Source organism: Lacerta agilis, chromosome 2, assembly GCF_009819535.1.
Source record: "Lacerta agilis isolate rLacAgi1 chromosome 2, rLacAgi1.pri, whole genome shotgun sequence".
NCBI classification, from domain to species: Eukaryota; Metazoa; Chordata; class Lepidosauria; order Squamata; family Lacertidae; genus Lacerta; species Lacerta agilis.
Genome location: NC_046313.1, coordinates 51,954,804 through 52,026,892, shown reverse-complemented (window position 1 = coordinate 52,026,892; position 72,089 = coordinate 51,954,804). Strand labels below are relative to the sequence as shown.

The window sequence follows — 72,089 nt, the reverse complement described above, 5'->3', positions numbered from 1 at the left end:
ATCTGGTATCAGTGGAGTTGCTGTGGACTCACAGCTGATGGCTTGTGGACCAGCACCTTGGTCCTCGGACCTCCACTTTGAGTAGCACTGATTTTTGCTAGCTGTCTCTAGTGCATACAAAACACAAGACAGCCATTTAGGCTGAGTTTAACCATAACATTAAATCAAAATTTCCTGCTATGGGAGCAGGCCTGGGTGAACCTTGGTCTTGCATGCTCCTCATACCATCTCTTTTTCCAGCACAGCTATCAGAAGGAAATTGAAAGCATCTACTTCTGTTTTCAACTACCCGCAGTTTGTAATTATTTCCAACTAGGTTTTATTGAGAGTAAAAGGTAAAGGGACCCCTGACCATTAGGTCCAGTCGTGTCCGACTCTGGGGTTGCGGCGCTCATCTCGCGTTACTGGCCGAGGGAGCCGGCGTACAGCTTCCGGGTCATGTGGCCAGCATGACGAAGCCGCTTCTGGCAAACCAGAGCAGTGCACGGAAACACCATTTACCTTCCCACTGGAGCAGTACCTATTTATCTACACTTGCACTTTGACGTGCTTTCAAACTGCTAGGTGGGCAGGAGTTATTGAGAGTAGAAACGTTGAAATGAATGAACATGACTAATTTGAATAGGTATGTTGTGAGTAAAACTTAGCTGAATACCACCCCAGAGACCTTAGTTTGTTTTAATGATAATTTACCCAAACAAACCAGGACTGTAAATCATGGTTTGAACATTGGACCACAATTTTAAAAACTACCTACAGTTTGTCCCAAGTTAGTTGCAAATGCCTCTAGCTTCTTCTTCGCAACTGTGCTGGAGAAAGGGGAAGTGAGAATGCATAAACTCAAGGCTCATTCAGTCTCATTCCCATAATGCTAAACTATGGTTTTGTGTTAGGTTTGAATGAGGCCTTCCTCTCTTTAGCCACACATTTTAATATTCCAGGTTGGAGTGGGACATTCCTTTGCCAGTGACATTTGTTAGAGAAAACATCGAAAGTCCAACTGACTCCTGAGAGATTCAGTGCTATATATTTCTCACAGAGCCTGGTGCTACACAGGTGTAATGCAGTATCTGATCTTAGCAACTTAAGGTTTGACATTTATTTTCTCTCCCTGGTATGTAGCTGCATTCAAATAAATCAAATTCAGCTGAAAACAAGTTTTGCAAAATTTTACATCTGTAATTATCCATCATAGCTGGAATGACACTCCTGTGAGACTCTCATTGTGTTGAATAATATCCTGAGCAGTGTAACTAAGGATTACCAAAAATGGGAAATGTTTGGGATTGAAGACATTCAGGAAAACTTTGGCCTGTGGAGTTTAAGACAGATAATATCTAGCTATGAACAGAAAAGGTATTATAGGAAGATTTGCTGTAGACCATGAGGCACAATTGAAATGTCATATTGAAATAAAAGAGAATATAAACTGGTGGTGTTTCTGAATTAGACATTCACAGCAGAATCTTATGTGTGGCTACGGAGAAGCAAGGCCTCACTGAATTTGGTGGGGCTTTTCCACAGATGTGTATAGGATTGCAGCCTAATTGAGATATTCACAGAGATCAGGAACCCCCCCCCAAAAAAAAAATATATATATGTTGTTTTAGATGTGTTATGTCATTCTCCAATCCTGGCCGATGAAGAACAGCTAATTAATGGAACAAACAAGGAAATAAATACGTTGTTCACACAACCCCACTACTCTTATGAGAAGAAGTTGGACTGGATATGTTTTATGAAAAAGAAAAAGAAGAAGAACTGGATATGTTTTATGAAAAAATGATGTGTAGGAGAAGGGGGCAAATCAACTGGGCCAATGACACATTTTGACTTGTGTTTGTGTTTGAGTGTGCATGTGCCCCCAACCTTCTAAGTTGTGGGGACATATCTATTAAGTTCAGAAGTCTGCTCACCCTCTTGCTGAAATGAAGCGGATAGTTTTTAAGAGCTGACAGCTGATTAATTATAACTGACTAACCATCTACATTACTGGGATATGGGTGGCACTGAGGTCTAAACCACTGAGCCTAGGGCTTGCGAATTGGAAGGTTGGCGGTTTGAGTCCCCGCAACGGGGTGAGCTCCCATTGCTCAGTCCCTGCTCCTGCCAACCTAGCAGTTCAAAAGCATGTCAAAGTGCAAGTAGATAAAAAGGTACCGCTCTGGCGGGAAGGTACTGGTAAACGGCGTTTCCGTGCGCTGCTCTGGTTTCACCAGAAGCGGCTTAGTCATGCTGGCCACATGACCCAGAAAAACTGTCTGTGGACAAACGCCGGCTCCCTCAGCCAGTAAAGCAAGATGAGCACTGCAACCCCAGAGTCATTTGCAACTGGACTCAAATGTCAGGGGTCCTTTACCTTTTTAACCATCTACATTAATTTACAATTAAATAAATTTGGCCATTCCCGCAGTAAATCACCCTTAGACTACACTCCTATAACCACTTACATGGGAGTAACCTGAGCACAAGAGCACTCTGCCCACCTGTGATTCCCAGCAACTGGTATTCAGTGGCATGATGCCTCTGACAGTGGCAGTAGAACACCTGGCATCTCCAGGTAAGCCTGGGAACATCCCCTTCCTGAAACTTTGGAGAAACCCATTGCCAGTCAATGTAGAGCCTACTACAGCACCACTGAGCAAGCTAGACTTGGCACAAGGCTGCTTCCTGTGCCCCACTCATTGTGAGCTCTCCTCTAAAGCTCTAAAAAAATCCCCCCTTCCATTTCATCCGCTGAAGCAACTGATCAATATAGCTATGCACATGTAGTTGGGACTAAGCCACTGAGAGGCCCTCACAGTCCTGACAAAATAGTGTGTGTCAATAAGAAGTCCCAGAGAAACGAGGTTTCTGCTGCGTCAGAGAAGGATGTGTATCTTGCCGTTGCCCCTATCGGTACAGAAGCACAGTGGACTGGGAAGAAGGGGCAGATTTGACTGGGACTACTGAAGTATAAAGCTGCAGTCATTTCTGGGCTCAGCGTTTGGGAAACGGGAGAACATGCCGTTTTTGATTTAGTGTGCAACATGCCTTTGATTTGCTCCAGTGTATTGATTTACTACCGGTGGCAGAGAGGAAACTCTGTTCTCTGCAAGGCTACCAGCTTTTCATCCTTCTCATTCCTATCTTGTGGTTCCTGACCATTGGCTATGCTGGCTGGGGCAGATGGGAATTGCCACGACATCTGGAGCCCATTGTGGGAGCTGGTCTAGTGGGGCAAATGAGGCAGTGCCCCAACTGTGTGCCCAGCCAGCCCCCACCTACCTGCTTCTTACTTAACGTCTTCTTCTTCTTCCTCCTCCTCCTCCTCCTCCTCCTCAGTCTCATAGTTGCCCCTAACTCAGAATTATGGGTAGAGTTTTTCTACTCTGTCTTCCACTGGCACTGACTCCCGCTTCTGTTTTCCACCCCCACCCCCACCCCCCCCTTAGGTGTCCCCCATCTGCTTTCTTTGTCCATTTCCAGTAACTGTCACCTAGCATCTTTTGATTGCGATGGCATCCCATGCTCGCTATTTTTAAACGTGGCTTTTCTTGTGATTTGTTTGCATCCAGGCTACAGCAAAAGCTGTCACAGCAAATGTAAGTACATGTGTCATTTCCTCTTCCAGTTCTCCCGGGCTGCGTCTTTGCAGTCCAGATCGGATGGGAGAACTGTTTAGCTTCCTTGCTGGTGAGATTTGCTTAGTGGATTTGCTGTTTGCCTGGGGGTGTGGAGCATTTCCTTTAGAAAGGGTGTTGAGAAGGAAGCCTTCTATTTATGTACCAGCTAGCTGTACTGCAGGTGGTAAACCTTACAGCGTATAAATTTTCTCCTGCTGTAACATCTTAGAGGTAGGCAGCACCCTCTTCTGGGCTTAATCCAAAGGCTTCTGACTTACTGAGATGTTAAGCATGACAGTACCAAAAAATAAGACAAAAAAAAAAAATCTCAATGTCTTTTTCAAGGCTGGTGACTGCCTCTGTACTGCCCCCTTCTGGATCTTCCTCCTTGCTTTACTTCAAAAATATAAATTATTTTCCACTCCAGCAAATGCTAGGAAGCTACCGTGACTCTGTGTCCCTTTGCACCTTACAACGTAAAGGTGGGCCTTTAAAATGTTTCATGTGTACATGTAAAAATGTACATTACCACCATGACTGATGTGTGCTTAAAGGTAAAGGTAAAGGGACCCCTGACTGTTAGGTCCAGTCGCGGACGACTCTGGGATTGCGGTGCTCATCTCACTGAGGGAGCTGAGGGAGCCGACGTACAGCTTCCGGGTCATGTGGCCAGCATGACCAAGCCACTTCTGGCGAACCAGAGCAGCGCAGGAAAATGCCGTTTACCTTCCTGCCAGATTGGTACCTATTTATCTACTTGCACTTTTGACGTGCTTTCAAACTGCTAGGTTGGAATGAGCAGGGACTGAGCAATGGGAGCTCACCCCTTCGCAGCAAGCCCTAGGCACTTTGGATGCATTCAAAGTTGGGAGTAGTTCCCATTGCCCAAAAAAGGGCTTATGCATCAATGTACTGTGGGAATTCGTCCTAATGGTAGTAATTGAGCCTCTGGCTATGTTGCCCTAGGGCGATTCCAGGGCAGAGTCTCTTTAGTGCTGCTGAGACATTGCTGTTCTCTATTTAGCTGGAAGCAGAATGAAAAAAGTGGATGTTCTGCACATCACTTAATAGCACACCGCAATGCCCTTTCCCCATGGGCACATCTTTCAGTAAGGTCTACTCATACGTAACTCCAGTTCAGCAAATGTCCTTCTTAATGCCAAGCCTCCTGTTTGTAAATCCAGCTGCTGCTTAGTACTTTCTTCTTTTTGTGTGTGGATCCAGCTGGGGAAATAGTGATGAATTCCCCACTCCCACTCCAGTTTGGCCCTTGAATGGCCTCTCTAAATTGCCCCGTGTCATTTTCTCTTCCTGTGTTGCTGAGTGGGTGGGGGGGAAGCTTTAACTACTGACTTCAGCTTCATTGTTTGTTCTGCCCCCCCCCCGCCCCCGTTTTAATGGCAAAATTTAATTCTAGCAATAGCAAAATAGTACTTTCAAAAGAAAAAGAGGACATCAATAATGAAACCACCCCCTGTCCCCATCCCACCAGGAAAGGAACTGCAGCACCCAGTGTCCATGGCTCAGGGAAAGTGGGAAGTGTGGGAAGGAAGAGAACTTGTTCAGAAGAATGAAAGGGAGAAATGAAGGTCAAGAGTTAGATGTCTGGGAGGGGGGAGGAAAGTGCAAGAGGGGCATATAGAGTTAGGAAAGGCAGAGTTAGAATCATAGAATCATAGAGTTGGAAGAAACCACAAGGGCCATCCAGTCCAACCCCCTGCCAAGCAGGAAACACCATCAAAGCATTCCTGACAGATGGCTGTCAAGCCTCCGCTTAAAGACCTCCAAAGAAGGAGACTCCACCACACTCCTTGGCAGCAAATTCCACTGTCGGACAGCTCTTACTGTCAGGAAGAGCCAGGTGTCACCCATCCTGTATTTGTGCCTTTCATTTTTTTTGCCTAAGTGTAGTACTTTACATTTCTCCCTGTTAAAATTCATCTTGTTTCCTTTGGCCCAGTTCTCTAATCTGTTAAGGTCATTTTGAAGTGTGATCCTGTCCTCTGGGGTATTAGCCACCCCTCCCAATTTGGTGTCATCTGCAAACTTGATCAGGATGCCCTCAAGCCCATCATCCAAGTCATTGATAAAGATGTTGAATAAGACTGGGCCCAAGACAGAACCCTGTGGCACCCCACTAGTCACTTCTCTCCAGGATGAAGAGGAGCAATTGATGAGCACCCTTTGGGTCCCGTCAGTCAGCCAGTTACAAATCCACTGCATGGTAGCATTGTCTAGCCTGCATTTTACCAGCTTCTTTACAAGAATATAATGGGGCACCTTGTCAAAGGTGGGATAGTCATACGCTGAGCTGAAATAAGCTGTTTTTTCTGTGGGACTCTAGTCAAATATAATAAGCAATGATGATGATGTTGCTAATGCACAAAATGCATGCATTTGACTGCAGGCCTCTTGTAAAGTGATAATAATACTATAGAAAGTAGAGTCCTCACAAGGAGAGCATATCAGATATTAATGGATGTTAACACTATCTTGGTCAATGTTGCATTATGAAATATACACAGCTAGAACTACATGGTCAAACACCAACAGCTTCGTTTCATTCAGAAAAGCTGTTTGCAGCACAGGAAACCGACTCTGGATGCATGTTGGAGACTCGTTTTGCCGTCTTATCATTTGGAAATCTTCTGTTGTTGAGCCAGAGATCAAGTGAGTGATTGAAGTGTGCATGCACACGAAAGCTTATACCCAGAACAAACTTAGTTGGTCTCTAAGGTGCTACTGGACAAAAATAAAATAAAAAACCAAACATTTAAATATACAAGTCCAGACATTCTTAACTGGCATTGATATCTGGATTAGTTTTAATCTGGCTTTAGGTCTGGGACTGGCACTGAAACCACCTTGGTCGCTCTACACTAGGAGAAGGATAGAGGGAGTGCAGCCCTGCTAATTCTCCTGTATCTCTCAGCGCCTTACTTCACCACTGACTATCCTTCTGGGCCACTGGCCTGGAATGGGAACTTGGAGGCACTGTGCTCTGGCAGCTGGTCCCAAAAGGTCCTGCCTAGGGACTGCCACTCTGCGTCTTTACCTTTGTGCCACGGAGTTTGCGCAGGGTCCTATTTTCTTCCCTTGAAACTGCTGAATGAGGTCATGGGTATTTGGGCTAAGGTACCATGAGTGTGCTGTTAACATCCTATTTCATTCCTCATGCTCATTGGAGACGGTGCTAGGCATCCCACATCACTCCAGTTATGCAAACTGTGAGAGAATAGGGTAAGATCTCACAAGAAAAGCCACACCACTACTAGTACCAGATTTTTTTCTTCTTCATCTCATGCTGAAGTGACTTCAGAGCAATCCATTACAATCTATTGCAGCCTAACAGGGTGTCCCTAACTTGGGGGGGGGGAGAGAAGACCTGAAAGCCAGGACAAAACTGTATCAATACGTAGCATTTTAGGACGTAGCATTTTACACTGAAATACGAGGCAATCCTGCATTATATAGAACACATGGCAACCTTAGAGTCTTCTGTTTCTTCTTCCCTTGGAGAGGTACAAGCCTACTTTCTCCTCAGCTTTTGGGGGAACCTTCTTTCTGAGCTGCCTACAAACCAATTTCCTCCCTAATCTGGTCAGAGTGTTTATTTCCTGTTTATCACAGTCTTTCTGGAAGTACAGAGGCAGACGGTGGGGGGGGGGGGAGAGGCATGGCTCAGTGGTAGAACATCTGCTTTGCATGCAGAAGGTTCAGTCTCTGGTGTCTCCAGGCAGGAATAGGAAGAAACCCCCTTTCTCAAATCCTGGAGAGAAGCTGCCAAGTCAGAGCAGACAATACTGAGCTAGATGGACCAAGGTGTTGACTGTGGTACAAGGTAGCTTCCTAGGATTCCTATTTTTTCCTAATATTCTGAACTACAAAGCAAAAGAACATACAGCACGTGCACACAGGCAACACGCAGCTTGGTCTACTCTAGCTTTATCTGTTTAATTTTTAGATCTCCCTTTGCCCCCATTGCCGCGTATGGGATTCCCAGCAAGGCGAGCTGTGAATAAAGCATAATAACTAGAAAGAGAAAGGCAGCTTCCTGCTTTGGTTTGCCGGAACCATTTGAGATAATCAATTGCAGGATCACAGGCTTCTTCCTCTGCGATAGGAAGGAGCCGTGTCACTCCCATGCCCTTGTCAGACTGACACAGGCCCATCAGCCGGCTTTGTTAAGTAGCATCCTGCTTGCATTCCTGCCCTGCCTCCCAGTGTTCTCATTTGAGAGGAAGCAATTCTTCCCTCCCCTGCGCTTAATAGGCCCTTTCCTGCCCCTGATGGCAGCCTCAGGCAGCAGCAGCAGCTTCCTAAATCACTTTGAATTGATTTCAAGCCCTGGCACTGAGGGTGGGCTTCAGGGCCCCCTAATCCTGCTGAGCAGGAAGGCTTTAATAGGAAAATGTTGTTTGGCTGAAAGTTAGAAGGTCAAATAAACCCAGTCCAGAGACAATCATACTATTTTATCTGCTGAACAAACTACTTTCCTTTCCTTTCCCTCCCCCCAACCCCCACTTACCACCAGCTCATTGCAACATTTGCTTTGCTTTTGACAAGGGTCTTATGTTTTGTTAGGGGGTTTATGGTGATGAGGGATTTGAATGTGTCTCTGTGTTGTTATTGTTGTTGCATGGAGTCCTTTTGCCAGCAAAAGCCAGTCCAGTTTTAATGCTGTGATGGGTCTGTGTTTCAGCTCCCCCCCCCACTAAGAATCAAAGGAGACAAGCTGCTTCAGGCACTCAGCTACACACACACACACACAGAGAGAGAGAGAGAGAGAGAGAGAGAGAGAGAGAGAGAGAGGAGAGTTGGCGGATGGTTACAGGTTGCTAAATTTCATGGCTTTTTTAAATGATAATGAAATCATCAGCATCAACCAAGAGTGGCTGGGGCAACCCAGTCAGATGGACAGGGTACAAATAATAAAATTCTTACTATTATGATGCCTGCAACACTCCCATGACCACTTTCCATGCAGCACAGAGAAGCTAATATGGAGGGAGTGCAAAATCTATCAGTTCAGTTTTGTAGGTCGAATCCTGGGAGACCTTCATCTACCCACAACGAGGATTTGTTAGAGCATTTGTTAGAGCAATGTTGTGGCATCCAGGGATCGCTCCCTTTGCAGAAACCATGCCATGGCAAAAGCTGTGAATCCACAGAAGATCTGCAGTCTACTATTCAGCATGTCATTCCCTGTATATGGGTAACATGAGCACATGGAAGCTATTATCTCCAAATTTACATTCTTCTCTAACTAGCAGCATCATTTGTGTATAAACACACACACACACACACACATGCACATACATACACATATTGGAGAGTGTTATATGTACACAAACACTCATATGTGTGTACACACACACAAACACACACACACAAAATGAAAAGGTCTTCATGATTAGGGTGGGAGAGGGGAATCAGTTGTGTGTTCTTCCTCAGATCAGAGGACAGCTGGTCAATTACACATTGCAAAAAAAGAGAGGAAATGTCTCACCAAACAAGAGAAATGATTCCTATAATTTAAACAGAAATACAATACATCTCACCATAGTGGGTAAGAGTAGAGATGACTTGTGTGGCTGCTTAGTCACCTGCCCAGTTGCTAACTGGGTGAGCAACGTCAAGGCCGCTGCCCTCCTTTCTTGTGGTTCTTTATCTTTAAACAGAAGCAGACAGCCCTTAAAATAGAAGACTTCCTTAAATAGAACAGCCCTTCAGATAGGGGACAACTTCAAACAGAGGACTGTCCTCTATAAAGTAGAAAACATGGCCATCCTCCCAGCAGGGACAGATTTAGGGCTGTGTGATAGGTGTGCATGCACAGGGCACTGAGCAGAGGAGGGGCGTTGTCTCAAAGGGAGGTGCTGGGCTTTGGGAAGGAGGCATGAGGGCTCTGACAGGGTCCTAGAGCCCTCATAAAGGCAAAGGTAAAGGGACCCCTGAACATTAGGTCTAGTTGTGTCCGACTCTGGGGTTACAGCGCTCATCTCACGTTACTGGCCAAGGGAGCCGGCGCACAGCTTCCGGGTCATGTGGCCAGCATGACTAAGCTGCTTCTGGTGAACCAGAGCAGCACACGGAAACGCCGTTTACCTTCCCGCTAGAGCGGTACCTATTTATCTACTTGCACTTTGATGTGCTTTCGAACTGCTAGGTGGGCAGGAGCTGGGACTGAGCAACAGGAGCTCACCCCGTCGCGGGGATTCGAACCGCCAACCTTCTGATCAGCAAGCCCTAGGCTCTGTGGTTTAACCTACAGCACCACCCACGTCCCCAGAGCCCTCATACCTCCTTCCCAAAGCCAGGGGGCTCCTTACCCTCAGGGAAGGCAGTGCAAGAGCTGGGACTGGTGGTGTGGTACCCTACATTTAAACAATTTGGGTATTGCTTATCAAATTGCATTCTGTTCCCACTGGAGAGGCATGCATATGGAGAAGGGAAGGCTGAAAGTAAAGGTCTGACTATCAACAGATGCAAGAGCAACAGGATCTTAGGCAAAGGGCCCTGAGGTGAAGGCAGGCTGAGGGAAAACGAGATGCGTTGGGAAGGATGGAGTGAAATAAGCTCATGGAAGTCCAGGTAGAAAAGACAGGTTGGAAGGATAAGGCATAAGGGTGACAAGCATTGAGAAAAGTACTGGGAGGAGAGTGTGGATATTATGAGAGGAAACCTGGGATGTTGTGGTAGGAGATTGCTGGGCTGGTAGAAGTAGCATTAGGGGAATATTATAAGCCACAGGAAATGTGTGTGAAGGAAAAATGAATGCAAGCACTGACCCAACACTCTGTCTCCTCCAAGATTTTCTGCATGTGGTCTTTGGGCCTGTTTAATTTTCTTTCCTCCTGACAGCTGAGACTGTATACTGGTTTCTATCCCTTCCAAAGTCTGCTTATAACCTGGAAGACTTGAAAAAGAAATGTGAAGATTCTTGCTTCCTGCTTTGGGGAGGCAGTAGGCCAGGCATCCCCAACCTTTGGCCCTCCAGATGTTTTGGACTACAATTCCCATCATCCCTGACCACTGGTCCTGTTAGCTAGGGATCATGGGAGTTGTAGGCCAAAACATCTGGAGGGCCGCAGGTTGGGGATGCCTGCAGTAGGCTGTGAATGTAAAAAGGTCAGGTGTGATGAAGAGAAATGGGTGGGAGTGGAGGCTTTCTATTGTGTGTGACGGAAAACAGAAGCTGTAGAACTGGATGAGGAACTCCCCTCCATTTTCCTAAAAAAACAAGAGGGCTTCTCTAGGGAAGGTAGAGGGAGCCTCTTTCTAGTTCCTCTTGGGACTGACATGGGTGTTAACAGTTGTTGCATGCACTGCTTCATGCTTTCCACATAATGGAACAGCCACCGCGCAGGGAGCATCTCAGTGTAGCGATTGTAATATGTAGACCACCATACCTCAGACTGTGTCTTCCTTGGACTAAGAATACCTTGTATGTGGAGGTGCTGTCACCAGTAATGATCAGTCGTCTCTCTTTCCCACCCTCAAAACATTTTATTGGAAGCTTAAAATGCAATTTTCTCGTCACCTGCTTGTCCATTAGCCAGTATACATTGCCTGACAAAATTTTCTCTTGACAGGCCACCAGAATTTTCTGTGGACTATTTGAATGCCTGATTTGCTAGGAATGAAAAGGTAACGTGGAATTTTTCAACTTAGGAAATCATTAATGCCGTTATCGGCTGAGATGCAACTATTATCATTGTACTTTATCATGGCAAAATATGCGCTTAAAGGCATAAACTAGTTGGTAACCTGCTTGTGAAACCACGATTAGTGCAATATATGTTTACACATGTAAGGGATGAACACACTCATGGATTGCCCCTTCAGTATGAATGTACCCACCCATTCATGCTTTTTTACTCTTGTGAAAAGGGACCTATGCATGTGCACATGTTAGGCACTTTCACAAGAGCAGGAAGACTCTGCTGGGAAGACTCATTACATATCCACATGAGGTCAAACACCACCTAAGCATAGCTTGTGAAGGTAATTCAGTTTTCCCATGTGCACATTCACTGAGTAGCCCTAGAGAGGTCATTCTGTGAGTTGCCAGCTGTTTTCTAAAATGGCTCCTGTGCCTTTAACAGGTGCATGAGACACAGAACAATTCAGCTGCTACAGTTTCCAGTGTGTGTGTGTGTGGGGGGGTGTTCAGGTATTGGTTTTCTGGAGCCCTGAAAGAAAAAAGTCAGCAACCCATATCTTTCATTGCAACTGGTGCTCAAGGTAAGGTTACCAGATTTCCCCCCCCCCCAATTAATCCGGGGACACTTCATTGAAATAAGTCGGAATGATAGCAGACTGATTTGTAAATGTGGGGACTGTGCCCGGGAAATGGGGACGTCTGGTAACCTTACCTCAAGGGCGGGTAAGGGAAACACATCCATTCCAAGCTTAGGGTTAATTTAACTCCTAAGCCTTAGTTGGAGAAAGAGAGGTCTCTCTTTTTTATTGCCCCTAGATAGTCTACCATATATAGGCTGAACAGATATCTGGACCAGATCCATTTATGTGGATGTTTTGTGTGCATCCAACTGCACAAAGCTGATCTGTAAGAAATCTCACCACCACCACCCCTCCTCTGCAGGGCATGCCGATCCATCTGAAGTTCTCCGAGTATAGGACTCAGTAATTCTGCCTCTGTGTTCCTTTTGTACAGATTGTTTCTTCATCCTCATTATTCACTTACCAGCTTGTCATGGGCTTTAGAGCTGCAATTTATATGTCCAAGCAGCTTTTTCTTTATTACACCGAGGGGCCCTCTCTATCCTGGGGCTGTGGGAGGATGTGTTAACCTCTCTGCAAGAGCTTTTACATTCCAAATATCCTGTGCTGCTGCAGTCATGTTCATAGCTGTCAACGTTTCCCTTTGTTAGAGGGAAATTCCCTTATTCCAAATAGGATTCCTTGCAAGAAAAGGGAAAAGTTGACAGCTATAGACTCATGGTTCAGTTTTCTTCCTTCTGGTGCTTGAAGATCCTCTACCCTCCAACACCCTCCTCCTGTGCCCCATTCATACAAAATATACTCACTTTCTTACCATCCCCTTCAGCCCAGCAGCTTGAGAACTATCCTGCCCCCCCCGCCCCGGTCCCCATTTTCCATCGTTAACAGATATTTAGTTCTGATGATCTATTAAATCAATTTTTTAAAAGGAAGGTTTTGTCATCTTTCATCTCTTCATCTGAGCTGGAGGAGGGATAAACTCCTTTAAAACCATGTATGGCCATATTCCAGCACAGATTTAAGCAGCCTTAAACCCACCGAAATTGATGGGCTTAGGCATGCTTAAGTCCGTGTTGGATAATTTGTGGCCTATAGCTTTAGCTGGCAGTGCTGTTCTCTCCTGTTCATCCATCTGGAGCAATTACTGGGGATTATTTTTCAGGCAGGAGTGTTGACATTTCCCCCCAGTTGGGTGTCAAGTATACACGTGAGGTTAGCAATAGCCAGGCTTCAGATGTCTAATGAAAGGAATGCCCTGGGGTTAATGAGGTGCTGGGAAACAGCAGAACTAAATCCGATATTACCGTTTTCCAGCTTTCGGATTTAATTAGAAGTTCCAATCACCTGTGCACACAGTCATTTCTGTTTTTCACCCAATTGGCAACCTGGTTCTTTGAAAGAGGTGTGTGTGTGTGTGTGTGTGTGTGTGTGTGTGTGTGTGTGTGTGTTACGGTAGCAAAACCTGACTATATATGCTGGTTAGCTGTAGATGGCCCATAAACTAGTGCTAGCAGTTTCTCGTGCCATGTTCCAAATCTGTTAACTTCTGTATGACTACTGTACTGTATCTCCCTTTCATAAAGACTTCCTTGCACTTTCCTTTGCCTTTTCCCTGTGGCACTTAAAGAGTTCCATTTCCGTTTTAGTGCACGGTTTTGGTCCTTTGCAAAAGTTTCTGCCACTGTGTCCTTGCACTTCTTTTAATCCCAGGGCTTCCAGCTATTATCCATCAAAATTAAGCCACTCCAGCATCAGGTTAATGGACGTGAACCTTACCTAGGTGAATGAATTATGGAGTTAAATGCTAAGTCTTTTATGTGAAGGATGGCTCATATCCAAGAGGGCTAAGATATTTGGATACCTGCTTTCAAACTGCACTGCAGAACCGACAGGTGCATATACATACAATCACAAGTGTTCCTGATGGAAAAGGATAATTAAACTCTTCTAGCCAAAAAAATAACTGCACTGTTGAATGAGGTGATCCATGTTTCTGCTGCTTAAGAGTTTTGAAAACATGCCTAGAGTCTGAATACATGTATTGCTTTGATCTACTCAGAATAAAGTTGTCTCAGCTCAAGGAAGACACAGATCAGGTAGTAGGATTGATTCTGCACAATTTCAAACCACAGGATTTATTGACTACTGAGAGCCAGTATGGTGTAGTGGTTAAGAGCGGTGGACTCGTAATCTGGTGAACTGGGTTCGCTTCCCTGCTCCTCCACATGCAGCTGCTGGGTGACCTTGGGCTAGTCACACTTCTTTGAAGTGTTTCAGCCCCACTCACCTCACAGAGTGTTTGTTGTGGGGGAGGAAGGGAAAGGAGAATGTTAGCCGCTTTGAGACTCCTTCGGGTAGTGATAAAGCGGGATATCAAATCCAAACTCTTCTTCTTCTTCTTCTTCTTCTTCTTCTTCTTCTTCTCCTCCTCCTCCTCCTCCTCCTCCTCCTCCTCCTCCTCCTCCTCCTCTGTATAAACAAGGCAAAAATGGGCATACAGAAAAGTAGAGGTCAGGGGCAAGGGTTCTTATCTAGCCTTCTCCTGACAAACCATTTTCTTTGTTTAAGGATGTATTGTCATAGAGAAGTTTTCATCTGTGACCAGAGGTTCCCCATCCTTGTTTTATTGTATAATTATAGTACAAGACTGTTGCTTAGGGATTGCCATTTGTTCCAATCTATCGCAAAAGAGCAGGTTTTCCCTTGGAAAGGAGCAGGGCAAGGAGAAAATTGCTCGGATCCACGTTTTCTAGGCAGGCCACAAGTGGAAACACGGACAAGCTCATGGTCAGTTCCTGTCCCAGCAGTTTGTATAAGACTGTATGGAGGAGCATAAACAGAGCAGAGAAGCTCCTCTTGGTTGGATTACATCAGATGAGAGTCTCCAACAGGCCAGGTGGAGCAAATGCACATAGACAGAAAAGACAGCTGGACATTTCAACAGAAACGCTTAATCCCCAGAGAGGATGATGACTGCGAACAGGGAGGGGGGTCTTATAGAGAAGGAGTAAGCGAGAAGAAAATTTGGCAGGAGTTTACAAACAGAAGAAAAACTTAATGGTGGGAAAGAAACACTGATCTCATTTGACAAACGAAGTGCTTGCTGCAATGTAGTACTGTTGAATTGTATCTTATAGAAGTAAAAAGGGAAAAAAAAAAACCCTGCACGCACACACTGGAGAAAAGAAGTTTCCAACAAATAAGAAAGTGCCTTGTGAATCAGAGGCATATTTCTTGCAGACTCTGGTTCTGTGTAACTCTGTTCCTTTGCTGAGGAAAAGTTTCTATCTTGGGACAGGAACGGATTTCCTGAATTGTCCTCTGTCCAAGAAATAACAACATACCCTTCCTTTAGCTGCTATCCTGGAAATACCTCCCACATGCTAAGACTAGAGACAGGATGTTAGGTAAACTGGACTTGCACCCTGACACGTTAGTTTTCCTTTTGGAAATACTTGGTGGGTAGGCTTTGCTCAAGCTCAGGATAGGAACACAGGGAACTGCCTTATGCTCATTCAGACCCCTGACCCATCTCGCTCAGGACTGTCTAAACCATGGGTAGGCAAACTAAGGCCCGGGGGCCGGATCCTGCCCAATCGCCTTCTAAATCCGGCTCGTGGATGGGCCAGGAATCAGTGTGTTTTTACATGAGTAGAATATGCCCTTTTATTTAAAATGCATCTCTGGGTTATTTGTGGGGCCTGCCTGGTGTTTTTACATGAGTAGAATGTGTGCTTTTATTTAAAATGCATCTCTGGGTTATTTGTTGTGCATAGGAATTTGTTAATCCCCCCCAAAAAAATATAATCCAGCCCCCCCACAAGGTCTGAGGGACAGTGGACTGGTCCCCTGCTGAAAAAGTTTGCTGATCCCTAGTCTAAACGGGCTGGCAGAAGCTTTCCAGGGTTTTGGGCAGGGAATCTCTCCCAGCCCTACCTGGGGATTGAGCCTGGGAATTTTTTGCATGCAGAGCAGATCACCACTGAGCCACGGCCCAGACTATGATCACCATAGTCTGATCTGAAATCCTTCCTGTTCACAAATACCAAGCTAGTGATGCTGGGAAGCTTTTCCTTGTCACATGCAGCTTAGCTCACAGCCTTGCGATATCTGGAGCTAGTGCTTGGAATGTGAGGGACCCAGGATTAGGGCAATTATTCCAAGTTGTTTTGGGTGGGCTTATTGGCACAGGTGGCTGTCACTTTCCTCCCATTAAAAATGTGAGTATTGCAATGGAAGACGGTTCTCTCTTTTGTCTCCAACACCTTGGCACTGAATGTAGTGGTACCTCTGAGGGAACAAGGAGAAGGGGATGACAGAGGACGAGATGGTTGGACAGTGTTCTTGAAGTTTGACCAAACTACAGGAGGCAGTGGAAGACAGGAGTGCCTGGCGTGCTCTGGTCCATGGGGTTACGAAGAGTTGGACACGACTAAATGACTAAACAACAACAAACTGCTGAGGGATACACCTGCCCTCTATGCATTTGTCTAAGCCAAATCTGGCTATCTTTCTCCACCCCTTGCACCTATGGTTGTTATATATTCCCAGGGCTGTCCGAAACCAAAGCAAGAAAATAATGAGACACAAGAATGCATCCCCGCAAAAAGGCCACTATTTCATCTATTGAGGAATATTATTAGCAAATGGGCCTAAACGATTTCAGAAACCTGCAGTGATGGTTTAGGAGCAGGTGCTTCAACAGGTAACACAGAGTGCCCTATGTCTGGGTTTGTTCTGGAACCAAGTGTGACTTTTTGGAAACTCTCAAGTAATGACGTGAACAACCCTTACTGGTGTGAGATGTAGGAACTGACAGTGGGGAAGCACTGAGGGTGTCCTTTGGTAGTGCCAGTTATATTGAGGTACAACAGAAAACAGATTGCCAGCAAATTAGTGCGTCACAAAAGCTTTGATTTGAGCACCAACTGCTTTTTATTTTTTTGATGCACTTTAAATTTTCTATTGTATGCTTTTATAACTGTATGCCACCTTGAGACATGTTTGTAGTAAGCGACAATTAATGTAATTAGTAATGATAAAAATAAAACTCAGGAAAGGCAGAATGTTTAATCAGAAGTTAATCTGCATGCTTTGCTGCTGTGGAAAACACACTGGGAAATCCGGAAATAAGAACAGCAAGATAGAATAGTTTGCCTCCCTTGGAACTAAAAACTGTGGCATGCCAAATATATTGGCTGATCAAGCAGCTTTTGAAATTCAGTAAAATAATACAGATTACTAATACCTAGGGAAGAAAGTGATTCATCTGTCATTTTGCAACTGGTCAATTTGCAATTGTATCCCCAAACCACTCTAGAATGTGCAGATGTTACATTCAGATGTTATGTCTATTAGTCTTGTCCTCTCCTTCAGCATAGAGCTTATGCCTGTATTATAGGCAGATAAATAGACTCGTTTGAGAAATGATGCTGAATGCATGTAGCTGGGGATGGGGGGGGGGTTAGGTCAGGGCCAAAGTGTATTATTTTGCTCCCACTTTTGTGTGTTTAGTCAACACTGAATGCAGCATCTCTGCAGCCTCTATAATGATCTAGATTCTAGAGTAATGGCACGCAAACAGGCACACCCTCCTTCAAAATCGTGGAAATCAATGGAATTTAAAGAGGTCGAGAAACCTGGGATATGACCTGCAAATCACAACAAGGTTCCATGTATCTTGGAAGGATAGAGAAAAGTGCAAGTTCTCTTAAAAGGTTGTTGGAAATTTGGTTACCGTACTTAACCACACAGTCATTGTACTGTAAACAGTTAAGCTAGTTGTATTTATGTCTGCAGCAAGTAAACGAAATATGTGGCAAAATATGACTACAGATGAACAATGAATTCCTATCACATTTATCTAAGTCTGTTCCCTAGGGAAATCTGCTTTCTACCAGAGCTCCTTGCCCCCACCACTCCCCCAAAACACCAGGCAACCAGAGAGCACATTGTTCATTGGTTCTGACATAGCTGATCATGTAACGGTGACTGGTGGAATAAAGCCCCATCAACCTGGAGAACCAAGCCCAGCTGCAACACTCGTCCTAACTGGGGGCTGTTATGATGGCTGCACCTACCCATAAGCAGTGTTGGCCTTTATCACATGGCCTGTGGGCCTTGCCAACTCCAGATCTTTGGTTTGCCTGGGATTTTCTGGGGCTCAACAGAATGCGCTGGTCTTGAGGGGTGGGACGAAGTGTCACATTAGCACAGTGCAGACCACATCTTTAATGCCACATTGAAATAAGCAGGATTTTGGCTCATGGTTAAACTTTCATTGCTTCCAACTGGAGTTACATTTGTATATAAATGCTCCACTGTGTTTTTATATTTGTTCTGTGTTTGCTCATTTTCCTTACCAAAGTATTCAAGATCTTTTGGATTTGTTTTGATTCCTGGCGTGCCTTTGTCTTACGCAGTGCTTTTTTTCTTTAAAAAAATGTTTAGGGGTACTTGCATTTTCCTACTCGTACTGAAATACTGCTCCTCGACAATGCCAAACTTAGATTCACAAAATGTTCAGGGGTATGCATACCCCTGTATCTCCCCAGAAAAAAAGCACCGGTCTTATGTAATATACACAATATTGATTGTCTACAGTTAAAATGGCCTAACAACATAGATTGTATACAGTCTTATTAATAAATAAATATATATTACAGAAATATTACCAAGAACCAGAGCAATGTTACTTTTTAAGAAGCAAGGATCCTGGTCCTATAAGCACATAGTTAAATTTGTTTTAAATAATAGGATAGCTTCAGCATTGTTGGTTATGATTCCATGTGATACACAAGGATTATGAAAAAGCTGTCTGGAAGTTAGATCATATTGTTTAAATGCGGGTTTCAGGAAAAGGGGAGCTTTGCTACATATATGACTGTAGAAGCTGAACACCAAGGTACGTTCTGTTGTATGACTATTAAGTGACCTGGTTCGTCTTCGAGGCAGTGCATCTGAGATGCCTGTGCACTCTGCTTGTATACATGCACGTTTTATGGAATTGCTTTGCACTTTTTTCATCTCCCACATCTTTTTCATGTTCCCCAGCAGGAGGGAGAATCGAAGGAAAGGAAAGGGAAAAGTCTACTGGCTGCTTCGTTCTAAGGAACATATTTTGCTACGTGGGGAGACTATCTAGTCAGGTGAAACTGGCAGGGGAAGGAAGAGGATTGCCTTTTGGCCATAATGAGTCCGCGGTCCCAGTTTGCTTTTCCCATTCTTCTTCAGGCCGACAAACCAGTTTTTATCTGCGTGCATCTTTGATGTGTAGGTATTGTAATGGTTTTCTTCCATTCTCTCCAGGAACAAACACTCTTCCGTTGGCACGTGCTGAAGGAGAGAGAGAGAGAGAGAGAGGTGCATTCATAATGGGAAGCAAATGAAGCAGCTGTGTTCTCTGCCAGCAATGAAGGATGGTGCTGACTTCTGCATCAAGCAAGTGCTATCTCACACTTTTCGGGGCATTTCCCCATTACTTTTTTCATTGGGAAAAGTCTGATCTTTAGGGGAAGCAGGTATGTTAATTGTGCAGCCTACATTTGTTGCAGTGTGACTGAATCCCACCCAGAGATAGTGACAGTCTGGAAGTGCCCTTCTGAGTCAACAGTGCGGTGCAGCAGCAAAAGAAGCTAATGCTATTCTAGGCTGCATCAACAGAAGTACAGTATAGTGGTCTGATCAAGGGAAGTAAAAGTACCACTCTATTCTGTCTTGGTCAGATCACACCTGGAATACTGTGTCCAGTTCTGGGCTCTGCAATTTAATAAGGATGTTGACAAGCTGGAACGTGTGCAGAGGAGGGCAACCAAGATGATCAAGGGTCTGGAAACTAAGCCTTATGAGGAGAGCTTGAAGGAGCTGGGGATGTTTCTCCTGGAAAAGAGGAGAGTGAGAGGAGGTATGATAGCCATATTCAGATATCTAAAGGGCTGTCACGTGGAAGAGGGAACAAGCTTGTTTTCTCCTGCTCCAGAGGGTAGCATCCAAACCAGTCACTTCAAGTTACAAGAAAGGAGATTCCCACTAAACATTAGGAAGAACTTTCTGATGGTAAGAGCTGTTCAACAGTGGGACAGACTCCCTCAGAATGTTGTGGACTCTCCGTCCTTGCAGGTTCTAAAGCATAGATTGGATGGCCATCTGTCATGGGTGCTTTAGCTGAGATTCCTGCATCACAGGGGGTTGGACTAGATGACCCTCAGGGTCACTTCCAACTCTACAATTCTGTGATTCTGTGTTGATCCATGTGATTGGGAAACCTGGGTGGAACATAGGAAGCTGCCTTATAGGAAGTTGGACCATTGGTCCATCTAGCTCAGCATTGGTCCGTGTATGCTGACTGGCAGTGGCACTCCAGGATTTTGTCAGCCTAGCCCTAACTGAGATTGAACCTTGAACCTTCTGCCTGCCAATATGCTGCTCTGCCACTGAGCAACAGCCCTTCCCGAACTGTGAGAGTATCACACTTGTCTCAAGATGGCAGCACTAACTTTTTGGCTCCACCTATCTGTTGTTCTGCAGGGTTGTTTCTTTTCAGCCCCTTCTGTATCCTTCCACCACTCCAGCCTGCTGAGTGAACAGCACATACAACAGCTCTGACGCTTGTTTATCCTAGGGTTAAATTTGGCTCAGTGTCCCCAATGGCATCACCCTCTGTGATTTGGCAGCCGGAGGAAGAAGCAGCATTGCTCCTTCCAAATACGAAATCCAATATCTGGAAGTATTTTGGAACATCGCTTCTCATTATTTTATTTATTTTTCCAGAAATAAAGCTGGGCAAAATGTGGCAACCCAGCTGCAAAAACAACAAACAATGTCTATTTGCTGCTCGTAAGCTACAATATATCTGCAAACCTCAAAACCTCCCCCAGTCCCAGTCCCAGTCCCACAGAAACCTCATACTTACCGAGCCATATAAACGGCCATTGGCATCCATGGCCAAGTAGTGCCCAGACTCTGTGCTCTTTATGTACACCTCACCCAAATTTTCTGCACTTAGAAGCAGTTGAACTGCAATAGAAAATAATAATAAGAACAGCAGCAGCAGCAGGAAGGTAAAGCAGTTGTCCAAATATGTAGGAAAGGATGTGCTAGCTTCTCTAAGCTCCTTGGAGGGGAAAAATGTGGCATGGGTGTAGCAAATGACACCTGTAGCAAAATATTGCAGTGTGTGGAGTGTTTCTTGCTCAGCTTTCCAATCTTTTGTAAAGTCATTCATTACAAATATCTCTGTTTCCTTCTTCTCCGTGGTTGCATAAAATCCAAATCTGAGGGGATCATTTAGTTTTTTGGTACGACTCCTTTCATATTTCTGGACCAGCCATCAACATTCAATGCCTCCCCTTGAATATGAACCATCTCACAGAAAAAAAGTAAGTTAGAATGACTCCCAGTGTGCCAGGACAAAAGTTATGACGGGGAATATGCACCCATGCCAGAGATTCTTCCAGTGGCAGGGAATTATTTTGTTAAGTCACATTCAGATGACTTAATCAGATGAACCATTCCCCTGCTGAAGGAGAACTTGACAGCCCTCCAGGATCACTTGGGCCGTGCAGTAGCTCTGAATGCACAGCTACAAGTAGATGTGAAAATTGCAGCCAACAGCCATTTATGAAAACAAGAACTGCTTCCTATGGGAGGTTGGGCTAACGGTTCTTAATTCATATTCATGTTGCTGTTGTTGTTTTAAGAAATGTGATCTTGCAAGATAAAAGATGGTGCTGAATCCTCTAATGACTTTGTCTTTTGAGAAAAAGTTGGCTGCTCACGGACAACTCATAACAAACACCAAACAGAGAAAGAGGGAGGAAATTACATAATATAGTCAGGGGAAAACTGACTTTATTTATATTAAAATTATTAAACCAATCCTTTATTTTATATAATAGACTCCAGTGGGTAATTTGGGGTCAATAACAATGAGGTGTGTGTTTTTGCCATAGATACCCATTTGCCACCTTCTCTCCCTGTCTCCACCAATCTTCTTGCTTCCTTTCTCTGTCTCCCATTTTTTCTTTACTTCACTTTAAAAGGGACACTTAGCAACAATCTGGCAGTGGTGCCACTGGTTCCAATCCACCACACTGTACAGCAACCCTGTTCATGTCTGCTGATTCAGTTCAGCATGCCTTTTTCTGAGGTAAGTGTGTTCAGGATTTGCATGTGTGCAAACACACACATACAGGGGGGGGGGAGAGAGAGCATGAGAGGAAGGGGTGAAAGAGAAGATTATGTTCCCCCTAGTAGCAGCCCATGCCTCATTAAAGAAGACCTCTTCCTACTTTTGTGGCTGTTTTGTGGTGTGAGAGGATGGACTGCTTATCACTGAAAGAAACGAGATTGCTGTTTTTGCACATCCTTCCATGTAAATGGGCACTGCTCATTTTAACAGAGTCAGGGCTCTGGCCCTGTACAAATGTCATTACAAAGATTAGTTCAATAGGTTGTGGAAAGTGAGGGCACCACCCAAGTTTACTTACGTCGTCAGCCCAAGACTTGTCCTCTGTAACTAGGGTTATTCCGCTGGCACATACTCGTTTAAGGAGTTTCCTCTGTAAATATTTTTTCATCAGGATGTCCAAGTTTAATAGCTCATTTACGCTAAGCTCATTTCTGGCACAGGCTAGCAAACATACACCCTTTAGAAAGCAACACTGGCTACACGCAACATTTTTCCGAGGGGGGGAAGGAGAAAGCATTGAGAAGACTATAGTGTGCCAGTGATGCATGGTGGGAGGTGTGTGTGTGTGTGTGTGTGTGTGTGTTTTCACATGGCGCTAATGCTTTTCCTAGCTCATAGCTGTTCTTCCTCTTACAGCTTGCTGACCTATTAGGGAGTAGGAATCCATCCTTGTTACAACACAGCTGGACACTGGGAAGGCCTAGAAAATCTTTTGCTACCACAAAAACGAAGCAATGGCTACGGTGTTATATGGCCTTTTCAAAAGGATTAGACAAATTTATGGAGGAGAGGACCTCCAGCATCTGGTGGTGGTGGTGGCTAAATGGGACCTCTGTGTACATAAGCAGCATACCCCTCAATACCAGATGATCGGAATACACAATAGAGCAGAAATGGGGAACCTCTGGCCCTCCAAATGTTGTGGGACTCCAGCTCCCATCAGCCCCAGCCAGCTGATTGGAGCTAGAGTTCAATGAGATCTGTAGGACCACTAGTTTCCCACCACTATAATAGAAGAAGGCCCTGCTTTTCTCCCCACTCAATTTTTAAAACTATATATATATATATATATATATATATATATAACAGAAAGCAAGAGAAAAATAAACACTGCCAGTTGACACTATTTTCAGGGTCAGTTTCAGAGAATAGCATTGGGTGGTTGACTTTTGGCTCACCGGCAGTTGTGCTGTGGGGTATCACAGGGTATCATCTGGTCCCCAATGCTGTTTAACATCTATATGAAGTTGGGTACAGTCACCAGGAGATTTGGAGCAAGGTGTTACGAGTATGCTGATGATACCCAACTCTCCTTCTCTTTAACATCTGAATCAGGAGAGGCTGTGCACAATTTAGTCTTGGTGGTGTGCTGGATGAGGACCAATAAACTGACTCTGAATCTTGGCAAGACGGAGGCACTGTGGGTTCCTAAGTCCAAATAATATCAATTGCTTGCTTTGCATAGGGTTGTATTTCCTCTGAAAATCGACTACAGGTGCCTCTATATCCATCTTTGTTGCTAGAGACCCAAGTGACCTCAATGGATAGGAATGCCTTCTACCAGCTAGGGTTCATAAGATAGGTAAAGCCATTTCTGGACTACAATAGACTGACTATGGGCTGGTAGCCTATTGGACTACTGCAATGCGCTCTATGTGTGGCTGCCCTTGTGGTAGGTCAGGAAGCTGCAGCTACTGCAAAATACGGCGGCTGTACTGCTCACTGGGGCAGAATATTTTCAGCACCATGTTCTTAAAATCTAAGTGCTGGTGTTTTGCACCTGCTTCCAGGGCAACTCTTTGAGTTCTAGTAAAACACATAAGCCTGGAGTGGAGTCTGTTTTTCTTTGTTCTGAACAATGTTCTCTTCCCCTTCTACACACACACACCCACACACACCCACACACACACCCCTATCTGTGAAATCAGTGCATTGTGAGTGAGTGTTCCAGTGCATAAAAACAATATCAATATTGTTGTGAAGTAGGGAAGATCTCAGCTTAAAATATTTATCTCTCTATGTGTGTATACTTGCCAACACAGGATGGCATTCAATGCATCTGATGAAGTGAACTCTCAACATAAGAAATTTGACTAACACTGCATCCCCTCTGGAGCCTATTCTTGATATCTCTGCAATTAGTGGTAGAGGAGTTCCTGCCAGATTCTTTATATTCTGCTGTGAAAAGCAAACCTTTTCTAAGCTCCACAGAACTCCCTGAAGGCAGTGGGACTGGCTGATGGCTTTACTTTGAACAACAAACATATTCCCCCTGTGCCATGTAACTGCTTTTGAGTGTCTGCTAAGTTTGGAAGACATAATGCCCTTATGAAGACCATGTTCTGAGCTGGAACTAGTTGACCTCAAGGATTCCCTGTGGGATGAGGGGGCCCTCTTTTCAAACAGTGCAAGCCCAGACCCCATATTGCATGCTGAGCTAGCTACACAGCTGTTTGTATTCCAAATGATACACAGGGCTGACACCAAAGGCAGGGGGCATTCAGCGGTGGTGGCAATGCAGTGGGGCCACTCAGAAAGGGCCTCTTGCCTGAGGGCCCCCCCAAAAAAAAACCTGGATCTAGAGCTGGTGCCTTCTATGTATCACAGAAGAGAGAGGTGTTAGCAAATACACTTGTCGGGGAGGGGTGGGCCTCTGTATTTCAGAGCATGTCTCTCCTCCTGCATCTTGCCTTTGGCTTGTTCCTTGCAATCGGCAGGCACGCTTGTGTGCCTTCTGCAGATTTCCCTCCTTGTTTGCTTTCCTACCTCCGTTGCTTGAACAGGGTTTCTGAAAGGTTGCATGCCAGTTTACTCTGGGTTAGAGACTTCCCGTCTGTCCTTTGCTATGTTTACTCAGGATGAGATCATCTTCGCTCAGTCCACTGTTGAGCGTGTGTGTGTGTGTGAGAGAGTGTGAGTGTGTAAATGGCATTTATAATTAAACCTCTGCCATAAACTGACTTCAGAAACAAACCAGAGAGCAAAGTTGGGGCAGGGGAGGGAAACCGCATATTCCTGTGGCTTTCCTTTAAAAAAGAAGAAGAAGGTGCTTTTCTTAGAATTTGGAGAGTGCGTCTGACTGCGTCCTGTCAGCACATCCTGCAGCAGGGAGCCCAGCTGTATTCCAGTAAGTGCACAGCAGCACAGAGTACACACACAGGGCAGGAAAAGGCTCCTCCTGTGAAATCAGTGCGTTGCAAGTGTGTGTTCCAGTGCACAGTGGAGCACGATGCATGTCAGAGCTGCTGGACCATCACAACAGTGGAGCTTATTGTACTGTCTTATCTTCCAGTATCAAGCTGCCAATCTCACCCGCCAGTTTCCTGGGACAAAGGAGTTCAACAAGCCTCCCAAGCATTTTGTGACCATAATAGCATTGGAACTGCAAAATACAGATTCGCATGGGTGGAGCAGTAAGGCATACATCTGTATGTATGATTTTGCAAAGAAAAGAGCCATTTATTTATGACATTGATATGGGTAGAGTTCCACAGCTGCCTTAGATCGTAGAATTGTAGAGTTGGAAGGGACCCTGAGGGATTATCTAGTCCTGTGGTTCCCAGATCCAGAGGGCAATTGGGCCAGATCCAGCCCGCGGACCATAGTTTGCCGACCCCTGATCTAGTCCCATGGTTCCCAACGTGGGGCGCACGCCCCACAGGTGGGCAATTTGATTTTTAAGGGAGGCAATTCAAGAACGAGTTAGAGCTTTTAGGCTTCCTCCACATGAAGAGGATTTCACTTTTAGAGTAATAAGAATTCTATGTCACCGGGGGGGGGGGGCTCAGGATTTTAGAGATGCTTAGGTGGGGCATGGCCAAAATAGGTTGGGAACCACTATGCAGGAATATGCAGCTGTCCCATACAGGGATTGTACTTGCAAATCTTGGCATTTTCCTCACCACACTCTAACTAACTGAGCTACCCACACACATCCCTTCCCCAGCCTGGCATCTGCCAGATGATTTGGACTACAACTTCCATCAGTCCCAACCAGCACAGTGAGCGGTTGGCGGTTTTATTCATTCATTTGTTACATTTCTATCCCATTTCTCCTCTGAGCAGCACAAGATGATGTACACAGTTCTCTCCCCTCCCCGGTTTTTATCCTCACAACAACCCTGTGAAGTAGCTTAAGCTGAGAGACTGTGACTGTCCCAAGATCACCTAGTGACTCTGGAAGGATTTGAATCCTGGTCTTGCAGGTCCTAGTCCAGCATCTTCACCACGACACACACACACACACACACACACACACACCCATCTGAAGGGAGTTGTAGGTCTGAAGATCTGAAAAGCATCATGTTGAGGAAGGATGCTAAACACTGGGCCATATTCATCAGGCAGCATCGGAAAACTGATTCGCATTATAGGGCGACACCCAGTGCTTTTCTTCTAGGAAAAAATGGTGCTGGCACTGTGTACCCTTGAGTATTCCCAGAAAAAAAGAAGTACTGGCGATACCCATTTCCCCCCTGCTTTGCAGTGTTATGGGTAGGAAACAGTTACTTTATTACAATAGTCATGTGACACAGCCCACAATGAAACTGCAAGCAATGCATTTGCTCCTAACATTGTAGTTTGGACATGCATGAAAGCAAAAGTTTGGGAAACTGCTGCTCTTAACTGATCAAGGGTAAAGTCTCTCTTAAAGCCCCGTTTAGTCAGTTTAGGACATTCTTCGCAATACCCGGCGCAAGGAGCAAGCACTGAATCCCAGTAACAGAATAAAGTGTTCTTGTCCTAAGGAGGAAACTATTGGCTCCCATGCATTCTTCGTCCTTCCCACTTCCTCTCTCCATCATGTTAAAGCACAGAATAAGCATTTCAGCAGATTCTGTTCCCTCAGGAATCCATTATGAAGTGCTGTGCAGGGGGAGAGGGAAATGGATCTTGTGTTGAGAACACATCCTATACAAAACAGCGATAAAACACATTCCTTATCCATAGGACCTTCAGTTACTGTAGGGTACTGCATACGGTCCCCAAACATGGAAAGTAAATTGATATGGTCAAGTAGGAAATATGGGCAGGTAAGCTTTAAGTATTTTATAATATTGTTGGCATCAGTGGCACGGCTGCTGTTTTTCATCACTGTGCTTGACCCATCCTGAAGGTCATAGAATCATAGAATTGTAGAGTTGGAAGGGACCATAAGGAGTCACGTAATCCAACCTCTTGCAAAGCCAGTCAGCTGAAAACTGGGCAAGGGTGCTGGTGAAGGTAAAGGACCCCTGACAGTTAAGTCCAGTCGCGAACGACTCTAAAGTACTCCTCCGTAGTTCTAAGAGTGTATATATTTAGTTTCGGGGGCTGGGGGGGGGGGAACACGTTGAAGGCAGTTGGTACATGATCAGAGACACTTTTATTTATTCTTTCCCATATTCCAGGATCCATCACTCATGCTAATTAATGATTTTGAACCTGAGCCCTGGAACAAATGAGGCCTAGGTAGGTGCATGATTATTCCCTCGGTGTTCTGGGACACAGGGCATCATTTTTTTCCGAGGTTTAGAGCGGGCACCATGTTCCCTGTGCTTTGGAATTGTAAATGTAATAATATATACAGGGCCAATGAGGGCAATTATTCAATAGGTTTGATTAAAATGAGCAGGGATAAGGCTATACAATCAAGACTAACAGTACTTGTAAGAAATTGCTATGATAATGCTGCTGGCTGAAGCAAGCTAAACTTTATAAGGGAAGTATCGCTGCCATAGATCTGCACCTCGTCTAGTAAAATTTCTTGTAAAAGGCATGTTCAGTGTAACAGTATCCCGTTGAATTTTCTCCACTTGCAGTGGGTTGGGAAATGCTGAACAAGGAGATCTTACTCCACACATTTCTCTGACTAGATACTGTCTGGGAGAATGGAGGGGAGAGATGCTGATTGGTTGTTACAGAGCAACTTGCATGACACTAGCTTCTGACTAAGGTCTATGGAAAGATGACCTACAGACTGTGATGCACAATGCAGACATCCTCCTAACCAGCTGCAGTCTTTATCTTGTTGAATCTCAGGCATTCAGGCTGTGGGATCAGTGAACACATGTAAGGGAAATGCAGCGGGATGAAGCCTCTGCATATGTGGCTGGACCCACAGCAGCCTCTGTCTCCAAGTGCAAGATTCCCAATTGCCTGGAAGGATCATTCAGCACATTGCAGGGACTCCGTTCAGACGTCTTGCACACATATTCATTGATCACACAAATCGAACCACAGTTCTTTTTGGTTTTCAGCTACCTGTGTCTCTGGATGCAGCTATGATTTGTGTTTTAGGGGTGGTGGTTTATATTTAATGGTTTAACTTACACATGTGTACATATCTAATGTTGAGTTATCACAGACACACAACATTAAAAATGCACGCATATAGATGGGAAGCCTTTGGCATGCTTTAAACATCAGTGCTTGCTACATTGCCATGTAGAGGAAAATGAGATTTGGTGTTCGGCATGTCCTAGGCTACACCCAGCTCTCATTGGTCAAATAGTACACCCCCCCCCCCCCACAAGAGTGCGCTCTAGAATGTACCACCAGGATCCTTTGCCAAACAGTCAAGTTCCATGGCAAATGATCAAAAGTATACACAAAAAGTATCAGGTGTAATGACAAGTATTATACAACAAACCAACAACACCAAAACTGGCTTATGAATATAAAGGACAATTTTACTAGAATAGGTATATAAACTCATAAACCTACTAAACAATGAGCAAACTAAAGTGCAATGTGCATAACCAAGCCTGGAGATACTCATAAACATAGAATGAACAAATGTCTCTCTCTTTACTATACCAGTTGTGTATGCGGTAAGTATTTCATTACACGGCTGAAACATACAAATCGTTCTTCAAATAGTCGTTCACTGGAAGCACAAAGCCATGTATGTAGGAGCGGTTGTGAGAAAGCGTTCTTCAAGTAGTCGTTTGCTGGAAGCGCAAAGCCAGATATATATATGAGCAGTTGCGGGAAAACATCTCCACACCGCTCCCAAGATCTTTTGTCTTGAGTGAACCGTGTTGAGTGATTAGGTCAGACACAACATGAGATGGGCATTGCATATATTTTGTGGTCTTTCATTTATTGTAACTGGAGTGCCATTTTGTATTATTTAGCATTATTGATTGATGAAGCTTGCTGCGAAACCTGGATAATATCTGGAGAACAGGTCTTGATTTGGCTCCATTTGACTATTTGTATCACTTTTACCGTGGGAGCTGTGTGGAGTTGTTATACAACTGGTATAGTAAAGAGAGAGACATTAGTTCATTCTATGTTTATGAGTATCTCCAGGCTTGGTTATGCACATTGCACTTTAGTTTGCTCATTGTTTAGTAGGTTTATGAGTTTATATACCTATTCTAGTAAAATTGTCCTTTATATTCATAAGCCAGTCTTGGTGTTGTTGGTTTGTTGTATAATAAATGATCAAAGGTTCCATAGTGGAGAGGTCCAGTGCTGGATTTATGGTGGTGTGAGTGGTTCCCCTGCACCGGACACGAAGCCCAGGGGGTTCAAAACAGAGAAGATTCATAATTGAGAAGATACATTTGGGGGCCTCGCTCAGGGCACCATATTATCAAAGATTACCAAAGTCCACCCCAATAGGCCACCACAATAAGGGTTTATTTAAGTTTGAGACCCACTGATAAAAAGCAAGTAAAAGCTTACTGTGTTGGTCATTTCGATCCATTGTACCATCCACTTTGCCATCAGGAAGTATCCTCAAGAAATGGCCTCCGTTGCTGCAGTAAAGGAGTTTGGGCTTCTTGTAATTCCCCATTGGGAGGTCAAACTTCTCCGTCAAAGCTGTGAATGTCGTGATTTCCCCTTCAGCCATTTCTTGCACAGTCTAGGTGTCTGGGTTTCAGTCCTGAAAGAGAAGTTCAACAGGCCCATAGGTAATAGCAATAGTCCCCTTCCCCCCCTTTTCTCCCTCTCCCTCTCAACATTCCTCCATTGCTTCCACCCATCTTGCATGAAATGAGAGACCAAGGGTCGCAGGTTGCCCACCCCTGCCTTATGAGAAGATACCAGAAGCAGAGGGGAAATGGGGAAATGTTTTCATTGCTGCTTCTGAGATATGCCTGCAAAACAAACGGGGTGGGGTGGGGCTCTGCTGCCTGCTGTTTTGATGAGGTTTTTGAATAGCAACACCTACTGCCAAAGCAATCACAAATCAAGGGGATGGTTAAAAGAAAGTGAGGAATGGGAATCCTTTTCATCTCTGAAGAATGAGCTGGGTTAGACACAAAGCTGTTTCTAAACAGAAGTTCTGCTTTCAAGGTATAGGAAATGAACAGCTTGAGACAACCCAGAGGGTGTTCCTCAAGCCAAGCTCTGGTGAAAAACTACTCTGATTTTTTGGGGGGGGCACATGAAAGAGCAGCAGCCAGCGCTGCAGCCAACACTGGGTTTGAGTCTCCTCCTCACCCAGTGGATGAGATATCCTCTTATACTGCTGGGCTGAAGGCAGCTATCCAGCCGAAAGCCCACAATTCAACTGAGTAGCAAAACTGTTTAGTTTCTTTTTATTTATTTATTTTCTTTCTGTCCCGAACCGCCTGATCTTAGGGACCTCTGCTGAATGGAGAGACACAAAAATATAAAACAAAAAGTAGGACAGATATTGACAGGTCCAGTTCCAGCTCTTGTATGACCCATTTAAACTCAGATGGTCTACTGACTGCAGGTCATAGAAGATACCCTAGGAGGTGTCTCTCCATGCACCTTGCAGCCTCTTCTCTAATATGCCATCATCTAGTACAAATAAAATAGAAAACCAACTCAGACCCATTCGTTTTATTTCTTAAAACAAGGAGGGCTTGACCATGATGCTTCCTTCCTGTATATACAGTGGTCTAAGGATCCAAGTGCTTCTCCAGATTGTTTCAGCAGAACAGCTCTATGGGACATTTGGAAATGATTTAGTTAATTCCACGTTGCTTCTCTCCTTTTAAGATTCGGCACTATTTTTAGAACCCATCCTTGCTTGCCAGCAGCCTTTGACTCCACAAGAGAAGTTGAATGAATACTATTTTCCACCCCCATTGTCCCGCTGTGCTAGACGTGAACGCTGTTCTCATACTTTTATGACCGTGTCGTTGGTATTCTGCACACAGCTCTCCTCATGGGTTCGCTATTATACTTTTGGCAGGGAGAGGTTGGGTTTTACGGGAATGAAAGTGTGTGTGTGCGCGTGTGCACGCAAGAGGGAGAGGAGACAAACCAAAGACAACACAAGGGGCCTGATTTTTCTGGTTAGAGGCCTAACCCGCTTAATGATTAAAAAGCTTGGAGAGGGCCAGGAGGCTTCATCCAAGATGACATCTCCCTCCGGCGCTTTGCAGCAAAGGTGGAATAGTCTAAACTAAGACACCCTGTAAGGAAAGGCTTTTGGCCTTGGCTTGGCCGGGGAAGTAATGAATGGAGGCACAAAAGCATAGGCATCATCTCAGGCAATTTGGGAAGCAGTTTTTAGTCACTGATTTTAGTCACTTGCACACAGCTTCAATTTTATTTATTTATTTGAAAAATAATTACATACTGTTATATCATTAAAAGAAAAAAGAAAAAAACATCCAAGTGCTTTACAGCAATAATACATAAAACATGCCATAAAGCCAGATAAAAAGTTTAAAAACAGACATCAATGAACCATTGTAGACTGTCTCATTTGTAGGTAGGCATTCAGCACAATTATTTACCTGGAAATAATTTGCACTGAGCTCAGTAGCCTTCAGTAGCTCAGTTCCACTGGAACTCTCCTTGGTTGGGTTGGCATCCGTTTTTCTTGGGAGAAAATGGAAGGGTGTGCCTTTGGGGAACTCTCTACATGCCCTGAAATGATGCGCTTGTTTTCTCTTTGCTTCAAACAACGAGTGTGATGCCTTTGCACAGGAGTCAATACTGTGTATTTAGGTAATTAGACTTGGGTATACCCCCATCAAGAGAAGCTGAGGTCTTCCAGCCAAAAAGATAGGAGAATTTTCCTATGGTGACTGATATGCATAATGAACTATGTAAATGCCAGCCTAGTTAGTCTCTGCCATATCTAAAGCAAATAGAAACCCTTATTTAGCATTAATTAATTATTGACTGTTATCAAGGAGCAGTTTCTATCAAGCAACTTCTATCAACCCCAGGTAATTGGATTAAACCGAAATTTACATTTCCTGCAAAAGTCCTCCACCTTTTCCTGACTGACTAATTCATGACAGCTCACTGCCACATACCCTTTTGTCATGCCATTTCCTTGCATGACAGTGTTCTTCATGTGATAATCCATCACATGATAAATATCCTTCGCATGATAATCCTTTGTTTCTGAGCCCAGGCCAGTCTCAGGAAGTCTCCTTCCTATAACTGGGCACCTCTCTGTCCCCAATCTGTTCATTCTCTTGAGTCTGAAACTCACCAGCCTGATCCACACAACTTATTTCAAAGTTTGCCCCTACCTCGTGGATACAGACTGGAGTAGGACATCTTTTTCTGAGCTAGACCCTGTACCTTTGACTCCTGTTCCCATTTCCCTGCTTCTGTTTCTCTCTCTCTTTCTTTCAGGTTATTCAGGACCTTTGCAGGAAAGCCCTAGTCAATTCCCACAAGGAAAGCTCTTTCTATTTTCAGACTTTATTGGAGGATTCTGGCCCTGGATGTGGCTGGCTGAATAAACCTGAACCTCTAGGCAGAACTTGTCATATTACAAAAGAAGGCCCCTTGCAGAAGGCATAGCTTAATTAATGTGCAGACTTAGGGCTTCTCCACACTGGGGGAAACCGCTCTTTAGCGCTCAATCAGAGCAAACAGCATACTTTGGATCTGACCCCAAATTTAATTTCAGTCCTGTGATATTTGATTATTTAAATTACACGAATATAATTTATTATATAATTGGATTATTTGCAACCATCTCAACATGCTGTACTGTGGATCTAAATATGTGTTTTTCTTGTTTGTTAGTTACCGGTAAATAAATAGTATTTTAAAAACCACTGAGACTTGTTTTCTCATCTTTGTCTACAGTGTATTTCACTCTTCATATGTTTTAAATCTTCTTTCGGGTGGGGTGAGGTATAAACCTGAGGGAACTTTTAAAGAAATATTTTTCTTGTTCTTCCTTAAAAAACAAAAAACAAACCACCCCCTCACTCTCCTCCACTTTCAGTTGTCTTGTAAAAACAATACTTTTGTCTCTATCCTGCCCGTTACAGTAACATTTAAGTAATTGCTTATGTACAGACTCCTTGGTTTATGTGGCTGAGCGATTCCTCCTGCCAAGCAGAGAGCTGCCTCAGACATTCTGTCAGGTTATCAATATTTAATACAAAGGGATCATAAAATCTGATGGATTTCTTTGTACTCATCTAATTCTGCATCAAGAGAACACATCGGGACAGAAATGAAAACTACATTGTAAATCTAGTGGGCTGGAAGAACAAGCTGGGGGCGGGGAGAAAATTTTGTCTATATGCTTTGATAGCAAATTATTTAATGCGCTTTAAAGATAATGTAGTGCCTGTTTGGGAGGCTTGTCTGTGAGTTTCCTGTCCATATTTGTCTATTCTCTTCCCTTTCCTTCCACCTAACTTGCTTCTTCTAGATCAGTGTTTCCCCACCTTTTTTCAACCGTGCTCCCCTGCAATACAAATATGAGGTTCTGCCCCCTAACAAAAGCCTGCCCCCCTGACAAAAATCCTGGTTAGGTCCATGCTCTCGCCCCCCGTCCTACCAGTAGAAAGATAGCTATTTAAGTGTTTTGTTTGTAAATAGAACATGTTTTATTTATATTTTGTATAATTTATACAAAATACATGGTTTGCCGCCAGAGAGTCCAAGTTAACTCTTCTCCCTTGCCTTGAGCCCGAACCAGATGTGAATTAAACACTTTTAGAAAATGTAAATAGCAGCTGCAACCAGTAGTGGCACTACTACTGGCTTAAAAGAAAAGCCCGACTAGCTTTTCAGATACCTTTTAATTGAATAACATTTTGAGGAAATGCCTGAAGTAACTGATATTATGGTTTGAAGTCTTGTTAATTCTGCTATATTTTACTCCAGGAAGATCTATTCATCCTAAATTAAACCCAATACAGTGGTACCTTGGGTTACAAACACCTTGGGTTGCAAACACTTGGGGTTACAGACTCCGCTAACCCGGAAGTAGTACCTCGGGTTAAGAACTTTACCTCAGGATGAGAACAGAAATTGTGTGCCAGCGGCAGCAGGAGGCCCCATTAGCTAAAGTGGTACCTCAGGTTAAAAACTGCTTCAGGTTAAGAATGAAAACGACTTACCACACCTATCGGCCAACCACCCATTCCCACCACCCTTCTGAGTAATACCCCTCCCCACCCTCTCACTATATATAAGGGTCTGGTGACTTCTGTTTCAGTGTATCTGAAGAAGTGTGCATGCACACGAAAGCTCATACCAAGAACAAACTTAGTTGGTCTCTAAGGTGCTACTGGAAGGAATTTTTTTATTTTACCTACAACTGGTTCACTTTCTTTTGGCATGTCCCTTGAATACAACTGCAAATTGGCTTGCAAGAGTGACACCTGGTGGATACGTTTGGTGTGGCTGCACACTCTTCCCTTGAAAAAACCTACTTACTTATATTGCAGGACTCAATATCAACACCAGCAGCCAGTTTGGCCCATGTCCAGGGGTGATCGGAGGTGTAGTATAGCAATGTCTGGAGGGTCACAAGTTCCCCATCCCTGTGCTGAGGCCATGCCCTCCCTATTGAACAAAAGTGTCATAAACCTTGGAGTTAAATTTTGATTTTGCCACGTCTGGCTTTGAGGACAAAAAATAATTCTGAGCAAGCTCATCATTGCACCACTTGGATTTAACAAAATGTCACTGTTATATTTGGGGGGGGGGGATAAAAACTTCATTGCAGTGTCTTCTGCTATTTCTTATCATCTCAGATGAAATTTGGGGGAAAGTGCAACTTTTTCAAGGGCTGGAGCATCTCACCTCAGAGGAAAAGCTATAATATCTGAGGCTTTTTCGTTTACAAAGAAAGGCAAGAAAGAAGGGGCATGATGGAGGTGTTTGAAATTATGCGAGATATGGAGAAAGCAGGTCGAGAGGGATTGCCCCCTCCTTCTCATAATATGAAAACTCAATGAAGCTGAATTTTGAAAGATTCTGGACAGACAAAAGAAAGCATTTCTTCACAAAGCACACAACCCTTTGAAATCTGTGGACATAAGCAACTCATTGAAGCAACTCATTGAAGCAACTCATTGAAGCAACTCATAAAATCATTGATTTTAACAGCTCTGCTCTGACTGTGACTTGGAGAACAATGGACATCATTCGTATCTCTCAGCTATCACAAATATCAAACCATCGCAAATGCAAAATCCCAATACCCTTACCTATTTATAATTCCATATCTGTTCACAACAGCAAACTAAATTAAGTGCATCATAACACACACACACACACATATATAATCTCCTCTTCATAAACTTAGAAAAGAAAGCCATGTTTCAGCAACCTGTTCCAAAACACTATGAATTGCAAGTAAGGAAGAGAACTTTATTCAGGCTCATAACAGCATGGGCTCAGTGCAAGGCAAGAGATCAGGATGCCAACTTGAATAAAATATTGTGGGGGCCCAGGTAAGCCCCGCCCTGCATAACTGATCACATGACACAGTTCACACAGACCATTTGAATGGGAATGCCCATCAACTTTGTGGGATCGCACCCCCCCTCAAATATCTTATTGTGGGGGCCAAAGGCTAGACGTTGGCTCCTCTGCAAGAGATGCAGGAATGAGTGCAAGCATCAGAGATGTCTCAACAGCCCCCGCTGCCAAGCTTTTAAAGATGAGCTGAGATGAGACTCTCTCAACATGCAAGATTGCAATGTTTAATGTATGGATTAGATATAAAGATTTGCTTGCAAGTAAGACACCTAGGTGGATTTCACCTCTGGAAGCTAAGGCTCAAAAAAGGTTTAATATGGAAACAAAATGGTTGAAATATAGTGATTTGCTGATGGAACAGGACAACAAATATAGCCTAAAACCCTATGATCAGCTCAAGGACAAATTGACTGACTGGCTTCAATACCATCAGATCAATGAAATGTTTAAAGCAGACAGCAAGAATACAGGATTTCAGTTAGAAAAATCCAGAGTGGAGATGGAATTACTGGACTCTAAGAGTAAGAATCTTTCCAGAATGTACAATTTATTGTTGGAGTGGCATATGAAAGACACCAGAAATAGCTTGTGCGCATGCGCAAGCGTCATTTCCGGCCAACTTCTGGCGCAGCGCCGGAAATAGCTTTTGCGCATGCACAAGCATCATTTCCGGCACACTTGCAGGTCTGCGGAGGCCCTTGCGCATGTGCAAAAGCTATTTCTGGTGCCGCACCAGGAAAAGCGAGTGTGCGCGCGCAGGGGCGCACGCTCCCCTGCCCTCTGCGCGATTGGCACTGGAGGAACCAGCCCGAGGCCAGGTAACTTTGGCAACCCCTGATCTAGCACAACCCCCTGCAATGCAGAAATGTTTTGCCCAAGGTGGGGCTTGAACCCATGATTAAGAGTCTCATTCCATAATCTATTTTATTCATAGAAGAGGATATAAAATATTTCTTTTTTGCAATTAAAAATGTGTGATCTAACTATAATTACTGCTCTCTGATTAATCCCCAAACAGCTAGAAAGACTCTCGTGATTAGAGGCAAAAATGCAAACCAATCCGTATTCAAACTATGTTTGAATTATACTCAAAAGGAAATCACAATACTTACGGTACCTTTTGCCAAATACAGAGCAATTCTAAAACATCTGCATTCATGTTGCTTGCTCTTTATTGCAGTGCCAGTACTCATCAAGTTAAAAATTTACTTATATTTCAAGCATGTAAAAGCTTTTCTTTCCCCTGGACCGATCTTAAACCTTATATCAAGTGATGCAATTTGAATTGCCCTCCCCCCCAAAGCCACATTTCCATAGCAGTGACTGTATATTAACTCCTGGATCTTTTATTCAAGTTTATTAAGCATTTAACTTTTCAATAAAGTTTTGAAAAATAAAAATCTTTCTATTTTTAGGTGAAATTGTTGCACTAGGGCAACAGAGTGCTTTAATCCACTTTAATTGTGCAAATGTAATTTTCCAATATGCATCTGAAGTCCTCACACAGAATACTGACAGTCTGAAGGCACCCTCCTTGGCACTGATCCTGACAGCATCCTAAAACCCCTCTGCTTGCTTTAGGATTTTGGCTATAATATGTTGGCATTAACTATCTGTGATAAACTAAAAAGGTCCTCAAGTTCTGCAGTGTCCTTGATGACTTCCTTTATGTGTAAAATCAAAATAGATCAAACTGGATTACTTATGGCTTAAAGAGATGCAAAGAAGTGGTGCGAGGTGAATAGTGTTTGGATCTGAATAATCTAAGACATAAAAATAACAAAAATGACCAATGTATTTCCAGTGAAGGGATTTTTTATAATAACCATCTTAAGAAACACTCATTTAAAAAAAGTATCTAAGTTTAAAACAATTACAGAAGCTTTAAGATTACAAAGGAATTGTTGCCTAAAATGTATTCTCTATTATTGGAACCAAAATAGCATACTGGAAATAAATAAAAAGGAGGAAAGGGAAAGTGTTTCTGCCCTTGAAGCTTCCAGTCTTAAAGAAAACATTATAAAATTGTATATTGTTAGAATTTCATCCCATGGAATATAAATAAGATTGCAAAAATGAGAATGAGATATTTTACTGCTATGGTAGGCAGGAGCTTCAGAATATCTGCCGCTCCCGTCCTAAAATCCATCTATATTGGAAAATAAGAGTGCATGCACATTAAACTATTGATGGACAAGGAAGTTCTCTGCAACCCAACTAACATGGGATATGTAGATAGCTCGATGACAAAAGATCACAATACTTTGCATGTACCCCAAACTCTGAGAGGCAAGATACTCCAGGGGTGCCTGAGTTTACCTAGGGTTCAGTTTCCTTGGAATGAAGGTCAAGGGAGATTTGGGTGTCTTTAGGCTATATGGTTTTATTTACACTCCTATACAACTTGAGCAGATCATGTAGAGTCTCAAAGCATCACCAGGTCAGAGCAGAGATGCCTTTGTCCTCCAGCTTCCAGCATCAGCCAAACTTCACTCTCACACACAGCTCCTTTCTTGGCCTATTGTTCACCATCCTAGGATGAGGTGGCATCTAGCCAGGTGAGGTGGTAAAAGACCCACCCATTTGTCTCTATGGAAATCTCTTTGGACATGTAAATGGAAGTACTTAATTGGACAGCTGAGGCCATTACCTTAACAGAAAGACTAGTCTGACTGGTTCAGCAAGCTTTCTCTCAGGGACTCTAGCCTCACATGTACAGGATCACAGGTTTGGAAGTGATCCATATGTATCATCCAGACTGACCCCCATGACCCATATATATATTCCTGTTCTAAATAGGCAGGGCAATAGATATACATCCCTGCATATTTAGAACAGGAATTGATGAATTTGTGTCCCTCCAGATATTGTTTAACTACAACTCCCATAATCCCTGGCCATTACCCATGCTGACTAGGGCTGATGGGAGTCGGAATCCACAGGTTAGCCATCCCTGATTTAGAGCTGAGCAAAAGTACTTTGAAACAGTTTGCACATCTGTACACTTCAGGAATAATTCATATATCCCTAGCTTATTCCTTCCTTTGTTACTGATGCTACCTTAAGAGAGTGCAGTCAAGAGAGCAGTTAATTCCATGTGCTTCTCTTCCTCTCTGCTATAAAAAGATGCAAATCTGCACAGGTAATTCATGCTGTGTTAATGGTCACTGAGAACTAGCTTCTGTATTAGGAACAAAATAGAAAATTCTTTCCAGTAGCACCTTAGAGACCAACTGAGTTTGTTCTTGGTATGAGCTTTCGTGTGCATGCACACTTCTGTATTAGGAGTTAACGGAGATGTTATTAACCTTTGTTAGGTGAAAACATGTTATGAGTATTTCATCCACTATGAACTCCTTCTGTGGAATCAAACCAAAGAATCTACCCCACAAATCATGAAAAAATATTTGCTCACCTGGTGACAATGGTGTCCCAGAAAGAAATTGTCTGCTGGGGTTTAGCATTTTACAGGTAAGGCTCTCACAATCAACCTGCTGAACTAGCAACCGTCGTATGAATCCATTGATTCATTTGTTGATCAAGAGAAAACATCAGACCCATCTGCACCTTTTGCTTCAGAGTTCTGTCAGTATGCATCAGTGGGGCGTAACCATAAAGCTGCCTGACCATTTCCTTCTACGTGGACAACGAAAAGAAATGCTGAGGCAGGCCAACTGGCCTTTGTAGTGTTCATGTTTGGTGAGTAACTTAATCTTGATACAGTAACTGGGAACATTTAGTAGTTCTAGTGGAGAGAAGTTTACATTATCTGTAGACTCCAGAAGAAAAATAAATTACGGCTTATTAAGCAGCGGCAAAAGAATGTTGGCTTCATTTCACTGTTTTCTGAGCAATCATGTGTCCACATCAAACAATATAATCTTTGCTTGAGTCTCTTTGGTTTAAAATGGAAAGTGTCATTAGTCATTGTGGTCAACAGAAGGCATCAAGCATGCAGGCAGAGGCCATATACCACAACAAAATTAATCACCCCATTCTTCTAACACACTCACCCACAAATACAGACAAACAGACACACTACAGCTTCTGCACCTGAGAACATGAAAAAGGTGTCACTTGGATTGTTATTGATCACTTTTGATCGTTCCAAAGAAAATTCAGAAATGTTGCTACTCAAAGGAGCCAGCTCAAGCCAGCTCAAAGAGATAGTGCTTAGAAGGCTATAAAATTGAGGAGAAAGAAAAATGGGTGACTGTGACCTTAGGCTCATCACTATCCCTTAGACTTGCAGGGTTTTTGTGAGGAGGCACACAATATATGCCATGCTGAGTTCTTTGGAGAAAGGGTGGGGAAGAAACCAAATAATTGGTTTCAACCATCCCACAACCTCATCCAACCACTACTGAAACAACACCCAAGTATGCATAGCTGTATTATTTGCTCACATTCATCCCTCATTCTCCATGCCACTTCTGTGCCTCTCCCGTCTTTGCAATGTGTTACCCTTGTATTGTATCTCCCCTGTAAAGTGTCCAGGGTATCTTCAACCACAGTTGCAAAATCCCACCCAACCCCAATCAATGTAAAAATAATTAACATATCTTGCTTATCCTATGAATTCACCTCAGAGGATTGCCATTGCTGAGGTGTAGTAATATCAGTTTACAGAATGCAGCACCAAGTTGCCTCATCACTGAATAGAGTTTACTGAAAACAGCTAGTACTTCAGCTGTTTGTGTTGAGATTCACTGATCTTCCCAGCTCTTTATTTCTTTGGTAGCAGAATAATGCATACTAACCTTCTCTTGCTGTTTTTTTTTTTATGATACAGCAAATGCCATACGGAAGCTGTGTCAAAGTGATTTGGATACGTTTTGAGATCCAGGTTTAACCATTGAGAAAGGTTGATATTTTTGAATAAAAACCATTGTAGAAAAACAAAATATTTTATTCCTTATTGACAACCTTGTGAGGTTAAATGGGGTCAGATATTCACCCCACCTTCCCCTTCTCCACCTCCTCTTTCTTTTTTCTGTATGACACAGGCCTAAATGTCAGACCACAAAAACAATACTGCTGAGGTTTGTTTGGTGTCTTGCTGCAGGTGTGGCTTCCTTAGCAGAAAGATCCTGTCCCGAACCACCTCCTACAGAGGTAGTTAGCCATTTCCTCCTGCTCTGTATTTCAGAAAAACAGACCAATCTCCCCTGGACCGAGGCGAGGCCTTTAATACGTTTATTTCACCATGCCATTTATAGACACCATTCTGTCCCTCTTCCTCTGTCTCTTTATTTGTGTCTTTGGGGTCCGAAAATATAAATGGCCAGTTGTTTGTGGTCAGCAGGCCGGCCACTCACAGTTAGGCCCTGTCCGCTGACCCAAGGAGTTGACGTAATATGGGACATGCTCCATCTTGTGGATTTTGCTGTCGTGCGTGCACATATAGGCCCCATCCAAGAAGAAGGCGTTATGTTTCATTTATATATGGCATTTCTTTATCATAATGTCCACTATGTCAGTTTATGGCATTAATGCCGCAAAAACCAATCGATTCCAAAAAAAAGAAACACAAAGAGAAAAACAGAAACAGACCAGCACAAAAAGCTGCATAAAGCCAGCATAAAAACAACCTGAGAGATGACACTATTTGTGTAATAGTCCAGATTTAGGCAACTGAAAACAATTGGTTTCCCCTGAACACCACCTTGAGAGGCAAAGTCAAACTAAGGCAGCATCCAGCCCTGGAGTCCATTTCTGACACAGATTTAGAAAAAAAAGGTGCTGGTATTGCAAAGCCTTGAATACCCCCAGTGTGCTGGTTTTAACTGTAACCAGCAGGCACACCTAATGGCAAGGCTTAGAGGCAGGGCCAACCCAAGACATTTTGCTGCTTGAGGCAAAGGTCAAGACAGTATATACACACACCCAATTCTACATACAGAAGGCAATTGGACAGGTACAGTAGTTGAATCTCACTGATGTCCTCCACAGCACCTGATAGCCACTCTGCTTTAAAGCATGCTGGTGGTTTTGTCCCCCCCCCCCACTCCTCTAGATGCCTAAGTGACCCTCTTCCCTGATCCTCTTGACAAAAACAAAACAAAGCACAAAAAATTCCCACAAAAAAGCAAAGGAGTAAATGAAGGGTTTTCAGTACTACAACACTGGACAAAATTATAAGCTTGAGTTGCCAGTACTTTTAGCCCAGGCCTTTCTGCAAAAAATAAAATAAAAATAAAATAAAATAGTCTGGGTGCTTTTGTAATTGAAACCTGTGAATAGATGCACTTTTTCAGTTGTGAAAGAAACTTTACTGGGAATAGAAATCTGCTCCTATGACTACATACAGTGCTCCATTCCTTCATACCCAAGCTATCCTGCACAAACACACAGCGGGGTGTCATAATGATAAAAACAAAAACAGAAATAGTTAGTAAGGAAAATATTAAGTACTCTTCCTGTGCCCTTTTTCTGTTTAGAATCTTCCCTCAAAGTATTTCTCCCTGCCCCCTTTATAAGGGGATCTATTTATGTTTGCATGGAATGTGCAGCAAGCCCATATGTTTCTACTTACTAGTGGAGAGAAAGTTACCCGTTAAGTTAGATGTGTGAAGCTATGTGAACTTAAAACCACAGACCGACACGTCTTCTTTTACAGTGGACAATATGATCACATCCAATTGCCCTCCAGTGCAATATGCCCTCTTCCTAACGAAATCCAAGTTCTCCCAAGCCTTGCATTATACAATTGTAGAATTGTCTCAATTAGCCTTTACATTATTTGAGGGGAATCTGGAACATTTGAGAGGTTGCAAAACTGGATCCTGGGAGACCCATTGGGGATATTTCAGAGTTGACTATCAATTTAACTAAGAAATCCAGTGTGTTCTTCCTTCAGTATACTATAGCAGCGAAAATGTCTGTATGTGTCAATCCCAAGCTATTCCATATATATATATATATAGTAGCTGACTCAAAATATTACACTGCTCCAGTGTGCTATGTCTACTTATCTTAATTCCAGCAAAAGTTCACAATCAAGAGGGTTTTGTCAAGAAGCCAGATATGCCAAATGAAGAGGCAAACTCCTGGTGACTAAAATTGCCTATATATGTATTTCTGAAAGCCGGGTCTCCCCATCTTTATCTGACTTGATTCATACCCCCCCCCCCCATGCACAGTGAGCACTATCAACTGTGAATGGCTCATGAACATTTAAATGGCTATATTTCACAGGGAAATTAAACTTGATTGCTGCTCCTGTGTGTTTTGCGGGGGGGGGGGGAACCTGCCCATTTATTTAAAATGTATGTGTTTCATTATTTTCCGCCACTTCAGTTTGTGCTTGTATGTGGTTCGATATGTTAATTTGAGGACATTTTGCACCTGATGTTAGTAAACAAGGAAAACTGGCCCTAAGAATTTCTTCCCTTATGATCAGTGCTTAAAACGGTGTTTAGGGAAGTTTTTAATCTGTGATATTTTAATGTATTTTAATATTTGTTGGAAGCCGCCCAGGGTGGCTGGGGAGACCTAGCCAGATGGGCGGGGTACAAATAAATTATTATTATTATTATTATTATTATTAAACAAATATATGACACTTCTAGATTACCTGTTTATTGAGCATTCATCCTAATTATGGCATTTGAAATTCACATTTTGCACCTGGCTATTGGCCACTTGAGTGAGGTCAGGTGATATGACAGCTTTGTCTGATCCGTGCAGGTCATCACTCAATATTGCATTCTTCAAGCAATAAACATGCATATCTGAATGAGTTCTTTATTTCACTTCATATACACAACATGGTATTCCCACCGTATGCATAGCCAGCTTGACATCACATTGTTTGTGGATCAGAAAAGGTTGGATAGGCACTGAGCTAAACAGACACAACAAACGGCTTTAGTGAAATAATGTTTCTAAGCACATAGGCCGGCTGAGAAGTGGCAGAAGACAGAATGCTGAGACGGTATCATTCCAAAAAGAAGCATTTTTGCTTCTGTTGATTGAGGGGAAACGAACAAGCTCTCCAGCAGAGGGTGCTGGAGGTGAAGCTGAAGGAAAGGTGAAGGGTTTGTTGTTGTAACAGTTCCAAATACCCAGCTGCTCTTATGAGAATCCACCCAGCTTTTCACCGTGTTTAGGCACCATGGGAAGAAAGGATGAGGAACGGCCATAGCATTCACTGGCACTTGATATTGCTGGAATTTACTGACTTTGGCACAGTCTGCCTGGAATGGAGAAAGGTATTTTGAGGAGTTATGCGTTACATAGTATTAGCTCTTAAATCAGAGCTTTCTTCATATCTTTCTTGGTAAACAGTTCAGTTCTCTGGATTCTTATTTTGTTTCGATTCGTTATTGAATGCATAAGCCATCTTTCCTCCAACGAAGCTCAAGACATCGTGCATGTATGGTTCCCGTGCCTGCTTTTTTGTCCTCATAACAGCCCTGTGAGGTAAGCTTGGCTGAAAGAGTTACTGCCCCAAAGTCACTTTTATGGCTTGCCCCTGACATTTTCAGACAGCAGATGCTGGGGGGGGGGACGGGGGACGGGACAGAGCAAACAGAACTATGTGTGCCACATGGTCCTCCTTGTCCTCACTAAGGTAGCTCTCAGGTACTGTGGAGGGCACAAGTAAGAGCCAAGTATCTGTCTGGTTCTTCATTTGTATGTGGAAATGGAAGTAACCATCTTGTCCTTCACATCAGGTTGCAAAATGTAGGGGGTGGGGGTGGGCGCTGCCTCTAAACCTAGTCATGACGGTGCACCTGCCAGTTGTAGAAAAAAACTCCAAAGGCTTGGCTTCAGAGCATCCATTCTATTTCCCCCTGGGATAAGTAAGCACTATGATTCACTTTCTCTCTGCCTCCTGTATTTTCCTGCCCAACGCTAGCTCTCATGAGGCAAGAATGCTACTACTTTGCATGTAACCATTTCACTTTCCCGGTAGTAAACGTCAGACCTTAAGACTCTGGCTCACAGTCAGTGCTGGATTACACCACCACCCCCTCACATAAGTAAGCAAGGATACCAAAGCCCATGCATCTACTTGTGTGCACAATTGTCTCATGTAAAGACTCCAAGAGCAGTATTGCTAATTTCCCAACACTAGCTTTTTCACCAGAACACATAAAAGATTTGTGTTCATGAACAAGTGCGTAGAAACAACTAGCAGATTTGGAAACAGGAAGCCTTTTGGGTGAGGGACTCTTAAATGCCCCCCCCCCCCGCTTCCTGAGTGGGACCCCCTCCTCCATCTTCTTGCCACCTTTCAGTGGTGTAGCATGGGGAACACAGAGGAGGTTGCCCCAGGTGCAAAATTTCAACACCCAGTGCTGCCTTAATACAGCTTCCATCGCATTGAAAACAGCTTCTCCGTGCGATTAAACTGGCCTGAAAAATGTGGTGAGTTAAGTGGAAATAAGCAAATCAAATGCCTGCTTGGGAACTCCAAGTTCTGTGCTTGGAATAAATAATGTAAAAAAAAAAATGTTTGACCTGCATTATCTATTCCAGTTATAAACATCTGGGAAAGCTGGCAAGGCTAAGAACGCATGGGGTTTTTAAATTTTACTTATGTTTACTATAGAAAGTACTGGCTAGTCCCAAGGGCCAGGGAGGGTTAGAAGGAATTATTTTGATAAGGCTCACCTAGATTTTTGAGATTCCAGAAACAGATTCTATGCACAGATGATGAATAACACTGACCATAAGGATATCAAAATAAAAATGTCCTTTAAAACCCATAACCTACAATAGTCCTAGACGAGTATGCAGATGTAGGCATCAAGAGACCTGGTTTAATAATGTAAACCAGCAATTTCTCTGAGATGAGAAAACAGTTGGCAGAATGGGGTCAACAGCGTGTCAGAGAAGGGCTGCCCCCAAGCTATTTATATATTGAAAGGCTTACTGGTATGTTGCTTTCCGGCAAGCTGCTGTTCCCAAGCAACTTCTCCAAGGCTGCCAGGGGAGGTTCAAATCTTCAGACCTAATTATCAGGCGCAGGACATACCAATCAAGGAAACTAATGAAGTCTGAAATGTCGCTCCTTCTGACATTCAGGAGACACTTTATGCTGTGCAATTGGAGCTGTCTATCTCCTGGCCAACAGTTGACGAACCCTTTCCTATATCTTCCTATATCTAAAGGAAGAAGGTTCCAAGTAAACACAAATTGCCCTAAGATAATCATTTATATGTAGGGATTGTTGTTGTTGTTGTTGTTATTTATTATTATTATTATTATTATTATTATTATTATTATTATTATTATTTAGCTGTAAATTACAGAATTTTTATTTTATTTTTTAATTTTAAAGTTTAAATGTATTTATTACATCACAGATAATTGTGCCCTCTACAGGCATAGAACTAGTATATTCCAATAAAAGCTCCAGCGAACCCATGGCTGCTCCCAACTTTTCAGAAGAGGATTTAACCCAGCATCTCTACTCCTCTCTCCATTCTTTTGGGGTAATTCGACCAACAGGAGACAAATCCTACTCTATCCCTGTTTGGGTTACAACATAGCTCCAAATGGAGACACAAAACAGAGCCCTACCAAGTAAAATCAAGTTGCCATATTTGTCATGAAAATCAGGTCCATGTTTGCTGTGAACTTGTCTCGCCGCAGTACGCTGCACGCCATGAGCCGTGAGGCCCAGAGCTCCCCTCACCAAAGGAAGAAACATCTCTCCACCTCAGGGTCGGACTCAGCCCCTCAGAGTTCCTCTCCTGGCGTCCTTGTCAAGCACAGGTGAAGAGCAGAATCCTTTGAAATAACTCGATAGGCCAGGCCTGTCCTGAATCCCTTTCCTGCAGCTCTTAAGTCAAAATGGCTTCCAAAACATAGGGATGGTTATTATGGTAGCTTACTACCAAGGAGATATGCACTTAAGGAGCATTTAGCATGACCTGTGGTTCTCTCTCTATGTGGGAACTTCTCACAGCTACTGCAGAGAACATTTTGCACATGCAGAAGGCCCCAGGAGCAATCCCTGGCACCTCCTGGTAGGACGGGGAAAGACCACGGCCTGAAACCAGAAGGAACTTCTGTCAGTCAGTGTAGGCAATACTGAGCTCAATCAAGCAATGATCTAACTTGATGCAAAACAGCTTCCTTTGGTTCTTAAGAGCTTAATCCTTTAAATGTTTGTTCTTAAGTCTAACAGAGCTTAAGTATACACAGGCATGCAGCTTTTGTCTTCAAGGATGGCGATTGTACAACCCATTGTACACACTTACCTAGGAGTAGGCTAAGCATCTCATCATCCCTGAACATTGACCATGCTGGCTGCTGCTGATGGGAGTTGGGGTCCATACAGACAGCACCACCCTGGCGTCCTTGCTATAACATATTCCTCTGTTCATGTGAACAGACCTGAACAGACCACTTGTGCGAATAATTTAATGTCCAGTAAGCCCGAAGTATTAATGCTTGCAACAGCCCTCAGAGTCAGGCTTGCCTCTTGGCACTTCTCACTCTCGGTTCTCACATACCTTCACACCAGAGTGGGTCCTCTGAGTCTATGACACTATGCTAAGGAGTATGTTAAGGAGTAACTTGAGAATCAGCCCACAGAAAGCCATTTGTTCCAGCGATGGTGCAGAGGTCAAAAATGGTAACTAAACAAATCTATGCTACAAGCCAGAACTCTCAATGAACTAACACCCATCAATGTGTGATGAAATCTTTATTGCCACAAGGAGTCAGGCCTCGGGGTGTATATCTCATCTATTTATGTCTCTTTAAGGAGTGGTTACATCTGGTATAAACGGACATTCTCTGAAAACCCTTTCCAGCACCCCTAAGATATCACAATGTATAGCAGGCCAGAGAAACAACAGACCCAGGAGATGTTTTTCCCCTCTTGATATGCTTGCTTCCCACCCAATGGAAAGTATACTGTCATCACAGCTGCTACAACATGTATGTTCTCTGTGAATTTCTTCTACATAAAAATTACATTTTCTAAGTAATGATTTTTTTGATATTGTGATTTTGTAGGCTCTACAGTAGCCTCCGCCATCCTGTTGCCCTCCAGATGTTTGGGGCTGCAACAGGGGCAGAAGGCAGTTGTAGTCCACAACAACCGAGGTTCACCAGATAGGACAATCTCTCCAAGGGGCCTTCATGTATAGAGAGACATATGGTGGAAGCCGCTGATCCTCACCACTCTCCCTTCTCCTTAGCATGTTCAATATATGAGTACAGTACACACATCTTCAGGGCATGTATCTGAAGAAGTGTGCATGCACACGAAAACTCATACCAAGAACAAACTTATTTGGTCTCTAAGGTGCTACTGGAAGGAATTTTTTTTATTTTTTATTTTGTTTTGACTATGGCAGACCAACACCTACCTGTAACTGTCTCTGATGTAGTTTGTATTAGGGTATTGGGCTGTAACAGAAATGGCACCAAACCGCATGATTGTAGTCAGCACTTCTCTCCCTGCAAGCGTGCATTCAATGAATCTTGAGTGAGGGTAGGAAAATGGTGAATCTGATGATGTCACATTATATGTTTCTTTTATTAAACATTACAGGTGCCTTTTCTGTGGTGGCTTCCCATTTGTGGAATGCTCTCCCCAGGGAGGCTCACCTGGTGCCTTCGTTGCATATATCCAGGCACCAGGCAAAAACATTCCTCTTCTCCCAGGCCTTCGGCTAATTAAAAAATCTATGGTCCTTTAAACTGTGGTAGGGTGTTGTTTTGTTTGTTATTACATTATGTATTTTTTATGTTTTTATACTGTAATACCACTGTGTAATCCTTGGATGAAGGGCAGTTATGTTCCCGGGTACCGAGCGTATATGTGAAATTGCATATATTGGGGGACACCATCTAAAAAGCCTGTCAACACCGTCTAAAACCCTTAAAAAACCCTTTTAAGAAACCAGCAGCACTTACCAGACTGGCATGAATGGTGGCGATGGTGGCTCTCAATCCAATTCTCCACATGCCTCAAAGGTTGGCGCAAAGGCTCCTGGGATTGCTAGCTGCTTTCCTGCTATTTCCACACCGTTTTTGCCTTTTTAATGCCTTTTTGCAGTTTAAATTGATTTATTTAATTATGTCCCACCTCCCATTTGTTACAGTACAATACCCCAATGAATTGGGGGGGGGAGCCCTTTTGGCTCTGTGGGCCAGATCATTATCAGTAGTCCCATGGGCCAAATTTGACAGGTGGGTGGGGCTGCCCACCTGTCATTCACCTGAAGTCCCAGTGACATCAGGTGACTGGGAAAACTGACTTTAGGGCATCCAATCATGCATTGGTAGCTGCCTCTCTACCTGCCCCACACCTGATGTCACCTATCTTATGTTTACAGAGTATTTATAAATTTATGTGCTATGTCAAAAATGTGCCATGCATGTGCATTTGACTGCTTCTCTCATTAATATGCGTGTGAGAAAAAAGCTGATTCTTTCCCAGGACTGACTCAAATATAGGGAAATGAAGAAGGAAGCCATAAAAAAATTAATTTGCACAGTGAGTATGAGAAACCAAGGAAAAGAGGACTGCACCTTTTTGGGAGGGGCCCAAACTGAATTATACACCCTACATTTTTTGCATGATTCAATCTCATTCCCTTCCATTCCCAGTTAACATAATTTCCAGTAGCAGAGTTGGGGTAGGACTTTTGCCTGAAATGCTGCTACTGTCGCTGCTGCAGTCAGAGTACCGGTAGATTGAGCTGGGCTATGTGAACCAGCATTTTGGCTCAGCACCATGTGTGTGCTGTATCCTGTTGTGTTTATTTTATTTCTTAGTTGCCCAATAACAACTATTCTCTGGGTGACATATAAAAATAATGCAAAGTTTAAAATCACAAATTCCCGAGAAAGAAAATTCTGCACAACAGCACTTAAAACATGGCAAAAGGAAATACAATTATTTTTAAATCAGGGAGTCTAAAAATCATTACAAACTCCAATATATACAAAAAAGTAAGAATTCCACAGAACTATCATGACCACAACATAATACTACACAAGTACAGAGTTTAAAAGGCCTGAGCAGATCAAAAGGTCTTTGGTGAATAATAATAATAATAATAATAATAATAATAATAATAATAATAATAATAATAATGATGATGATGATGTAGGTGCCAGGCAAGCCTCTCTGGGTAGAGCATTCAACAACCAAGGGCCAATGCTAAGAAGGTCCTTTCTCATTTGGCCACCCGCTGTATCTCAGCTTGCTGGAAAGCTCAGAGAAGGGCATCTGATGATACTCCTAGGACTTAGGTAAGTAGTATATGAAAAGGCAAAGTACAAAAACAGGCCTTATGTAGCAATGCTAAAGAAGAGTCTATATTTGCTTGAAATGCATGCCTATTATTCCAACGTGAATGATAGCCATCTTCAGATATCTAAAGGGCTGTCACGTGGAAGATGGAACAAGCTTTTTTTATTCCTGCTTCAGAGGGTAGGACCTCAACCGACGGATTCAAATTCCAAGAAAGGAGATTCCAACGAAACATTAGGAAGTTTGATCTAGAGTTTTCTTCTTATTAAATAGGTGCAATTCACAAAACTCCTACCTTTGGGATTCATTTCAAGAGGACCTGTGCAGGACCAGTTTTCAGTAGATTTCATTATTTGTTGTCACAGTTTTAACTAACAATTACCTGGAACAATCTCTGAAAGGTGAGTAAGATGCCCCATGGTCCTTCCTGCAGTTAGGTGCACACCTTGTTCACATTTCGAATCTGGGCCTGAAGTAGTGATGGGTGTTTACCTTTATGGAAGCTTCCTGTTTCTATACTGTGTATTATCATTGCAATATTGTACACCCAAATTACTTCATTCAGACCCAGGGTGTTTTTGGCTGGTTGGTTATCACTTGGATCTGGAGCTATTGCAGTTGCCTAGGAAGTCAAGGTGTCTTACTTCAAGTGATTGACAATTCAGTGGAAAATACATATTTGTAGAATTTTTCTAACCATGCAGAACACATTTTTTCTTCTTGCCCTTGCCTAAACTTGAACCTAAAAGTGAAATACCAACCTCATTCAGCTTATTGAACTTCTGAAAAGTGCCTAAAAGAGAGACTCAAACAATCTGTTGCTCCAGAGAGTGAGACCCTTAAATGATGTAAATAGATGTGGCGCCATTTTTCACTGCTGGATAGAGAATGTAAATAAATGTAGGGCAGACTCTCAAACAAGATACCTGCTATTTCTAGCCAGACTATAAACAGGGTAAGAACAACTTCTTTGCTGTTTTGCCCTTCCTCTTCTATTTGCAAAAGAGAACCCACAACTTAGTCAGGAGAAGCACCATGAAAATGAACAAAACGACCAGTATTTGGATTCCGCTTGTATTATGTGTGTCCGGACGATTGCGTAAAAGAGAGAGAAAAGTGCACCTTTCATCATGCTTAGCAATAGCTAAGGCCCAGAACACACACCCCTATTGGTCACTTGATAACAGCAAGCCACAGCTGGTGACCTGTATGTGTGAACGGGCCATTGCAGGTTTTTCTCCTCACACCTTAAACCCAATGCTTTTAAGTGAAGTCAGTTTGGACTTCCAGATGCTGGTCAAAAAGCGTACAACAGACAAGTGGGTGTACAGGCACTTTATCAACCAGCATAAGGAGAGTTTCAGCTTGTGTAAAAATTTGAACCTTGGGGCAACAGCACGCATTTATATTTCTTACAAGAATATCATTTTATGTAGGAACACCACTTTTTTATACTGTCGGAAAACTACGTTTGCACTGCCTCGAGTGATGAGTATATCACATCCTAAGGAAGTTATTTCCTTGTAGGAAACTATTCTGAATGAAGCATCTCTTCTGGTGAGTAGAGTGAGCTTGCGCCAACATGTCCATTTGAGGAGACGTGCAATTGGGTTGCTTACACCCTAAATCAAAAATGCTCTGCTTTGAGATTTGCATCAAGGTTACTGTTCATTAAGGCACTGTATATGTGTGTGCATATATAAACTATAGAAGAAATAAATTTTAAAGCCATCTACACACTCTGAAGTGCAAGGTGAGGAACCTGCGGCCTTCCACGTGTTGGACTACAACTCCCATCAGCCCTCAGGGATGATGGGCACTGTAGTCAAACCTCTGGAGAGCAACACAGTGGCTATCTCTGCCACATGGGAAGGAAGTTCTATGCTTATGCTACTGCTATTGAGGGCCAGGGCAGATTTACCAGTAATTCTCTGGAAAACATTTTAACAATTATTAAGGGATTGGGAACAGACTATGCCTGTGTGCACATGGAGCCATTTTTTCCACAGTCCACTTTGTACATAGCACCAGTTACAGGTAGGTAGCTGTGTTGGTCTGCCATAGTCAAAACAAAACAAATAAATAAATAAAAATAATAAAAATAAATAACAAATAAAAATAAATCCTTCCAGTCGCACCTTAGAGACCAACTAAGTTTGTTCTTGGTATGAGCTTTCGTGTGCCTGCACACTTCTTCAGATGCGAACATAGCAGTTTGCAATTGTACACACCTTCTCATGATAATGTCATTTAAAGTTGCAACTGCTATCCCTGTTGTCTGTATACACAGGTGGGCAAAATTTCAGACTAGTACACAATCGTCTTCTCTATTCCCTTCCCCTCAACTAGTGTTTCCACAGGTCTTTTTAAAAACTGTAGTTTTCCAAAAGAGGGGCTTGAAATGAGTGTGTGCATATACTGGTGTACAGAGGATATACGGTATATCAGAATATAGAGGCAGCTCTGTCACTTCCTATTTTGACTATTTTATTCATAAACAATTTAAACATGGCGAGGCAGAGCAGCATAGCCCTACAATGTCAGTAGATCTGCCCACTGGGAGGTGACCTGAGAAAATGCCCTCTGTGTACACATGTGTGCAGTATGGTCCTGAGAAGTGCATTCTTGGCACAAAACAAACTATAAACTTTTCAGAAGAATGCACTTTAGATTGACAAATAGTGTGGGATGGGGGGGGGGTGACATCATGTTTAGAGCACCACAAAAAGGCACCTGCCTTCAGCACTGAATGCACACTATCATGCAGTGTGTACATGCCCTATGTACATTCCCTCCTCAAAGTTTCTCTCTTCTTGCACACAAATTTCTCTCACACTTTCCCTGCCTTTTAAAATTGGGTACGATTTTCACTGGCATTAATCTTAACCATGGTTAGCGCTAACCTTAAAACATAAAACTCTGGCTAGTGTTAGCCATTGTTCAGATGGGTGCCACTGTAATGTTCAACCATGATTAAGGCCACTTGGACAATACATGTACAAAAGACAGGAGGTGCTATAAGGAGGTAGCATGTGGGCCTGCAGGTAGCATGTGGGCATGGCATCTGGAATAATCCCCAGAGATGCAATCTGGCCCTACTATGTGAATGGCCAGTTCAAAATGGCTTTTTCCAGACCATCATGGAGAGTTGGTGGTCCCTTAGATATGTTGGATCAAAGGCTTTAAGGGATCTATGGCTTTCCTTCTTCTTCTTTTTCAAACTTTGAATTGTGCCAGGAAGACAATAGGAGACAATGCAGATGATGAAGTACTGACATAATAAGCTTCCAGTGACTCACGCCTATGGGGAAGGCAGGCTGACGCATTCGTTGCTGGCCGAAACCTCTAAGCTATCATTAAGAGCAGTTCCACTTTAACACCTGCAAGTAGGCAAGGCAGTCAACATGAAGCATGTTGGGCCAGATTCAAGCTCACAAATACAAGGTACTTAAGGGGAAATTCCTTGAATTGTCATGAAGTACAAAAAGGACTAATACCTACCCTTTCAACATAGCTAATTCCAGGCTTGCAAAGAGATCAGATCAAACAATGGGTGCAGCTGTAATGAATGAATTTTACTATTTAAGCTAAAAATAAGATGCTTATAATAAAGCAGGGACATGAACAGTTAGTTTTTCCACAATTTTTTAAACTGCACTTATTCACTCAGTGAGGCTGTGATCATATAACATTGGTTATTCACAAAATAAGATTAGCAGAGTCTCATGAGATTAGTAAACCAACCAATGCCTTAAGAAAATCATTATATAAATCACCTATTTATTTTATGTTGGAAAAATTATGAGTCACATCAATACAAAATTGTTTGCATTGTTACTAACTAAGCATCTATGAAATTGACACACCTAGGTGAATGCCACACGCATACAAGAAACATCATTCCGTAACACATATTATTAAAGGCAACAATGTGCTCCCATCTGTACTTAAAGCTCAGTATTTGGACTGGTCCAATGAACGGGAGACTGGGCAGGCCCCTCCACCAGTGTTCTGGTCTCCATGTGAGACACATTCAGACAACTTTTTAGAAGCTAACAGGCAGATGACTCAGTTGGTAGAGCATGAGACTTTTAATCTCAGGGTCATGGGTTGTTTGAGCCTCACGTTGAGCAAAAGATTCCTGCACTGGAGGGATTTGGATTAGATGACCAGGGCTCCAGGGCTCGCTGGTTTTTTCATCTTCTCCAGGGCTACATCAGGACACCTGCCCCCAACATACCTCATTCTGCCCCTGCTGCACTGGCAGTGGAGGTTTCCGGCACCGTACTATTGAGGCCCAGGCTCTACCCCCAGACCTCCTCCTCTGTCCATGGAAAGAAAGGTCCACAACATCTTGCAGCTCCTCAACCACCCTCCCTGGAAGAATCTAGGGGAAATATAATGAGCCATGCATGTAAAATGAGCAGACCTTTCCCCAAGACTACACTTAAATACATATACCACAGATTTCAAGTTTGGAAATTAATTCCATGCTGTAATATAAACAACTTTTCGATCACCTGAGACTCTTACTACTTTTCCTTTCATGATTCAGCCAATATTGGCTCACTTCTATATACCCCAAGTCCTGAATACTCCTCCAAATTTAGGCAATCTGTTCATTAGACCAACATAAGGAATCTACATATCCGTACATGGTCACTTCTCATGTGTGTGTGTGTCCCCTGCCTTACCTCAAATGAAGACTAATCTATGTGTAAGGGGGGGTGCAGCATTACCTCATAATGCATGAATGGTAGCACGAACATTTCTCTGTGAGCCTACGTTAATAATCGGCCAGCTGCTCGCTTCCAGAAATAATTACTCACATGAACTTTCTACTCTCGTGAGCAGAGTAATGTGGAAGCAAGCAACTCAAACGTGATCTCCCTTGCCCTTTTCTGAGCTTTCCCCCATTCACAGAAGGGACAAGGCAATCTTGTGTGTGAGTCTGCACCTGGGAGCCTTCTGGAGAAATCACCAGACTGCTCAAAATGGGTGCTGGAGACACAAAAGGTGACGAGGAAGGTACCTTCAGGGTGTGCCTGAAGCAGCTTTTGCCAGCCTGGTACCCTCTAGCTATTTTGAGCTATAGTTCCCCCATCAGTCCAAGCCAGGAAGGCTGCTGCACCTGCCCTGTGTTCCTTCCCCTACCTCACTGCTGCCTCCCCATGTTCCTGTCTCAATGAGCTCAGCACTGCTGCTGTTGTTGGAAGAGGGTACTGTATTGCCTCCACCCTATCACAAGCCACAGAACCACTCAGGGCCAAACTGGTTGTTAGAAGGTAGACACATATAACAGTTTCACAGTTGTTGTATTAAACCAGGGATAGGCAACCTAAGGCCTAGGGGCCGCATGTGGCCAAATCACCTTCTAAATCCGGCCCGTGGACAGTCCAGGAATCAGCGTGTTTTTACATGAGTAGAATGTGTGCTTTTATTTAAAATGCATCTCTGGGTTATTTGTGGGGCAAAGGAATACGTTCATTATTATTTTTTCAAAATATAGTCCGGCTCACCACATGGTCCGAGGAACAGTGGACCAGCCCCCTGCTGAAAAAGTTTGCTGACCCCTGTATTAAACTATAAGTAGTCCTAAAGGCTACAATGGGGAGTGAAGAAATGGCAGCAGGGGGAGAAGCTGCTTAAGCATGTCCCCTGTGACTATTCCTCCCCAATCACACACACTCAGAATGGCTTCCCAGTTGCTTCTCCACCCACACAGAAACGATCCACCCATTTCCCCCAGGAGGTGGAAGAGAGAGGTTGATTTTGAGCAGGAAAGCAGATGGTGAAGAAAGGTTTTAGCAGCTGGTCCTTCCACTGTTTCTCTGCTCCTGGTTGCAGCTGCACTCTTGCTTTTCCTCTTAGAAAAAGAGTGGAGGAAGTGGTATACATGTCTATCATGCTACATCTATTATGACTGCGCTTTTCAGTCCCTGTTGTCCTGCCTGACACATGTGCCACAGCGCACTTCTTCACTGTGAACACAAGCACATTCAGAGCACATTTCTCCGCCTCACCAAAGAATCCTAGGAGCTGTAGCTTAACCCCCACTGAGCTACAATTCCCAGCACCCTCAACAAACTACAGTTCCCCAGGATTCCATAAGAGAGGAATGTGCTTTGAAGGATACAGTTTAAAGATCTGCGTATTCAGTGTCTGGCAACTCCCAGATAGGATGGATCATATCCTGTAATCAAGCACCTTGAAGTGTTACCTAATGATACTAATTACTGGAAGTGGAAGCAGGCAGCAATGCCCATGGGGGCTTTAGCAATGTGATTTCAGCAGAGCTGGAAAGAAGGCTTGGTTTTAGCTGCATTGAGACACCCAAAGCATTACTGCATTACTTCAGCAAGCAGTTTAACTCCCAGGGATTTCAAACAAAGATACAAATGTAGTCAGATGGCGGGGCGATAAATACACCCTCTTTCACACTGACAAATACCATTAGTGACAACTGATCTAATCCTTTAAAAATAGTGCTTTCAATGGCAAAAAAATATTTATTGTGTCAGTAGTTCCTGAGCTCGTTTTCTACTGCGTGTTTATATCATGTATCTGGACTCTACTAAAATGGATAGATGCATCTGCCATTGTCAGTGAGCCTCCATCCATACACCCGGCAACTAGATCCATTCAGCAGAAATAACTAGAACTACAACAGGGCCCATGTCAAATGCCTCTGTTCAGGAAAAACCACCCAGTCCTTTAACTAAGTTTACTAGACATGAATGATGTCAAGCACCAAATAACTATTTACATCAATATGTCCAAACTTAAGTATCTACTTGAGTCAGACAATGACCTAGAGGGGGCTTGGAAGACCCAGTTGGGGGCTCCCAAACACTTTCTAGTAGGAACTATGCCAATTCTTCTCTCAGTGATAACTAATTCATAGAGCAAATTGCCTTGAGGATACATCACTGAGGACCAAAAGGCCCAAGAGAGTGCCATCACAATGGCACTTAAAATTACCCCCTTTCACATAGCGCTGTTACTTCAGAAAATGAGTTAGGAGAAATTAATATAAGGCCAAGTCTTATTCCCATAGGCTGTAGTTATTATTATGAATTAAAAATCAAGAGAGCACAGGGCAGTTTTCAGTTCTTGTTTCCGTCCTCATGTTCAGAACCTCACCAGGCCAATGAAAGATTGCTTTTCCTGATAAGCTTGAATCATGCACATCAGTAGTTTTTACCAAAATAGCAAAGCAATATATGGTATGGTTGTTCAAAAATTGGAGTAAAAAGAGGAGACATGTCCATATCCAGCACTTTAAATCTTGCTGTACATGTGACCATTTTTATTGGATCAGTTTGAAATCTGAAACATTTGTAGACCTCATCAAGTAGAACATGCATGCCTAGCTATAAGTCACTAGCTCAACAGGCGTTATTTTTATAAACTACAAAAGGTTGAGGTGTATAGTGGCAGAAGATTTTAGGGACCGTACTGTGCTCCTTTACCTTGAACTCAATAGTACTGCTTGGTGTGTCAATTTCAATTTAATCACATATTAGTTTTGGTCTACAAATGACATAATATACAGCATTCCATTTCAGGTAGCTTTCATTTCAATATCTAAGTAGGGAAATTCCAAATTGGGGTACTTGATCTCTGGATTTGCATGATGTGTCTGAAATATGTTAATGTGCGAAAACGCACTAGCAAAACGTGCAGCAGTTTGTCTCTGCTATAGCATCATAAATCTGACTGAAAGTTTATTGTTGTAAAAGTGGATATTTGCTCAGAAGAGAGTTAATCTCTTTTAATAAAGAGATCATCTGGAAGCACCCAGAGAGAGCTGAGTTTGGTCTCCGTAAACATCTCAGGGTGCTGGCCGTCTCCCTGGAGCAATGGACCTTGGCTGCCTGCTGGAATTTTTAACACAAGCCTCCACCTATGCTTGACCTGTGTGTTTGTAAAGAAGTGCAAATATTACACAATGCCAATAGGCCTTCAGTGTCCTCCTTCCAAAGGAAACCAAAGCACCACACCCTTAGAGCTTCTCTCTGTTGGTGAAGTGTGGTGAGCATCACAATAGGCATGTGACGGGATTGCAATATGAAGGCAAGAAAGGTCTATCACAGATCATGATTGTAACAGCATAGTACTCTGTAGGTTGGAATGGTAGATATCTATCCTCCTCATGGAGCTATCGTATCTCAGTAGGGAGATTTTGCAAAACAAACAAGCAGATGGAGAGACAAGCAGTCAGGCAAATACCTGCTTCCACATCCCTGTCCTCTAGCCATTTGTATCTCATGTGGTCAGATGCAACAGAGCGGCGATGTTTTCCAGACAATCGTCTTGGGGACAGAACTGCACTTCGCTTTGCAAGCCAACAAGCTAACAAGATGACAGGCACTATAATAAAATGGGCACCATTTCTGAAGTAAAGAGCTTTACAGTTTGGAAGCACACACATTAGGGGGGGTATCACCACCACCACCATCCAAACAGCTGTAAGTCTGGGTTTTAAAAATGCCAACTGAGATTTAACATTAAAACGTAGGGTCCTCCTTCACAAACAGACAACACCAGAAAGAGCATTCTCTTTTCTATATACGTGTAAAGCTGTGAGCAAACATTTTACCATAACGCAATTAAAACATGGAGAGCCACCAGGGACCAGATAAAACCACTCCAGAATCTGCAATAAATAGTGCAGTAACAACAACAACCCCCCCCCCAATTCTTCACCTGTCCTATATTTCTTGTACAGCACTAGAGATGATTGTAGTTAAGTGCTATATAAATTGTGTAGATAGATAGATAGATAGATAGATAGATAGATAGATAGATAGATAGATAGATAGATAGATAGATAGATAGATAGACAGACAGACAGACAGTGCTTTAGGAGATATGTTGAGTACATAAACAACACATGTAAGGCTCCTTTAGAGCCCCATAAATCGGGGTGCTTCCAGACCAGGGATTAATATTGCAAAAGGGTCAAACAGATATCAGAAAAGGGTCATTGGCAACAGGTTTGTTTGCTTTTTAACTTACCAGATTTTTCACAAAAAGGGTAAATCAATAGTTAAGGGGGATATAGGCTGCCAGTGATGCCTTGTGGGTGCTTTTAAAAATTGCAGCACCAATCCCACAATAAACACCTGTCTAGATGCACTCTCAGATTGTGGCATGTCACAAGAAGAAAGGAAAGAAGAGGCATGAATGATGGCAGGAGGCAAGTGGTGAAGACATCACAGCCTCCTTCAGTTAAACTGTCGCTTCTATCCCACAGGGCCACCTACCACTAACTGACCAGGCTAAGGTAATGTTAGAAGCCTTCTTCTGCTTCTGCTGGACGATTCCCCCACCCCATCTCCATTCTCCATAGGGCCAACTGACATCAACTGCCCTGTGGGAAGGAGCCGGATTTTTATGTTTTGGTATTGTCTACTCGTTGTTGCTTGTTTAATGTGTTTTGATTTCACTTAAGCTACCTTGGAAGAATCTGTATCCTTAAAAGTTAGAGTGATATGGGGGGGGGGCAAAGGGAACTAAATAAACAATGTATATTTATTAAATGCATTACTCAAATAAATACACAACTAGGGAACTACATTGCTATTGCTGCTACGATGAAAAGCACTAAGCAGACAATTAGCATCCAAGCTAAACTCATCCAGCAAGCCTTCTTTTTCTTAGGCAAACATACAGCGTACAGTTCCTGTCATTTCCACTGCCGCAACTGATGGCACAGGAGTGAAGGGGAGCCTTTCCTTCCTGGCCTCCGAAAACTCTTGCTCCCTGACACCCTCCAACCTGTGGGCCATGCTATTTGAACATAAAAGTACCCTGTAAGTCTTGCTCAGCCAAGAGCCCCAATTCACTGCCTTAATGTCAACATGCAGAACAATCTTGGCAACTGCTGTCTTTTCTAGAGCCAGGAAGCATCCTCTGCATTGCAAGAACCACAAACTCCTTCTGGGGTTGCCGCTTTCCCTCATTTATCTTCCCTCTCCCTCAGTCCCTTCTTGGCTTGGATCCTTATCCTGGACTCACACCGGATGGTTTTCCTCTTACCTGCTGACGGCTGTGGGGGCTTTTGCCAGGAAGCAGAGTCCTTGCCTGTAGCAATCTGGACAACAGGGAGGGAGGTGTGCCAGCCCAGTATGCCTGCAGGTTTCCCTCTCCCACAGGATTCCTGTACAGTTTCTCTTGGGTGTTGTATAGCTTTCCCCCTCTTCCTTCAGTGACTGCAGAGAACAGAAGTGACAGGTCACAGCATGCAGATCAGGTCATTGCAAGGCTTCCAAAAACTGCGTCCAGAACAGGGTGCTTCTACCAGAGAGGAGGAAAAGCTCTGCCTGTTCAGTGCTGGCTGCTGTCCGGCTCTCTCCAGCTGCCTCAGAGACCTTGTTTGATGGAGCGGTGTCAGACAAACCCCTTAAATCTAAAGCCACAAGTTGACACTGGCAGGAGAGGAGGGAGGGTGGAGGAAACCCGAGACAATCGTCTGACAGACAGCAGGACCGGTAAAGAACAGGCTCATCTGATCTGCTAGCACAGTCATTGGCGGGCAGGAGGCACTGCAGTAGCAGCGGCAGCAGCAGCAACAACACAGCCCTTAAGTAAATCATGCTTCTAATGGGTTTCCTCTCTAGACAGATGATTAAACTAGATGGACCCACTCAATTGAGCCGGAGAGAGATCTGTATTTATTTTGAGGCTTCCATTGCTAAGGAAAGGGTGGACTGCACTAGAGCGGGATCGTAAAAATTTGCAAGCGGAAGGCAAATATTTTCCCCTCTTCGGTTTTTTTATTTTATTTTACTTTTCACGGCATAAAGGCAAAACTGGATGTGATGGTGACAGGCCCATCTCTTTAAAACATCCAAGGCTGGACACCGCTCATGTAAAGTGGAGCACTGGTATGGTGGCTGATTTTGAAAAGGGCCACTTGATGGTGGGGGCGCACCGGATACCCCTCGCCACCTGCTGCCCTTCCTTCTCTTGAGACACACCCCACCTCATTCTGCCCACCAGGTGCTGATACACTCAGCTGAGGAAAAAGTGGCTTCAGTTTCTGGGGAACCCCTTGGGGAAAATGCCCTCTGTGAGTCCCTCTCCACGTCCTCAACAACCTCTTTCCCTCACACCGCAATCCCCATCTCCACATAGAGAGAAAGGCCTGGCCTTCAACTTCCCGTCCCTCTGGGCCCCAGGGCCAGAGAGGGTGACAAGAAGGCATTGTCAAATGAAAGCTGCAGCAAGGCCAATGGGTTCTGTGGGGCTGGAAGTGGGGGCCCTGAAGAGGTTTGGGCTTCAGCAGTTGCCTGGTGATGCCGATTGGGCCCTGTTAAAATGGAACCTGCCCATGATTGGAGCAGATCCTCATTTATAGCAGGCAGGTTTTTCAGCTGTCTCATCCAGTTTATTTGCCTTTTCAAAATATTGAAAGCTACTTTTCGGAGCTATGTCCTCACAAAACAGCTTACAAAAGAGTGAGAGAAGGTACAGTAGAAGAAAAGGAAAAAGAAATGCATTCGGAATATATTGGGGGGTGGGGGAGAGAGAGAAGTAGCCAGAACAGAATTCAATGTAGGAATTAATATGCGATGCTGCCCTGGAAACACAAACTATTTATGGTGTCTGTTAAAAGGAAGAGCCTCCAAAAACAGCAGTGCTTATTGTCCTATAACTACACCATAAGCAAATCAAAACAAATGCTCAATAAAGTGCGGACTTAGTCTAACCACCACATACGTTTTGTGCAAGAAAATCAGAATGAATGCTCCATAAATGGTTCACCTGGAGCACTTATAGTGCTAAATTGGAAGTTTGGAGAAAACTTACCGTATTTCAAGGAACAGAAATGGATTAGAATAATGATTTTTGTGCAGTGGCCATTGCTGCCTAACAGCCCCAAGACTATAGGCCACATCTGGAATTACCAGGGATTATGGGTCAGGTGGAGGGACGAAGCAGCAAACCCAGCCAGGAGTACAGGGGAAAGAAGAAGAACTGAAGGAGCAGTGGTGGCAGGGACTGGGAGTAGTTGCTGAGGATGAATGGAAATCTTGTTAGAAAGGATATGGTGATTTGAGATTGCCAGTATCTTCTTCTATATATTTTGGAAAGTTGTTTTTCCGCCAGGCAATTGGACACCTTTTAACATACTATAACCAAATTTTGCATTATAATTACTGAGAGCAAAAAGCAGCTTTTTGTCCATGTTTGGATACAATTGGGTGACATTTTGAATCAAGATGGTGGACTGAATCCTTCAAAACTTTACTGATGTTACCCAAAATTGGTACTATGGTTTCTGAGGTTTTTATCTGTTTGGATACAGTTGCACACCATTTTGAATCAAGAATTAAGCTTCCCTCAAGATGAAATGACAATTCCAAGAAGATTCCACTGAACTTGTGTCCCAGCAGGATCTCCCTCTCCTTGTCCTGGCGTCCTTTCAACTCCACAGTTCATAACCCCATTCTGCCTCTTTATCAGGGAGAAGCCACAGGAATGTTTTCAGGTTAGCAAAAGAAAGACCCTAGGTCCAGAAACAGTCTGTTTTTTTTCTGGTCCTTAAATGGCCTGATGAAAATAAGATTTTAGGTTTTAGAATCTGTCCTGGAATACATTTTCCATTTATTCAGTGGCGTGGATATCTTTTGGCAGTAAGCAATATAAAGAGCTAGCTTTTTTCCCCATCTTCCTTAAATGCAGTGCCTGCCCACGGAGCAGAAAACGTGGACTGTTGCTTCCCAGTACATTGGCAGCAACGTACAGCACTTCAGGAGTGGACAACATGCTGAACAGACTTGCAAAAAGCAGCTGGCTGTCAGAAATAAGGTGGGCAAAGCAGATATGCTACTTCAATGCTTCCCAAATGAACGTTCTCTATTCCATTCATCAGGGTCCTCACAGTAAGTTAGCCTTTGCTAACCTGGTGCCCTCTTCATGTTTTGGACTACAACTCCTATTAGCTTCAGCCAGCATGGCTGATGGGAGCTGTAGCCCCAAAGATCTGAGAGGCAACAAATTGGAGAAGGCTGCTGTAAGTGTTAGGAATGGGATTGGGGAGGAGGCGGAGGAATACAAGATTGTGCGTGAGCATGCATCAGTGATATGGGGTGGTAGTTTTTACTAGGGCTTTATTTTTCCATGGAAAAAATTCCACATCGTAAGTTCATCGATAACAATGAAAGAAGGCCAAGCACAAATGCATTATAGGTAAAGCTTGGAAATTTCAAAGTTTTTAACTTTCTAAATACTTATTAAATGCAAGTAAGTAGCTGTGTTGGTCTGACACAGTCGAAATAAATTAATTTTTTTTTAAAAAAATGGTCCAGTAGCACCTTAGTGACCAACTAAGTTTGTTCTGGGTATAAGCTTACGTGTGCATGCATTGGTATCTGAATAAGTATGGATGCACACAAAAGCTTATACCCAGAACAAACTTAGCTAGTCTCTAAGGTGCTACTGGACCATTTTTTTATTTATTTTAATTTATTTTAAATGCAAGTAAAATAACCATACTCTCTAGCACATGATAATTTTTCTTTTATGCAAACTGAAAATTTTCAATGCAAATGAGCCTAGTTCAAAATTTCCCCATTTTTTTAAAAAAAGTTTTTTCTAGTTTGCTGTTAAGGGTGCAGACTCTGGATTTAATAGTCTTAGTGTTGGGGGGGGGTGCTTTTCGTTTATTTCAAAATGTGATAATCCAACCCTGCTGCATTTTGGAGCTCACCTGCCCAGTGTGACCCCTAGACGTCTGCTCCAAATTCCTGCCCCCACAGCACCACTGAGTTAGTTAACAAAGCTAAAAGAAAAAAAAGAGTGCATTGATTCCCCCTCCACGCAACACTATTACTACATGATGAGTAGTAATGTCACCTCATGCATATCTACTCAGAAATAAGCCCACTGACTTCAATGGGAACTATTTCCAGGTTAATGTGTGTACGAGGATTAATGCATCCTATATATGCACCTCACCATCTAGTAGTTCACTGGCTTCTGCTCTCAGCACTTTTACTACCATCTTCCCTTCTTAAGAGTCACAGGGTTCCTCCCACATAAGACTTTTTGCTCATCATACTGCTCCCTAAGCTATTCTCAAGGTAAAAACTAAAGCCCAGGGAGGATTAGTAGCTGTTGTGACTATTGATGAGTTACTAAAAATCTGGGTGCGGTTTGATGCCCCCTTCTGTCTGACTCACAGGTAGGTTACAAGTAGTGTAAATCTTTTTCCAACATTACAAGGAGCTTGCAGGCGCTCTCCTGTGAAGAAAAAGCTGTGGTTGTGAAGCTACAGTAGATATCCCTGTGTAGGCATCTAAATGCCCTTCATTGTGTCAGTGGCTTTGGAAAGAATAAGGACTTTGGTTGGTGAGGGGGAACAAGCCATCACTTTTCATCTTGTGGAAACCATGTGGAATAGGAATGTGAGCTACAGAGAGGCAAGGAGGCTAAAGGAAGGAGAGCAGAGGGTCGTGGGTTGGGATGCAAGTTCCATGAAATCTTTTTTTGCTTTGGAATGGTGATTTCATTTCGAGAGAAGATAAATTTTCTCTTTGTTCCAATCATAGGAGACAGTCAAAGAACCTGAGCTTTTGGCTTTGCTGCCAAACCTTTGTGAGATTCTCACTGTATTCTGTGAATCCCTTCTCTCCCATACCCTCCAACATTTCTCCGATGAAAATACAGATGTCCCATTCCATAATGATAATTTGACTATTTATACCCTACACATCTGACTTGGTTGCCCCAGCTACTCTGGGCAACTTCCTATCTATCTATCTATCTATCTATCTATCTATATAGGTATTAAAATATTAAAAATACATTAAACATTTTTAAACTTCCTTATACAGGATTGCCTTCAGACGGCTCAGGGATCGTATAATTCCATACCTTCCAACATTTCTCCAAGGAAAATAGGGACATCCTAAGGAAAAGTGGGACATTCTGGGATCAAATCAGAAACCAGGATGGCTTCTCTAAATCAGGGACATCCCTGGAAAGTAGGGACATCTGGAGAGTCTGCTCTTCTCCCCAACTCTAACTTACATCCCAAAGGAATAAAAATAAAGATCAAATAATATTTTTTTATATATAAAAAAGGTCTGAAGTCCAGTTCTCACAGCTTTCAAAAAGGGACTCACAAAGTTCTGCGTTCTCATTGCTCAGTGTAATTAAGTTAAATTCCATCTGGTATCAAATAATCCAATATGAAGCAGAGCTATTGCCTTATAAAGATTAGGTCTCCCCCCCCCCCCGTTTTGCTGGAGGAAGTCTGCCTCAAAGCTTGACGCACATGGGTTAGAGAAAGAAGGCTGCCAAACACACCCGAGCTGAATCTGTATACCATGCTGCGATGTTTAATAACCACACAGACATATTGCAGATCGTTTGGGATGGAGGTGGGGGAAACAAATGAAAAAGGCACTATGAGGCTTCCTTCAACTGCAGGAAGTCAAGAGTTAATATTAGAAGAATTCTGCAAATTTTGAAAGACCACAGTGAAGAATAGAGAGGTGCAAAAGTTCATCATTGTTTTAAACTCTGAGGAATTTGGGGTCTGGCTAGTCCAGGGGTCAGCAAACTTTTTCAGCAGGGAGCCGGTCCACTGTCCCTCAGATCTTGTGGGCAGCCGGACTATATTTTGGAAAAAATAATGAACAAATTACTATGCCCCACAAATAACCCAGAGATGCATTTTAAGTAAAAGGACACATTCTACTCATGTAAAAACACGCTGATTCCCAGACCATCCGCAGGCCGGAATTAGAAGGCGATTGGGTCAGGTCCAGCCCCCAGGCCTTAGTTTGCCTACCCATGGGCTAGTCCATGTAAGAAAGAATGCCAGAAGTTCAGAAACTGAGATAGCACTCCTGAAGGAAGGAGCTTGCTTCAAACTGCTAAACAGGGAATTGATTTGTTGAGGGTTGTGTGTGTGGTTCATTCCTCTTTTCACATATTGGTGCAGTTGGAAACAAGAGAGTCTATGAAAAATAGAATGGGGAGTGGGGCAGATTTTTTTTTTTCAAACTTTCTACATGATTTAAATCTAATAAATAATAAACTTAACACATGAAATAGAATAAAAGCCCTAGTAAAAATTCAGCATCACTTACCAGGATCAAAAGTCTGCAGAATGAGGTGGAGACCTTGAAACAAATGCCTTTCTAAAAGCACAAGTCACTGCAATGACATCCACTTTCAACGAGCTAAGAAAATAAGAGCAACCATTGGCATTTCTATTCCCCCCCCCCTCTTGTTTTTGGATGTGGTACAAGAGATATTTTAAGGCTGGCCTGAAGCCCAGGTGAAAGGACAAAGATTTCATCTGGTTTGCCTCCTTCATATATACAGAGAGTTCTCGAGAGTGATAAATGCCTGTCTTTGGATATGAAGCTAAAAAAGCTTGAGACAAGGCTTCCCTAGTAAGTGTGGCCCAGCCTTTTACAGATTCCATTCCTCTGGTACCAACGGACCATAAAACCCCTCTGTCCAAAATGCCTTGCTGAAATTAGAGGTTTCATTTTGAACTTTTGCAGTTCTTACAACATTGGTGTAGGAGAGGCAAGCTATCCTGCCTTGTCAATCGCAGAGCATTTTGCTGTGCACGCTCCCTCTTGTTTACGCGGAAGAAGTGCAGCTAAACACATAATAACTAACCATGCTGTGCTGTGAAAGAACCAGTGGTACAGCTTACTATTACATTTATAACTCACCTTTCCTCCAAGGAGCTCAAAGTGGCATACTTCCTCTCCCCATCTTAACCTCACAACAGCCCTGTGAGGTGGGTCAGGCTGAGAGATAGAGACTAGTCCAAGATAATCCAGTGAGCTTCATGGCAATGTGAGAGTTGAACCCTGGTCTCCAAACATGCTAACCACTGCCCCACACAGACTCCTACAATGGCCAACCAGATGGGAAGCCCACAAGGAGGACATTTTACTGCCATTCACCCAGTTTGGCAAGATCCTTTTGGAGCTCTTAACAATCCCTTTTGGTTAAACCACCCTAAACAATCTGTAACATCAGCAAACCCAGATCCCTCACAGCTCACTCCTAGCTCTAGAATGATCATTTGTGAACAAGTTTTAAAGCACATGCTCCAATACTGACCCTTGAGAGACTACACTTTCTCTCTGTTGGGAGAACTGTCCATTTACCACTAGTCTCTGCTTCCTGTTTCTTCACCACTTACTGTACTTACTGATCCACAAGAGGAGCTCGCCTCATCTTGCTTTTAGGAGCCTTTGCTGAGGGACTTTTGTCAAAAGCTTCTGGGAAGTCTAAGCACACAATGTCAACTGAATCACCTCTGCCTATATAGGCTTGTTGGCACTCTCAAAGAACTTGTACAGCTTGCTGAGACAAGCTATCCCGGTTCTGCTTTAATGAGAGTCGACTTTCTATGTTCTTGGTAATTCTACCTTTTTTAAAAAACAAACAAACGCTTTCCTTCTGTTTTCCCAGAACAAATGTTAAACTAACCGGCCTGTAATTTCCAGAATTTCCCCTGAATACATTTTTAATAACTGGTGTTACACTGGCCACTTTCTAGTGCTTGGTTTAGAATTCTCAAGTGGATGCCATCCAGACCTATGGATTGGCCAGTTTCTTGTCACCATTGTTCGCCTCACTTCCTCAGACTCCCTGCCTTTGAAAGTTGGTTGGGGCACTGAGATGTGCCCTGTATCTTTTGCTGTGAAGAAGTCAAATGCAAAGAATTCCTTTGGCTTCTCTGCACTATCCTCATCTTTCCTTCAGCACACCTTTGACTCCCCCTTTGTTTTTGCTCCTTATGTTTTAGCAATGTGCTCCTCACCTTCTTTTTTAGCTTTGTTTACTGTCTGCTTTTTTCTTTTGCCAGAGTTTGTGTTCCCTCTTATTCTCATTTAGACAATACTTCCATTTTCTAAAGGAAGCCCTCTTGCCTCTAATAGCTTCTTTGACTCTGCTTGTTAGCTATACAGGCATCCTCCTTTGCCCTGATGGTACTCAGGAATGATAGAAATGTAGAGTTGGAAGGGACCCCGAGGGTCATCTAGCCCAACCCCCTGCAATGTAGGAATCCTGCCCACAGCCGTCCCTGTGTGGGCTCAAACCACAGACCTTCTGGTTAATAGCCAGACATACAAGCGCATTGTGCCATGGGATATGGATAGCTCTTTGTGATCTACAGCATTATGGTCTCCTGGAATGGACCTTCAGATGGGAGGTGTGTGTTACTTCACTTACTTTAAAACATGGCAAGCCAAAACTGCTGAGTTTGGGGAGGCCCCTTGCTCATTTTGCTAAATTGGGCCTCAGACCACTGCTCCAAAGTCCAAATGGTAACATTTCCAGATGACTTAATGAAGTGTTCCTGCTTTCTAAAAGCAGAAGGACCAAGGTTTCATGCAGACTTTGTGTTTAGTTTGAGAGCCCTTGTCTTAGAACATAATCTCAGATTTGTTGTGGATAGCTATTCAGCAACAAGGCAAAGGTGTTGTGTACATGAACACAGATACTCTCTTTCATATATGAGAGCTCAGGCTCAGCCTTTGTTATAGGCACTTACCTGGAACTGTCTGCTGCTGTTTCTGAAGACAGAAAACCTTTTGGGTACATGGCATGCTCTGAAACCCGATTACTATTGTTCTTCAAATGAATCTTCTACTGAGTTTTAATTTCCTGATCTCACCAGAAAGATACTATATTGATGATGCCCTTGTTATGTTTGCTCCTACCCATTATAATAAAATCGGATACATTTTGATCTGTAAATATTGTGGTTCACTGCTCTTTTCTCTTGTTTCAGATTACATCAGTTCTCTAGCATATTCCAGAAAGTGCAAATGGACATAAAAACAAGCTCTATGGGAAATGCAAGGTCCTACAAGGCCGCAAGAAACTGCAAGGTGTCAAAAAGTGGTCAAATACTGGCACCTGCAGTCTGAAGGGCAGTATTACTTCATTCCCTGATACAGTAGTATTTTCCAAACACTCTGCCCTGGGGAGAAAGTGGGTGGTAGTCAAGCCATTCTGATTTTGCTACTTCAAAGCACAACAACCAATCATGTTTTAAAATCAAAGTTCGCTTTGCCATTTTGTATATCCATAAAACAATTAGTCCAGAACAGGAAGGTTCAAACAAGAAACAAACTCTAACAGGGGATCCACCTACATAACCAATTAAAATGCTTTTTGCCCAAACTATGTTGTGGAAGCTTTTGAATTACCGATAACTCAGGGTCATTTTTTTCAGCTCAGACTAGCATACAGAGTAATACTTAGCATTGAGACTGGCCCAATTCGCAAGTGATGCATGGTTTATTAAATTATGGCTTCTTAAAGTGCGGTTTAGCATTATGTGTGAACCCCGGCCTACTCCTTAACTATGGTTAAAGAGCCAATACCACTGGAAAGCTACCAAGTGTAAAACTGCTAGCAAATTCAGGTCGCACAATCAAAGCTGGTTGGGCCCTACCTGCCTCCTTCCAACCCCCCGACGTAATGCAATAAAGCGATAGGAATTGCACTTGAAAATGTGGGAAGAACAGTTGCTGATACAATGTGTCATATAGCTTCCCACAAACAAATCAGGATGATTAATGAAAAACCTGGGAGTGTTTTAAATGCAGGGAGGGGTCCAGCAAGGTCGTTTTCATGTTTGGTCCTTATGATGTACATTTGGTGAATTTTCTAATATTATGCAACCTTGGATCCCCAGATGTTGTTCAACTAGTTCTACTCCCATCATCCTTGACCATTGGCTAAGCAGGCTGGGGGGAAGGAATGGGAGTTGTGGCAACATATGGGGGGACCAGAGGGCAAAGATGGAACATGATACTTGCAATAACAGCCACGAGGGGGTGGGGCAGCGGCAGCAGATCCAAGATGGCGGCCAGCAGGAGGCTGATGAAGGAGCTTGAAATGTGGAATGAAGAACCTTCCGTAATATCCAAGTTGATGAAGCTAACTTAATGACTTGGCAAGGGCTTATTGTTCCTGACAATCCTCCATACAACACGGGTGCCTTCAGAATCGAAATCAACTTTCCAGCAGAGTATCCATTCAAACCTCCAAGATTACATTTAAAACAAAGATCTATCACCCTAACATCGATGAAAGGGGCAGGTTTGTTGACAGTAATTAGTGCTGAAAAACTGGAAGACAGCCACCAAAACTGATCAAGTAAACCAGTCCCTCAAGCACTGGTGAACGACCCCCAAGCCCGAACACCCACTTCGGGCTGACCTAGTCGAAGAATACTCTAAGAACCGTTAAAAAAATCTGTAAGAACGCTGAAGAGTTTACAAATAAATATGGTGAAAAAGCGACCAGTGGACTAAAAAAACCAAAAGAAAAAAACCTGACAGAGTTGGTGTCAGCCACGTGTGATAGAAGATCTGGAGCAGTGCTTTTCAGACACACCACAAAGCAGGACTCTATGGAAATTGACAAGTGCCACCTCTTGGTGTGGCTGTTACTAACTTTCTACAGTTTCTTAATCAAAAGTGGGCTAGGTAACCTGTAAAGAAAGGATTAAAAATTTGTTGTTGTTCAGTCGTTCAGTCGTGTCTGACTCTTCGTGACCCATGGACCAGAGCACGCCAGGCACGCCTATCCTTCACTGCCTCCCGCAGTTTGGCCAAACTCATGTTAGTAGCTTCAAGAACACCATCTCAGCCTCTGTCGTCCCTTCATCCTTGTGCCCTCCATCTTTCCCAACATCAGGGTCTTTTCCAGGGAGTCTTCTCTTCTCATGAGGTGGCCAAAGTACTGGAGCCTCAACTTCAGGATCTGTCCTTCTAGTGAGCACTCAGGGCCGATTTCCTTGAGAATGGATAGGTTTGATCTTCTTGCAGTCCATGGGACTCTCAAGAGTCTCCTCCAGCACCATAATTCAAAAGCATCAATTCTTCGGCGATCAGCCTTCTTGATACTCCAGCTCTCACTTCCGTACATTACTACTGGGAAAACCATAGCTTTAACTATACGGACCTTTGTCGGCAAGGTGATGTCTTTGCTTTTTAAGATGCTGTCTAGGGTTTGTCATTGCTTTTCTCCCAAGAAGCAGGCGCCTTCTAATTTCGTGACTGCTGTCACCATCTGCAGTGATCATGGACCCAATAAAGTGAAATCTCTCACTGCCTCCATTTCTTCCCCTTCTATTTGCCAGGAGGTGATGGGACCAGTGGCCATGATCTTAGTTTTTTTGATGTTGAGCTTCAGACCATATTTGCGCTTTCCTCTTTCAACCCTCATTAAAAGGTTCTTCAATTCCTCCTCACTTTCTGCCATCAAGGTTGTATCATCAACATATCTGAGGTTGTTGATATTTTTCCCGGCAATCTTAATTCCGGTTTGGAATTAAAATTTAAGATGTACTAAAAAAAAAAAACAGCAACAAACAGCCACGAGGGGGAGCTCTGACCATATCTGCAGCCTCTGATGAGCCAACTGGGCCAAGCTCCAGAAACAACTGGAACTGATTCGCCTCCCTTTAAATGAAACATTTGATGATGATATTTTTCGGCTTGAATTCACACTGGTGAAAGAACTCTGTCTTCTTAAAAGATTGGCTTTCACCACTGCACTCGAGACAGGACTTATTAGGAATCAGGACTCTTGGCAGGATCATAATGCCAAGCATATGAGGAGCTAGAAGCCATCTAAAAAGTGCCTAGATGGCTGTGTCTTGCAAGTCTTAGCCATTGGACAGAGCAGCCATTAGTTTTCTTTGCATACTTAGGTACTATATCTGTTAAGGGTGCTGAGAGTTACAGAGCTACAATTTCCGAAGTGGTTTAACAGTCAATCCCTCTTCCTGGGGAACTCTGGGAACTGTAGCTCTGTAAGGAGAATAGGGGTCCTCTTAAGGACTTCTTGGCATCCTTAACAAACTACATTTTCCAGGATTCTGGGGTGGGGTGGGGAGCCATGACTGTTTAAATTTGTATAATACTGCTTTAAATGTGTACTGCAGATGGGACCTATGGTAAGTTTTACTGAGCCGGTTTCCGAAGCCTGACTTTTTACACAATCCTTCTGTAGCAGTTTAGTCATTTCTTCAATAAAATCAATTAGAAGCTAGCTCTTCTGTGGTTTGGATTTGTCTCCTCTGTCCCTGCTATTTTACTATTTTCGTTTGTTTTGTTCCATGAACATCTCAGTGCCC

General features: G+C 43.3%; 1 protein-coding gene and 1 pseudogene across 3 annotated transcripts; one reads left to right on the top strand and one right to left on the bottom strand.

Moving 5' to 3' along the window:
- Nucleotides 1-18,380: 18,380 nt before the first annotated feature.
- FGF1 (fibroblast growth factor 1) lies at nucleotides 18,381-66,166 on the bottom strand. 3 transcript variants are annotated; one of them, XM_033140024.1, is made up of 5 exons: nucleotides 66,049-66,166; nucleotides 59,984-60,156; nucleotides 29,716-29,917; nucleotides 20,764-20,867; nucleotides 18,383-19,187 (listed from the first exon to the last, which is right to left on the bottom strand). In XM_033140024.1, the coding sequence occupies exons 3-5, from the start codon at nucleotides 29,882-29,884 to the stop codon at nucleotides 18,993-18,995; spliced, it is 468 nt and encodes a 155-aa protein (XP_032995915.1). In that variant the 5' UTR covers nucleotides 29,885-29,917; nucleotides 59,984-60,156; nucleotides 66,049-66,166; the 3' UTR covers nucleotides 18,383-18,992. The 3 variants fall into 3 exon arrangements, with proteins under 3 accessions (XP_032995916.1, XP_032995915.1, XP_032995914.1); XM_033140025.1 differs by lacking the exon at nucleotides 66,049-66,166 and having other exon boundaries at nucleotides 18,381-19,184; nucleotides 59,984-60,437; XM_033140023.1 differs by lacking the exon at nucleotides 66,049-66,166 and having other exon boundaries at nucleotides 59,984-60,437.
- A 3,620-nt stretch (nucleotides 66,167-69,786) lies between these two features.
- LOC117042295 lies at nucleotides 69,787-70,445 on the top strand (annotated as a pseudogene).
- The last annotated feature ends 1,644 nt before the right edge of the window (nucleotides 70,446-72,089 follow it).

What these genes read in the sequence shown, in the direction of transcription:
- FGF1 (XM_033140024.1), bottom strand. Translation starts at nt 29,884, where the DNA reads ATGGCTGAAGGGGAAATCACGACATTCACAGCTTTGACGGAGAAGTTT. An exon ending in GGATCGAAATGACCAACACA is followed by an intron (nt 20,868 to 29,715) that starts GTAAGCTTTTAC and finishes TTTCTATTGCAG; the next exon opens with TTCAACTGCTTCTAAGTGCA. An exon ending in ATGGCCGTTTATATGGCTCG is followed by an intron (nt 19,188 to 20,763) that starts GTAAGTATGAGG and finishes TCTCTCCTTCAG; the next exon opens with CACGTGCCAACGGAAGAGTG.